The 72,089-nt window shown below is 41.3% G+C and overlaps 1 protein-coding gene across 1 annotated transcript; it reads left to right on the top strand.

Moving 5' to 3' along the window:
* Positions 1 to 26,696: 26,696 nt before the first annotated feature.
* On the top strand, positions 26,697 to 66,226 carry EIF4E3 (eukaryotic translation initiation factor 4E family member 3). Its single transcript, XM_041763876.1, has 7 exons — positions 26,697 to 26,948; positions 41,381 to 41,453; positions 51,833 to 51,927; positions 53,568 to 53,628; positions 56,207 to 56,273; positions 59,694 to 59,849; positions 64,209 to 66,226. The coding sequence occupies exons 1-7, from the start codon at positions 26,770 to 26,772 to the stop codon at positions 64,253 to 64,255; spliced, it is 678 nt and encodes a 225-aa protein (XP_041619810.1). The 5' UTR covers positions 26,697 to 26,769; the 3' UTR covers positions 64,256 to 66,226.
* The last annotated feature ends 5,863 nt before the right edge of the window (positions 66,227 to 72,089 follow it).

Below are 72,089 nucleotides of genomic sequence, written 5' to 3'. Positions count from 1 at the left end.
GGACTCTTATCTCAGGACCCTGGGATCTTGCCCTGAGCCAAAGGCAGACACTTAACCACTGAGCCACCCAGGCACCCCTATTATTTTGTTTTTTTAAAGCCAGAAACAGTAGGCACGAATGGGATCCTGCCTTGATACGGACCTTAGCACTTGGGCTACTTCTGCCCCGAGGAAGGGATGCCTTCTTAAAACCCAAACAAAGACAGCAAATTTGGTTCCTTTACGGTAATATTAAAGGCAACCTCGGTTTACTGTTTGCTATGTGCTGTGCACTGTGTTGATTTCCTGACGTGTGTTATTTCATTTAATCATTTTAAGGGCCAAATGTAGTAGGTGCTGTGACAGTTCATTTTGCAGATGAGGCGGACAGGTTAAGTAATTTGTTCAGGAATCGCATACCTGTGACGGGATTGGGAGGCAGAGTCTGACTCTCAGAGCCCAAACTCATAACTTTGATACATATTGCCTCTTTATCATAACTGCAAAGAAAGTTACTGAGTTTCTAGAAAGAAGAACAAGCAAGAACCACCAACATTCATGCTCACAGCATTATAGCCCCTTCAGAGAGGAGAGGACTTTTCAAAACCATCTGATCCAATGCTTTCATTTTATAAATAGAATCACATTAATGGCTAAGTGCAAAGGAGAATCTGAGTCTTTTTACTCCTAGGTCAATACCCTTCCTGCTTACTTGAAATCATAATATTATTTGTCTTAATGAACACATGACTCACTTCATGGACTCACTTCATGGAATCTGAGCTATTGACATTTACAAAATCAGACAGTGGATCAACTGATTTCAGAGCTTTGTCAGCAATGACGTTCAGTGCATCTATGAGAAAATGAAAGTTAAATGTTTATATAATCCCAAATGCGGAGAGTGTATTCTTCAGAAAAGGGACCTTCGTCTCTTATAATTTAGATTTCCCGGTGTTTCCTCCTTCTCTTGTGGGTTCAGTATGCTTCTTTTTGGGATTTGAGATTTGGTTTAGTCATTTGCCCAGGATCAAATAGCAGAAGCAGCAAAAGAAAATACATAAATCATGGCTCCCACAGCATTTATATGACTGCTGCTTTCATTCTCAACATTTGTTCAGTAGATTAATACTTAAGGAAAAACTATTAACATTTTATTGCCAGAATCAACTTATTTTCCTTTTATTGTTTCTAGGAAGCATCAGACAAGAATTTAAAATAGTTTCTTAGGCACGGGCTTAAGTTCCTGCATCTCAGAACAGCTCTATGAGATTTTTCTCTACAAGCAAAATGTTTGTTTTGATTATAACCAAATTCTTCCTTTTGTACATAGATAGAAAAGTTGAGATTTTACCTCCAAATCAACCGTGTCACTTCTTTTGCTGCACATGTAGATGGTGTCAATGGTAATGGAAATCCAGACCGTTGGGAGGAACTTGTTGACCCATCTTTTTTTTTTTTTTAATTTATTTTTTATATTTATGATAGTCACACAGAGAGAGAGAGAGAGGCAGAGACACAGGCAGAGGGAGAAGCAGACTCCATGCACCAGGAGCCCGACGTGGGATTCGATCCCGGGTCTCCAGGATCGCGCCCTGGGCCAAAGGCAGGCGCTAAACCCCTGCGCCACCCAGGGATCCCCCCTTGTTGACCCATCTTGACAAATACAGTCAAAGCCATGGGTCTCATTGTCAAGAGAGCCAATTTGACTCTCGTCTCTTGTCCAGCCTCAGCCCCCTGGCCAGTCATCTCGCAATGGGTGCATCAAACACCAACTTAGAGAAGAGAAGACTGGTTTGACTTAACCCCATCGTAACTCTGAGAAAACATGAGCCAGAGTCTATATCCAATGGATGTTGGGTTATCAAAGGATGACACTCACATTAGCCTCTCTGTGGGAGGGAGATGTAACTTCAGCAATGAAAATGGACCCAGAGTTAGTGTGCCTTGATTCATTTCCAAGTCCCGCACATTGCTAGTGTGCATCCTCAGCCATGTCCTTTGCCATCTTTAAACCTCTGAATCTCAGAGGCCTGTTGTGAGGAAGATTCTACTAAATGCAAACCATTTACAAGGAATATAGCACATGGTGTGCACACAGGTGATGTGTAATGAGTGACTACTACAGTCATTCTCATTTGCTCTTACCAGACTCTAAATGCCTTGGCTAACCATGTCTTGATTAACTTCTATATTTTCTTCCCCGACTTAGACTAACAGGATGCCCTATACATAGTGGGTTCTCAGTATTTGTGTGGCAGGTATGAATGTCAGTCTATAAAATCAAGGGCACAAGAACTGTAACTGCTTCCTAGAAACCTAATTTCTGACTCTGAGTTACTATTTTGCCTTGTTGGTGGGGAAAGAAAATGTAATCTTATAAGTGCTTCTTGGGTTTCATCATGGCCCCTTGCTTCTTCAGATGTTCCATAGTTCCACGGTAGTGCCCAGACTGCACAGTATGCAAGCATTAAGGATATAGCGTGTGCAGGGACACCTGGGTGACTCAGCGGTTGGGCATCTGCCTTTGGCTCAGGGCGTGATCCTGGAGTCCTGGGATCAGATCAAGTGCCCCTTCGGGCTACCTGCATGGAGCCTGTCTCCATTCTCCCTCTGCCTATGTGTCTGCCTCTGTGTGTGTGTGTCTCATGAATAAATAAATAAAATCTTAAAAAAAAAAAAAGGATAGCGTGTGCATGTGTATGTGGGGTATTCCATTCAACGTGTGGTCAGTTGTTGCCATATTGTTCCTGTCCTTATAAACTATTGTGGTATAGTGATTCTTATTTGCCTCATGCGAGACTTAGGGTTGAGAATCTGAGGTGAGATGCACATGGTATATAGATGTATCCACACATCCTCTCAGCAGTATGCCTGGCAAACCAAGTACAGATCCCCTGTCTCTCGGTACCGCCTTCTCCTCCCTTCTACTTCACCTCTGGAGGCTCCCAGTCTACACTGGCAAAGGGAAAAACCAGTTTTTCCTTCTTTTTCTGGGATTAGATCAATTCCCCTAGGGATCTATAGTTCCAGAGTTTAGGTGTTTGGGAAAATAAAGCCGAGAGGCTACCCTGACATAAACCTGTCCTAGGCAAGGAAGCCTGCTGGCTATGTGCTTGAATGTAGGGAAGGAATGGGGAAAATGGAAGAAGAAAAGTGTCAGTTCATATCCCAAAATATTGTTCTTGCTGCATGTATTTATTGAATGATTATCTTTTTGTGTCTATGAATGGTGTATTGTAGCACTGTAGTGAAAACTCTTTTAATGGTTGGTGTTCTGCATATGCAAAAGAATGAAGTTGGACCCCTGCTTCACCCCATATACAAAAAATCAACTCAAAATGGATCATAGTCCTAGAAGTAAAACCTAAAACTATAAAGCATTTAGAAGAAAATATAGGAGTAAATATTCCTGACTTTCGATTAGGCAGTGATTTCTTTGATGTACCAGAAAAGAGATAAGTAACAAAAGGAAAAATAGATAAATTGGATTTTACTAAAAAAATTTTAAAGTTTGTATTTCAAAAAATACCTTCAAGAAAGTGAAAAGACAACCTACAGAATTAGAGAAAATATTTTCAGGTTACATATCCAATGAGGGACTTATGTACAGGATAAATAAAGAACTCTTATAACTCAACAAGTAAAAAGACAAATAACCCAATTTTAAAAATGGGCCAAGCAAATTGAGTAGGCATTTCCTTAGAAAGATACACAAATGGCCAATAAAGTCAAGGAAAAATGCTTACCATCATTAGTCATTAGGAAAATGCAAATCAAAACCACAGTGACATACCACTGCACACCAACTGGGAAGGCTATTATCAAAAAGACAGACAATAACAAATGTTGGTGACGATGTGGAGAAATTAGAACCTTCCTGCAATGCTGGTGGGAATGTAACTTGATGCAGGTGCTTCGGAAAATAGTTTGGCAATTCCTCAACAGTTAAAGATAGAGTTACCATATGACCCAGTTAGACTCCTAGATATATACTCAAGAGAAATGAAAGAATGTCCACATAAAAATTTGTGCACAACTGTTTATGGAAGCATTTTTCAGAAGAGCCAGAAGGAGGAAGCAATCCAGATGTCCATCTGTGGATGAGTGGATAAAGAAAATATGGCATATCCGTACAATGGAATATCCACTCATAAACAGGAATGAAGTGCTGATACTTGTGGCAATATGGATGAACCTTGAAAATGTTATGCTAAATGAAAGAACCCAAAATACAGAAGACTACATGTTATGTGATTCTGTGTATACAAAATGCCAAATAGCCAAATCCATGTAGATGGAAAGTAGATTGTGGTTGCTAAGGCCTGCAGGTAGAAGAGATTAGAGAGTGACTGCCAATGGGGTACTGGGTTTGTTTGGGGAGATGTGGAAAATGTTCTAAGGTCTGATAGTGGTGATAGTTGCACAGCTCTGTGAATGTCGAAGGAAAGATAGAATTGAAAAAATTCATAATAAATTCAGATCATCTCTGTGTCCTCTGGCAGTGACCTTATTAAAAAGTGGATGGCTAGGGGCATGTAGGTGGCTCAGTCAATTAAGCGTCCGACTCTTGATCTCTGTTCAAGTCTTGATCTCAGGGTTGGGAGTTCAAGCCCCATGAATGAATGAATGAATGGTGGCTAGGGCCCTGGAAGGTAACGAGGATTTCTTGTTAGTTCTTTCTGAGTGAATATAGGCCTCTGAGGTGTGAATTCATATGTCTGTTCCTGGGGTTGGCCACAGAGATAACTCATGCCTTGCTCTGTGGTCACATGTTGCCTCTTTGGTCCACTTCAGCATTTACGTGCTTTGTTGCAGACGTGAATTTGAAAGGAGGGGTTAAATTCTTAATTTAGTCAGTTGCTCTATATTGCACTGTCTGTCCACTAGAAAACTACTCTTTTTTAGATCTGCTAATGCTCTCAGGTGTTTTGCATACATTATGTAATTCACGCCTACAAACCCTGTACCCACATTTTACAGAAGAGGAACCCTGAGTCTCATGTTAATTAGAGCAGATAATCACACAATCTGTGGTCACACAGCACAAAGTGGTGAAGTAAGGTCACAATCGAGACTATCTGGCCTGCAAGCCTGAACCCTTAATAAATATATACAGGGCTGCGTCGATGAATACATAATGAAGGAAAACCTATCACTATCATATAAATATTAAGCTGGGGCTTCTACTACCTGACAGAGTTGAGAAAAACCACTATGCTATAGGCAATATTTTAATCACCCGAAAATGAACACTTCCAATCTTGAAAAAAAAAATCGACGCTAACATGTTATCACCATTTAAACTCTGATTTTTTCTTTTTGTATTTCTATCATATTTTTTTTCCTAAGAGTTACAGACATGGCTCTGAGTGAGAAAAAAGCTTCCTTTTATATGACTCCCCTCTTTTTCCCGTTATGTTTAATAGCTGTTTAAACTCCCTCTAGTGGTTAAGTCGTGGCGTGACCCTAAAGTTTGCTCCTTAGAGATTGAATGTGACCACCCACCTGGACAAGGTTGCTACTGTGAATGTGGAAGATTGTAGGGTCACACCTGTTCCTTGACTGTCCTCCTCCTGTGTATGGACTAAGGGTGTGAATAGCATGTATCAAAGCTCTACTGCTATAATCCTCTCTCCAACCTCTGTCCTATTTGCTCAAAAGTTACATCATGCATTGATTATGGTTACTCTAGAGAATTAGAGATGGTACTTTGTAAGATAACAGATTTGTGGGGTACATCCCTATAAAATGCGCTGAGCTGTAGAACTGAGGCCCACAAGACAGATCTCTAGGGATATACCTACTATTTCTTGATTTGCTCTTACCTATTATGCAACGACTTTCTTGTAAGGAAAAAGAAAAGTATTTAAAATACACACCCTCTGTACCCGTACACATCCTACACGCGTACAAATTCTCTCTCCCCCTTACCACCAGCCTTTGCACTGGGTGTTGACTTAGATAAAGTAGAGACAGGCTCTTTCATTGACCAGAATTTTTACCGTTTTTGGGGAGAGCATCTGCAAAAATCAGATCCCTGCTTATAGACCAGGCAGGCCGACTTGAATGGTGAAACAAGTCACACAGAAGCTATGATTTTGGCACATTTCTTATTTGACATTATGGTTAAACAGCTACATGTCTCTGAACCCCCACCCCCACCCTGACACTTTCATAACTTTCTAACGTGCATAAAGCTCACTTAATGAGTACAAGTCCGCTTAGCATTAATGAGGTTTGCAATCGTGAAATTCCACGTGGCCTACTGTACTTCACAGCTGAATCACGTAATGCATTTTATTAATTGTACCACTTTTTTGTTGTTCCTTAATGCGAATAATTGTCTTTTCTTCTCCCTCCCCCTTAATGTGGTATGTGCCACTTTGACCTTGGGCTTTCTGACAGAATCTTGTGGTTTCTCATCATCCATCCAGTCGATCGGTAATAGGGTAGGGTTTTTTTGTTTGTTTGTTTGTTGTTGTTGTTTTGGCTTTGGTGTAATATTTTTGTTTTTTGGTTCTATTTTGTTTTGTTTTGTTTGATTGGTAGTGTTTTCATCCTTGGCGACCTATCTCCTGAACCTTCCTTCTCTTCTCTCTGGTCTGGACAGTTCTCTGCACAGCTGTTGCCCTGGCACTTTCCATCAAAATCATGCTGGCCTCTTTACTCCCCTGCTGTGTGAAATCTCCCATTTCCTGAAACCTGCATCTTCCTCTTTCTTGTTTTGTTCTTTCATTTTATTTTTAGGTGGTTGTATGTACACCAGGAACTTCCTGAGAAAGGTGGTTTGGAGGTCATTAGTTTTAAGATTTTACACACCTGAAAATGCCCTTATTTTATCTTCATTCTGTAATAGTTTGGCTGGGAATAGAATTGTACCAGGTTGAAAATAATGACTAATGATGTTGAGCATCTTTTCATGTGCTTATCTGCCATCCATATATCTCCTTTTCTAATGAGTCTGTTCAAATTTTTGCCCATGTCTTTTTAATTAGGTCACTTAATTTTTTTATCATTGACTTTTGAGAGTTCTCTATGTATTCTGGAAACAAGTTCTTTTTCAGACACATGATTTGCAAATATTTTATCTTGGTTGGTGGCTTGTCTTTTTATTCTTTTGTTTTTTTTTTTTTAAGTTTTTCTTTAAGATTTTATTTATTCATGAAAGAGAGAGAGAGAGAAAGAGAGACAGAGGCAGAGACACAGGCAGAGGGAGAAGCAGGCTCCATGCAGGGAGCCTGACATGGGACTCGATCCCAGATCTCCAGGATCACGCCCTGGGCTGCAGGCCGCAGTAAACCGCTGAGCCACCTGGGCTGCCCTTTTTATTCTTTTAATAGTGTCTTTTGATGAGCAGAAGATTTTAATTTTCACCAAGTCCTGGGTATCAATTTGGGTTATTTTATAGATGTGCTTTTGTTTCCAGAAAGTTCTTGTGTACACCAGAGTCACAAAGACTTTCTTCTATGTTTGCTTCAAGAAGTTTGATTTTTTTTAAGTTCTGCATTTAGTTTTATGTTCCATATGAAGCTAATTCTTATAAATGGTGTGAGATATGGCTTGAAGTTTTTGTTTTATTTTTGGCATGTGGGTATCCACTTGTTCCAGTACTCTTTGTTGGAAGACCATTATTGTTCACAGAATTGCCTTTGCCCTTTGTCAAAGAAAACAAGTGTTCATACATGTCTATGTCTATTCCTAGGCCCTCTATTCTGTTCACTTTCTCTGTCTTGATGCCGATACCGCACTTTATTGATTACTGTGGCTTTTTAATAAGGTTTAAAATCAGGGAGTGTTATTTTATTTTTCCAGGTTTGTTCTATGTTTTCTAATTGTTTTGGCTGTTCCTTTTTTTTTTTTTTTTTTTTTTTTTAGATTTTTAAAAATATTTATTTGAGAGAGAATGAGCAGAGGAGAGGAAGCAGGGGGAAGAAGCAGAGGGAGAGGGAGAAACAGGATCCATGTTGAGCAGGGAGTCTGATGTGGGACTCGATCCCAGGACCCAGGGACCACAACCTGAGCCGAAGGCAGACCCCCAACTGACTAAGCCACCCATCGCCCCTATTTTGACTGTTCTAAATCATTAGCATTCACATATGGATCTTAGAATCAAGTTGTCAAGTTCTACATAAAGGCCTGTTGGGATTTTAACTGGGATTGCGTATAGTTCAATTTAGGGGGGGGGGAATTGATATTATAACAATACTTCACCTTCCTGTACATGAGCATGGCATATCTGTTCATTTATTTACGTCTTCTTTAATTTCTCTTAGTAATCTTCTGTAGTTAGTATATAGTTCTTTACATTTTTTGTTAGATTTTTTTGTTAGCATTTCATATTTATCAAACTGTTATAAATGGCACTTTGAAAAACTTTAGTTTCTAATTGTTCAATGCCAGTATGTAAATACATGATTTATTATTATTTTTTAAAGATTTTATTTATTTATTCATGAGAGACACCTGAAGAGAGAGAGAACCAGGCTCCATGCAGGGAGCCTGACGTGGGACTCCAGGATTGATCCCTGGGACTCCAGGATTACACCCTGGGCCGAAGGCAGGTGCTAAACCGCTGAGCCACTCAGGGATCCCTACATGATTTGTTTTTGCATGTTTATCTTGTGTCCTGGAATTTTGCTAAGTTCATTTATTCTAGTAGCTTTTTGGGGTAAGTTCCATGATGTTTTTTACTTAGATGACTGTGTTATCCCTGAATAAAGACATTTTTATTTTTTATTTTCCAATCCAGATGCTTTTATTTATTTTTCTTGCCTTATTGTACTGGTTGGAACCTCCAGTACAATGTTAAATAGAAATAATGAGAGCAGACCTTATTGGTCTCTTCCCCATATCAAAGTAAAGGCATTCAGATTTTCACCGGTAAGTTTGATATTAGCTATAGGTTTGTGTAGATGCCTATAGTTAAGAAAGTTCCCTTCTATCCCTGCTTTGCTGAGAGTTTTTTTTTTTTAATAAAATACGATTGTTGCTTTTTGACAAATGCTTTTTCTGCATCTATTAAGATGATCACATGGACTTACTAGCATATTTTGTTAAATGATGAGCTGTATTGATTGACTTTCAAATGCTAAACCAACCTGTATTCCAGAGAGAAATTGCATTTGGTCATGATATATTATCCTTTTAATATAATCTTATATTTTATTTGCTAAAATTGTTTGGAATTTTTGCATCTGTACTATTGATACTTTACTTTTGATTGATAACTTTTCTGGTACTGGTTTTGTCTGTTTGGTTTTTGTTTGTTTTTAGGATGAGGCTGGCTTAATAGAATGAGTTGGGAAGCATCCCTCCTTTAAAATTTTTTTAAGGTTTATTTTTTTTAAGTGTGGATGGGGAGAGGGATGGAGAGAGAGTCTAATACAGACTCCACGCTGAGTATAGAGCCTGATGTGGGGTTCAGTCTCATGACACTGAGATTATGACCTGAGCTGAAACCATGAGTCAGCCACTCAACTGACTGTGCCACCGAGGTCCCCCTACAATTTTTTGAAGAGTTTTTGTGCTTGGGGTATTATTTTTTCCTTAAGGATTTGACAGAATTCACCAGTGAAACCATTGAGCAAGTTTTCTTTGTGGGATGGTTTTTAACTACATATTCTATTTCTTGCATACCTATATGGCAATTTGAGTTATCTGTTTCTTCAGTAAATTTTGGTAATTTGTGTCTTTCAAGTTATTTTTCCAGCTCATCAGTGTTATCAATTCACTGTCTTAAAGCTAATTTATCTTCCCTCATTATCCTTAGAATTCCTATAGACTCTGTGTTGATATCGTCTCTCTCTTGATTTTGCTAATTTTTCTTCTCAGTTTTTTTCTTGAACAGTCTAAAGGTTTATCACATTTTTTTAATCTCAAAGAACTATATTTTTGTTTCATTGATTTCCTATGTTTTCTCCTTATTGGGTTCTACTCTGATCTTTATTATTCCTTTCTTAACTTGAGTCCAATTTGCTTTTCATTTCTAGTTTTTAACATGATTCAATGATCAAGTTCATTGATTTGAGACCATTATTCAAGCATTTGTATTATAAATTTTTCCCTAAATTTGTATTATAAATCCTTTTATAAATTTGCTGCATTAGTAGTATTCCACAAATTTGATTTATGTGTTTCATATTCATTCATTTCAGAATACTTTTTTCTTTTTAAGATTTTATTTATTTGAGAGAGAGAGCGAATATGAGCAGGCGGGAGAGGCAGCTGGAGAGGGAGAAGTGGACACCCCACTGAGCAGGGAGCCAAGTGCAGGGTTCCATCCCAGTACTCTGAGATCATGAGGTGAGCCAAAGGCAGACACTTAACTAACTGAGCCACCCAGACACCCTTCATTTCAAAATACTTTCTAATTTCCTTTCTGATGTCTTTTTAAAACCATGGGTTAATATAGAAGTGTTTTATTTAGTTTATAAATATATGGGGATTCCCAGAGACATTGCTATTACTAATTTTTCGTTTAATTCCATTGTATCAGAGAAATTACTAGTATGACTTGAATTCTTTAAATTTATTGAGAGTTGTTTCATGGCCCAGAGTATGGTTTGTCTTGCTAAACATTCCATGTGCCCCTCCAAAGAATATATATTTTGTGGTTGTTGGGTAGAATATTCTATAAATGACAATCAGATCAATTTGAATATTTTTATATTCAAAGAAAGTTAAAATACTTTATATTCTTACTGGTTTTCTGTCGACATTCTATCAGTCATTGAGAGAGGAGTGTTAAAATCTTGGACGAAAAGTGTGGATCTGCATATTTCTCCTTATGCTGTAATAGTTTTTTCTTCATTTATTTTAGAGCTGTGTTGTCATGGGCAAAATGTTTAGAATTGTTATGTCCTCTTGGGGATTGACTCTTTTATATAATTAATTGACCTTCATTCCCCATATTCTTTGGTCTAAAATTCTCTTAGTGTGATATTAATATAGCATCTCCAGCTTTCTTCTTATTAGAAGTAGCACAGTATATCTTTTCTACTCTTATTTTGTTATTTTAAAAATTATTTTATGATAGGATATGTCCATAAAGTCAAGCTAAGGATAAAGATAATTTACAGTTTTGCTAACAATTTAAACTTAGGACTTAGGGGGTGCACTCATGTTTGTGCATGTCCTCAGGTGTGTGGTTTTGAATGAATTACAGTTCTTTTGTTGTCTTAATCGTTTTTCTCACATATTCTTGGCTCATAGTAGGTGCTCAGTAAATATTTGTTAAATTGAAAGTTTTCATTTACTACCTTGAAAGGGAAACATTCTAATCCTTATACTTTTCACCGATTTCTGTCTTTATATTTAAAGTGTGTTTCTAGGGATCCCTGGGTGGCGCAGCGGTTTAGTGCCTGCCTTTGGCCCAGGGCGCGATCCTGGAGACCTGGGATCGAATCCCACGTCAGGCTCCCGGTGCATGGAGCTTGCTTCTCCCTCTGCCTATGTCTCTGCCTCTCTCTCTCTCTCTCTCTCTCTCTCTCTCTCTCTGTGTGTGTGACTATCATAAATAAAAAAAATAAATAAAGTGTGTTTCTAGGGCAGCCCTGGTGGCTCAGCGGTTTAGCGCAGCCTTCAGCCCGGGGTGTGATCCTGGAAACCCGGGATTGAGTCCCATGTCAGGTTCCCTGCATTGAGCCTGCTCTCCCCCTGCCTGTGTCTCTGCCTCTCTCTCTGTATCTCTCATGAATAAATAAATAAAATCTTTAAAAAAAATAAAGTGTGTTTCTAGTATGAAGTATTATTGATAAGTCTTGCTATTTTATCTAATCTGACGATCCCTAACATTTAATTAGGATATTTAGACTGTTAACATTTAATATGATTATTAATGTGGGAAGATGAAAATCTGTCATCTTGCTGTTTTTTACCTGTCTTACTTCCTCCTTGTTCCATTGTCCCTGTTTTTATACCTATTTTGGATTAATTAAATATTTCCTATGATTTCTTTTTTGTCTCTTTTGTTGGATTATTATCTATTACTTTGCTTTGTTATTTCAGTGCTTTATTTAGGGTTCATAGTGTAATCTTGGACTTACCATGGTCTATCTTCAAATGATACTGTGCTTCTTTCCATAGAGTATACAAATTTACAAATAGTGTATTGTCATTTCTCCCAAACTTTGTGCTATTGCTACATATTTTTGTATGTGTGTTTTACACCTCATATTAACTTGTTCTTAATTTTTGCATAAGCAGTCCATTGTCTTTTAAGAGATTTTAAATGTAAGGAAAATTTTCATATATTTACCCATGTGATTACCATTCCCAGTGCTCTTCACTCTTTTCTATAGGTATAAATTCCCTTCTGCTATCATTTTTCTTCTTCTTGAAGAACTTCATTTGACAGTCTTTGTAGCACAGGTCTGCTGGTGGTGGATACTTTCAGCTTTTGGACATCTGTAAACACCTTTTTTTCTATTTTTTTTCCCTTCCTTCTTCTTGATTTGGTTTTCTTTGCTCTTCTTTTAGTTTATTAATATAGGAATTTATATTATTGATTTCAGACTTTTTTTCTTTTGTAAAGTAAGCATTTCACACTGTAAAATTCCATTTCAGCAGTGTGTTAGCTGTATCTGACAAAGTATAATATATTGTTTTCTTATTTTCATTCAGTTCTATGTAGATTTAAATTTCATTTGAGACTTCACTTCAGCCGATGGGTTAATTTACATGTGCAGGGTTAGTTTTAATGTGTTTGGAAATTTTCCTGTTGTCTTTCTATTAACAGTTTCTTTTAAATTTGTTGAGGTTTGTTTTATGTCCAAGATATAATCTATATTGGTGAATGTTCCCAGAGCATTTGGAAAAAAATGTGTATTCCACTAAAGCGCAATATATGTCAGTTGCATACTGTTGGCTAAACCTTGTTCATTTCTTCTGGAACTTTCTGGAACCTTTCGTGCTGATTTTCTACCTAGTATTTCTGTCAGTTGCTGAGAGTGGGGTGTTTAAGTTCTGGATTGTAACTGCTCATCTTCTTTCCACTCTTTCAAGGTTTGCTTTGTTGTGTTTTGAGGCTCTAGTGTTGAGTGCACACATATTTGAGGTCATTATGTCTTCCTGAGTCGATTTGTTCATCATTATGTAATATCTTTCTTTGTCTCCAGTAAGCTTTGCTTTGAAGTCTACTTTATTGGATATTAATATAACTATCTTTAACCTTTTTAGATTAATGTTTACATGATATATCTTTTTCCATCCTTTTCTTTTCATCCGATCCATAGTGTATGTTTGAAGTGAGGTTTTTTTTTTTTTAATGGATAGCATATTATTGGATCATGAGGGGGTTTCGTTGTTGTTGTTCTTGTCATTGTTTCTTTTTTTACTCTCCCCCATGACAGTAGATGCCTACACTCCCATGTTGGCCTTGATGACTTCGCTAGGAGGTGGGGTCATCGTTGTCCTGTGATGTTTGGCTGGTGTACAGCAATTCTTGTCTAAAAATTTTCTTTCTTGGTAGGCTGCTGCTTTTCTTGTCCTTTGACCAGAGAGGAAGCCCACTTCTCTTGGGCTTTTTCTGCCTCTGCTCATTGGCATCTCCAGGATACCAGCTTGTCCAGCTCCTCATCTGGGGTGTATAAGGCACCAAGAAAACCCAGGGTGCTCCACCACCATGTTGTTCCTTGGGTGCCAAGTCTCCTAGCTGGTGTGCCACCTTCTTGCCACCTGTTACAATCCTATTCTGTTTACTTCATGTGTAATGTTCAGGATTTTTCACTGTACCAAGTGTAAGGAATTGAGAAAAACATATTAACTCTTTCTAGATGTTCTTTTTTTAAAAAAGATTTTTATTTATTTATTCATGAGTTATTTAAAAAAAAAGAGTTTTATTTATTTATTCATGAAAGACAAAGTGGGAGGCAGAGACATAGACAGAGGGAGAAGCAGGTTCCCCGCAAGGAGCTCCATACGGGACTCCATCCCGGATTCTAGGATCAGGACCTGAGCCGAAGGCAGACACTCAACCGCTGAGCTATCCAGGCATTCATAGAGGCAGAGTTCTTCTCCGTTGTTTCAGAAGAGATATTTCACTGCATCTAGAATTCTAGGTTGGCATTTTCTTCCTTTAAGTACTTGAAGGAGATTGCTTCCCTATCTTCTTGCTTTTATTATTTCCTATGAAACGTCTTCTCAAATCTTCATTTTTCTCTGTTTATAACGAGTCTTTCTTTTTTTTTTTTTTTGGTATTGAGCAATTTGATTATGCTCTGCCTCAGTGTAATTTTCTTTATAGTTTTTGTGTCCTAGAGTTGATAGAGATTCTTGGATTTGTGGGTTAATATCTCTTAAACAGCCCCTCCCCAAAAGCAGATGACTCAACCAACCTTATGGCAACTGCTAAACCATTGTTAATTTGTAGTTCAGCTTCATTGTCTATCAGGTGCCATATTGTTATTAAATAGGTGTACATATGCTTTGCACACCAGATACACAGGCCCTTTTCCACATTGTTCTAGTTTTAAACATTTGGGGGCATAATTTGAATACTTCCCTAAGTCAAAGGCCCATCTCATTTTTCAAATGTTTGAGAGATGACTGCAGGGAGGTGAAACTTGTCCTTGAGAGGTGAGTCTGCAGATGTAGGAACACAGGCTTGAAACCAGGCTGACTTGGGTTGAACTCCATACCTCTTGCTGTGTAATTGTGGGAATATTATTCAACCCTTTTGAGCCTCCAATGTATAAAATAGGGATGATAATCATACCTACTTATAGGGCTGATATGTGGAATAGCTAAGTAAATGTGGAACATAGTTAAACACACATGAAATGATTCCTATTGTCATTGGTAGTTTTTTTTTAATAGTCTTTCTTTTTAAAGCAATTTTATGTTCACAGAAAAATCAAGCAGAAAATACAGAAATTTCCCTTAATCATGCACAACTTCCTCCACTATCAAAATCCTTTACCTGATTTGTACATTTATTATAATTGATGAATCTACATTGAGACATCATTATCACCTCAAATCCATAGTTTACATTTGGGTTCACTCTTGGTTTTGTACATTGTATGGCTTTTGACAGATGTATTTTGACATGTATTCACCATTATAATATCATACAAAAGAGTGTCACTGCCCTAAAAAATCGCCTTTGCTTTGTCTGTTCAATCTCCTTTCCCCTGACCTTTGGCAGCCATCATCCTTTTACTATCTCCATAGTTTTGCCATTTCCAGAATATTAATCATATAATTTGACTGAGTACAAGGCCTTTTTAGATTGACTTCTTTCAGTAATATTCACTTAAGCTTCCTTGTGTCTTTTCATGGCTTGATAATCCATTTCTTTTTTATCACTGGATAATATTTCATTTAATGGATATACCATTTCCATTTATCCATTCAACTACTGAAGGACATCTTGGTTGCTTCCATATTTTGGCAGTTGTGAATAAAGTTACCATAAACGTCTGGGTGCAAGTTTTTGTATGATCATGTTTTCAACTACTTTGAGTAAATACCAAGTAGCCGTATTGCTAGATTGTATGGTAAAAGAATGTTTAGTTTTATAGGAAACTGCCAAACTGTCTTCCAAAGTAGCTGTACCATTTTGTATTCCCACCAGTAGTGATGAGAGTTTCTAATGCTCCATATCCTCATCAGCATTTAGTGTTGTTCTGGATTTTGGTCATTCTAATAGGTGTGCAGTGGTATCTCACTGTTTTAATTTTCAGTTTCCTATTGATAGACGATGTGAAGCATCTTTTCATATGCTTATTTGCCATCTGTATATTTTCTTTGGTGAGCTGTCTGTTCAGATCTTTGCCCATTTTAAAATTAGGCTGTTCGTTTTCTTCTTGTTGGGTTTTAAGAGTTTTTTGTTTGTTTTGGAGCTGTTGGCATTTTAATTTGAATTATTATTGTCTTCAGTGCTATAAGGGTTTTCTTGACACCTCAGCATTCTGGGCTGCAAAAATAAAAAAAAATCTGTTTTCTCTTTTTTGAGGGAAGTAGAGAAATTATCTTTACCTGAAAAAAATTAAAAGAGGTTCTCCCAGGATTACTTTGATCCAAAAAGAATTCCAGACTGCCTCTGAGGTACAACTGTGGCCTCATGGGGCTTCCATGCTTTAAGTCCCTCTCTACAAAATTAGCTTATGCCGTGTGTTTCTTAATTATTTTATTAAGTAGTGGGAAATACATGCTCAGCACAGCATTGCCTTTCTTCTGTGCCTTCCATGGACATGTGTAGATTAACAAGGGCTTCTGCTCTAATCAGCGGCAGTGACAATACACTTAGTAGCAAATCACCCTAACTTCTAGAGAACTGTTCTGGCCTAGATCATTCTATAAAAAATAGTCACTAATGCTACTGAAGACAAATATGTCCCATTGCAGGTGAAGGATGTATTATATTATCTGATTTCCATTCTCCCACCCTTTCACTATGCGTCAGTAGATTTATATCATGGGATTCATTTTCATTTTATGTCTTTTTATTTACGCACCAGTTCCTTTGCAAGTAATTTTAATTCTCCCTTTTATGAGAGTGAGGCTTTGTGTCTGTGTATTCCTATATAAAATAAAGGAAATGATTGTTTTTAATGCAGATTTGAAAGAAATATAATGGATTTCAGCTACAACAATTTCTTCCCATTTAGAGGAGATGAACACCTAGTTAGATGAAGAACGTCATTTCTCGTATAATTTGAATACATCCTGTTTCCATGACAACTTGTACTTACCAGCTTGCCTGGTTAAAGAAGTGTTTGAATTCTTTCTTGGAGAAAAGATTTGACCAAACACTGGTTATTCCATTTTTTTAGTTCCAGTAATTTAATTCCAATTTGGGGGTATTTCTCTTTTTAACATCAGCTCCTTTTGAAGGAAAGAAACCTAAAGGCCATTTGGTGGCATACCTCCACCTTCACAACAAAAGGAGAGGATTCCCAGGCCAAATGCTAATGAGCCTAGGAAATGATATTGTTGAAGGTTGTACTCATTTTCTGATATCTTCCAGTTAAATTAAATCAACAGAGCTGATGTAACAACTTATTAAGATGCTATTTGATTTGACAGAGAATGATTCAGTTACTCATTTCCATCTGGACACTATAATCATGAGGCTTGTTTCCTCACTGCGAACTTCTGTCTTGCCTTTATGGGTGGTCTGTGCCCTCTTAGTGCTGAATTTCGATTCTTGCAAGGAGTATGATTTTATTAATGATTTTCCCTCAGAATGAAAGATAGGAAATTATTTGCATCATTAACTATTCTTGTGCAAAACATGAGGAAGATGGTACTGTATTTTATGGGCAAGATGATGTTTCATGCCATATGAAATATTTTAGTTCATGAGACAAGAAAGAATGACCCTTGGGCGTTTTAGAAATGATAGAGAGTTAACTCCAAGTTAGGATAATTCAGAGTTTAGTTCTGAGGTACCTGGAAGTTTTTGAAAGGGCAAAAGTGACTCTTAGCTATCTCCAGGATCATGCACAATGATGATAAATATTTCTGACAAAAAACACATGTGCGTGATGGTCTGTGGGGTACCAGGCTTATCATAACCCCTATTAGAAACCACGTTTTATAATGGGCTCTGTATGAGTGATATGTGCATATTTTTCACTTCCTCAAAAAAGATACCATCTTATCATAAAAACTATGGAACTTTATTTTTATATCTAAGCAATCTCTACATCCAATATGGGGCTTAAACCCAGGACCCTGAGATCAAGAGTTACATGCTCTTCTGACTGAGTCAGTCAGGTGCTTATTTTAAAGATATAACATGCAACTTAATATTATGTGCATAATATGTAAAAACTGAAAGCCAAAAAAAAATAAAAACCTGAAAGCCAACAGGAAAGAGGAAGAAAATGACAGTATCTTTCTGTATTGAGAGTATTCAATTCTAGCACTTGGTAAAAGAAAGGAGATTAAGTAACACAGAGCTTTCTTTGGCCTAAAATTCTGTTTGCAAGCATCTTCATGATTTCTGGTGTAGTACTTTGCCTAGTACTTGCAATCCTGAAAATTTTATGCAATTACAATTTTTTGAAAACAAATAATGTGGCTTTATTCCAAACTTGCTTTATTTTCCTTTTCTAATTGCCCATCAATTGATAATAGCTTCTCAAATTTCAGAGGACTCAGCTCTTAAGAAGTAAATGACTTATAAAATATTTTAATATTCACTTTAATGAATGTTTTAATCATAGAGGAATTCATTATCCAGATATTTATGGAATATTCACTACATGAGCAATCTTTAAGATAATCTCTGAGGAACCCAAAGAGTCCCCCCCCACCCCATGGAGCTTAGGCTAGGGAAATAGGGAAATAAGGTATAGGTAGGTAGTCATTTTGTTTGTAACATGACTCATCACCTCCTAATATTTTGCTGAATAAATTGATATTTTCTGTATGATGATTTCTTATGCCATAATATGATGTGATTATTTAAGCTTAAAAATAAAGCTTTGGAAAGCACAATGCCTTTTCTCAAGAGTACAGGCTTGCACAATGTTCCCCTAAGTGATTTCTGAGCCATAACTGAAAGCACAAAATCAAATCTTATCCCTAAAGAACCTCTTAGCTATAAAGAAGTAACCAGCTTGCTGCTAACTTATCCCACCGTGCAAGCAATTGTTATCTTGCAGTGGGGTTTGGAGGCCTCCAGAACGGATGCACACTACCAATAGAACAAGTGGTGCTCTGTGGCCATGGTCCTGGCATGACCAACCACTGCAGGTTGTCTAAGACTGAGGAGGGGTTTTCTAGGACATACATTGCTGAACTCCAGATAGTCTCATACAAATTGAGAAGGTTGATTCTATACACTCTTCTCTAAATCTCCAAAGAGCGCAGAGAACACCTGTATTCAAATAGCCTAGAGGATGTCCATGTTATCTCTGTAAGGAATTGAAATAAGGAAACAAGAACCAGTAATTGTGTGGCATTTTATTTATGGCTTAGGCCCGCCCTTACCTCCAGGCAACACTGTGAAGCCAGTATTAATAGTACACTCATTTTTCAGTTGAGAAAAAAGACTCAGAGAGGTTAATTGATTTGTCCCAAATCACACAACTGTTAAGCTGTTAATGGGCTCAAGCACACATTTGGGGGTCTTCCTCCGATCACACTGCCCCTATACTGGCCATCTCTTACTCCCTTTAAAAAATTTCCAAAGGCCAAGTTGAAGCCTGCTGGCTTTCCTCTTCAGTTGCATTCTCCAACCTGAGCCTCCTCACATCTTTGGTTAATTGACAGGCCAAAGGAGCGTTAATAACTACTCTTTGATAGGGAGCCAGTGATTTGCAGAGTATATTTATTGCAGAGTTGTACGTAATAGGGACAAACTTTGGTAACAATCTGAACGCTAACAGTAGGGGTGAGTTATGTTTACCTTAGAAATAAAGCCTCCAGGGGATGCCTGGGTGGCTCAGTGGTGGAGCATCTGTCTTCGGATCAGGTTATGATCCCGGGATCCTTGGATCGAGTTCCGCATCAGGTTCCCCGCAGGGAGCCTGCTTCTCCCTCTGCCTATGTCTCTGCCTCTTTCTGTGTGTCTCTTATGAATAAATAAATAAAATATCAAAAAAGAAAGGAAGAAGGGAAACCTCCAGTTATTTATTCAAGAATAGCAGAGAATTGCAATGCAGAACATGCAAGCTATGGCCAAACCATTGGCAAGTCCAGAGAACAAAAGAGAGTGTTCCTGTCTTATAGAGGAAAGAGGGAAGTTGGAAGGCTATCACAAAAAATCCACTGGAATAAACTGTGAGTTCAGAGTATAGAGGCTGCCCATTGGCTGAGTTGTGACTGCATTTCACTGGCTGGGCTGTCACTGGAGGAGTAGGCCTGTCTCCTGCCCGGTAGTAGTAAAGGAGTATTGACTTGCCATGTGCCTCGTTTCATGTTGGGTATGCAGTTAACTACAGTGGTAGCTCTGAGAGCTTCCCCTTCTGGCCTCCTGACTCCATTTTAAGTGAGGTTTCTTGTATTAATTTTCACAGTTGCATGAATCCTTTTTCTTCCAATCAGTGCAGTACTGTGCAGTCCCAACAAAGGTCCCTTAATCTGAATTCTTAGACCGGCCACAGAACCAATGTTTCTGAAGTCATTGTGGCTTTTTTTCTTAACCAAGGAAGAGCATGTCATGGTAAGTAGTTTGGGCACCTGCTCAGCCATGGCTCCAGAACTCTAGGTATCTTGCCCCTTTCTGGAGTGCATTTGACGACTGATCTCCTGTGACAGCACTTACTGTGGCCCTTGAAGGATGGAGAATTTGGGTGGGCAGAGAAGAGAAGAAAAGGCTCAGGAAAAACTGGGGAGATGAAAGTGCACATGGTATGTTTAGCGAGAGGGGAGTCGACGGATCATAGATTCAGGCAAGTTGAATCTGTGATGTGCCAGATGCTGCACTAAGGACCTGAGGAGGCAGTGGTGGAGGAAGGGTTCATAGGCCTGCCTTTGGGAGCTTATGCTGTGGCAGAGATGAAGATGCACCAGGGGACGAGGATGCACCCAAATATATATATTTTTTTTTCAAAAAACATATACTCTATATTAATATACTTCCAAGTATATGCAAATTTAGATTATATAATTAAATATATTTGGATATACTTGCAAATGTATTTGGGAAGGTGGGTCAAGTAGAGAAGATTGCAAAGGCTAGACTGGAGATTTCAGACTTCAGCCTGTGGGAGACAGGAAACCATATAGGTTAAAAAGGTGCTTTTAAGGAAAGAGTAATATACCATCCTCAGAAAGGAGAACTGGCAGAGGAGAAAGACTAAATAGAAACCGGGAAACAAATTCACTGACTGTTCCTTTCAGTCAACAGATGTTGTCTACCCAGTTCTTTTCCTTCCCAGATATTGGTGGTGTGCCATGCACGTGGCCAGACTAGGCTGGGTCCCAGGGCCAAAGACGATCCTGGTCCTCTTGGATGGGTGTTCCGGGGTGGGAGATGGGCAGCAGATCTGTATTAGGAAAATCATCAGTGGGGAAGAGGACGTGCTCCGGAGCCTGACGGTGGGGAAGCTCTTGCCCAGGAGGCCTGAGTGGGAGAAGCAGCTAGTCATGCAGAGCAGAGACTGGCAGTTCAGCAAAGGAAACAGCTTGTGTAGATGCCTTGAGGCTGCAGAGAAGCTGTAAGGACGGGGGAGAGTGCAGCCATGTGGTTGGAAAGGCAGGAAGCATGCAGGAGATACTGAGCCCTGTTTGCAACCAGAAAGAGATCTTGAGAGCAATAGGAAGCTGGCGAAGCAAGCGAGGCATGATTGAATTGGTGTTTGGAGACAACTGCTGAGACTACTGTCTGGCACCTGGTTGGACAGGCAGAGAGACCGGACAGAGGATGTTGTGATTGGCTGGAACTCAGGAGGTGAGGACTGGGAGTGGGTGTTATTGGTGGGAATAAAGAAGGAAGACCAATGCCAGGGCTGCAGGAGGAGCCAAACAAGGACTCGGTGGCTGGTGGGTGGATCTAAATGGGGGAGGTAGGGGGTCAACTGAAACTTGATGTCATGTTTTCCAGGCTCAGTGGGTGGGAGGACTTCACTCTCCTCAATGCAGATACTCAACAAATGCAGTTTCATTTACCCCCTTCCCTTCCACTTGCAGCTCTGAACCAGACCCTCAGGGGTCTCTTAGATTCTCGACAAGTAACATCCATCGAGCTTTTCCTGCGTGCGGCTTGCAAGGTGTAGAAACATGTTTTCTCACACAGGCCTCAGAGCAGCCTACGGAGGGAGCTCTTGTTCCCTCCATGTTCTGAGCGAGGAATCTGGCATCCAGCAAGGTTAATAACTTCCCAAGGTGACACAGCTCACCCATGGCAGGATCTTGGTTAAGCAGGCTTCACTCTCGCTAAAGCAATAACTTTGAAACCACGTTACAGCCTCCCCCGACACCCTCAGTGCCCCAGGGGTGTTTCAAGCCTCCCCTAGTCCTCCAGGCCCCTCCTGGGACGGACAAACTGCAACACCTGCCTTTGCTGGAAGCTTCAGCAGGGCCTGGGCCTGCCGTCCCCTGAATCTAGAGAGTCTGAGGTCTGCCATCTAGCGGCCACTGCCTTCCTTTTTATTCTGAGCTTTTAAAAGAAAGGAAACTGGGAGTTCCCACATACAAGACAGGCCTGCATATTTATAGCATCACACCCTGTAAACAGGAAACTTCTCAGTCTTAGAGAAGGAGCCTGGTAACATAAACATAGCATATTGGCAATGAGTTCCTCCGCCCATTCAGCAAACATTTAAATATATATGTAATGCATATATATGTATATACATATATATTTAAGTGTTTATGTCTATATATATATATTTTTTTTCATTCCCCTGGAAAGTAAACTCACTGAGACAGGGATTTCTTTTGTCTGCTAACTAATGAATTTCAAGAGCCTAGAACAGTGGCATTTGTATAGCAGACATGGGATAAACATTTATTGAATGTCAAATAAATGAACACCTAACATTTAGTGCATCTTTACTATATACCAGGTACCTGACATGGGTGTTTTCTCATTTACTCCTAATGATGACTCAAGAGACAAGGAATGTCAAAATGCCCATTTCTCAGATGTAGAGACTGATCCATACAGAGACAAGAAGCTTATGAGGTTTGGGGAGAGCCGCTGGGTTTTGACTCAGGTTTTCTGATTTAAGAGACACTGCATTTAACTGCTGTGCATGATACCTTTTGTCTGCTCTGGGTGCCAGGCCTTGTGTGCAGCATTGCCACCATTTAGACTGGTGGTAGAAGTGCCTCCACAGGATGACCAGCCATTTCCCTCCTGTGTTTTGACTTTATTGAGTGAAGTCTTCCATCCCACGGTGCTATGACAGAGAGAGCAAATGGAGGGAATTCAAGAAAAGCTGGCTGGCCGACGAGTCCCTGTCACTAGCCAGCTGTGTGGTTGTGTGACCCTGCACGGTGCCCCCACACCTCAGCTTCTCCATTAGTCAAAGGAGGAGACTGGGTTAGGATCCCTGCCTTCCCTTCCAGCTCCAATATTCTACTATTTCTGTGACTCCCAGGGAGCTGGATGAGAGTGAAGAGAGAGGACCACTGGTTCCTAGGCAACCAGTACCCGCCTCACCCATGTTGCCATGGTGATGATGGAAGTTGGGCTGATGGGATTACCAGCTCCTGCTAATTGCATATGAGAGCTCAAGGTCTCTGTCTCTTGCTTGCTGGCTGGCTGGCTCATACTTTCTCATTCTTCTAGGAACTGTGGGAAGATCTCCTCGCCTCCATCTGTGGCATCCCCAAGGCAGCCATAGTGCAATGGAAAGCAACTGGAAATGGAGCCTAGCTGTTCCTCTGAGTAGCTGTGTGACCTTGGGCAGGTTACTCGGCTTCTCTGAGCCTCCATTTCCCATGTGGAAAATGAAGGTGTTGGAATAGGGAGCCCTGTCTAAGGCTCTTCCCAGCTCTCAAATCCTTTGATGCCTAGGGAGCATGTCAGGGGAGCAGACCACATTGTTACTAGGCAACCAGCAGGCACCCTGCCCAAGTTGCCTTGGTGACTGGATACTAGAGGGGAGGGGAGTCGCTGCTGCAGCTAATTGCTTAATTATTTATGAGTGCCTCAAGTCCTTTATGTTGTTTTCGTTGCTAGGGGCTGTGGGGTCACCTTCTCTTCCTCCCTCCTGCTACCCCAAGTCGCCTGAGGTGCACGTTGCACAGTGGGAGAGCACGTTGGCCTGGATCTCAAGCTACTCACCTTCTAGTCCTGCCTCTGTCATTTCCCAGAGCTGTGGCTTCGGGTAAGTCACCTCACCTCTCTGGGCCTCAGTTTCCTCATTTGTAAAGTGGGGGGTTTGCCTAGGTAATCTCCACATTTCCTTTTTACTGTGAATTTCTAATTCCTGCTGTCCAGTTGCAAATTGGGGAAGAAGGGGAATATTCCTAATTTTTTATCTTCTAAGGATGAGTCTGAGGAGCAGTAACAATAGTTAAATTTCTTACATTTCAAACAGGAAGGGGATGAAAATTAGGCCCATTGTTCTCTGCTTGCCTCTCCCCTTAGCCATGTTGCCTGACCCATTTTATTAATCTTAAGGTCATTCAACGTTTATGTTTTTGGACATTACCTACTTCCAGCATGGATCTGAAGGGTTCACAGTATAAGATGCATCTGTTCAATTAGGCCTTTAAAATACAAATTAGGAGTCGGTTAATGTAAAAATAATGCTGCTGCTGCTGCTTCATTGGTTACTACCAATGTTGTGATTAATCATCAGATGTAATTCTGAGCATCCTGGAAGCCAAAGCAAGAAGAGAGGAAGGTAGATAATTGTTATTCAATAAAGAAAAATTTCCAGATTGTTCCTTGTCCTAAATTCTGGAAGTGATTTATCCTGTGGTGCTTACTCTCTTTTAGAAACCGCAGACAAAACTTTTTAAATAAACCTTTACTGTTGACAGTATTGTTGAAGGACAGATTGACGAGTTCTAATCTAATTATAAAGCAAAAGGTCTCTTTCTACCTTAGGATTTTATGAAGATAAATCACTTAATAAACATAACTTCAGAATCAACCACTATTTATAAATCAGTTATATATAAATTCATGTAACTACTTTGCACACAAGGAGTTTAGCAACATGTGTCAAATTTTTTAATGCAGACCAAAATTCTACTTCTCCAAACTTATTCTGAAATAAACTTGTGTAGCTGAAGAAAGACACTGAATATAAAAATGCTTATGGTAGCATTATTCATAAAAGAAAATGACTAAACCACATGAGTCTCAAGGACTAGTGAATTAAATTATGTTACTTTTTTACAATGGATTATTTTGCAAGCCCTGAACTAGATGTATATGTTTCGATATGGGAGAAAGTCTTCAAATATATAATCTGAAGTAAATAAGGAGGTTCAGCAATAGTATAAAATGCTTCTCTTTCTGTTATGAAAGATATAGACAGGTATACAATTTCTGTATCTAGATACATGCTTTCATGTGCCTACCTGCGTTTTTCTGGAAGGAAACTGTTAACAGTGGTTTCCTCTGGGCAGGAAGATTGATAGCCTTGGAAGGGGGGGGGACTATTCACTGCCTTATTTTTACTATGAGGACCTGTTCATTTTCCAGTTAGAGAGGCAGTAGAGCCTGGCAGTTAAAAGCCTAGAGTCTGAATACCTGTGTTCAAATCCCAGCTCTGTCACTTACTAGCTGTGTGACCTTGGGATTAATTTAACTTCTGCATTCCATATCCATATTATGGATAAATCCATAAAATAGTACCTCTCTCTTTGGATTGTTGTGAGGATTAAATGAATTAATAAGTATAAAACAGAACAGCCTAAACAATACCATCTATGACTTTTCTTGAAAAAATTAAAGGAAAAATTAAATAAACAAAAAACCCTGCATCTGACCAAAAGGAGCCCTAGGATCTCAGAGTTGGAAGGACTTTATAAACATATCCCTGCTTCCAGCATCATGCGTTGTATACAAATTATATTTGAAGCAGGGATCACAAAGCATTGGTCTTATTTGCTTGTCATTTTATCTGAACTTGAATAAAACCTTTTAGACATGGCACCTATCTGGCGTTTCGTAATAGGCATTTAAGATGCCCGTGCCGTCCCTGAACCCATCTGGTCTTACAACTCCTGCTCTAATCCATCCCATGAATGCTCAAGCCAAGAGCAGAACATATGCTAGGCCAGGTAGAAAATCTATGAAAAGCTGGAACTCTACATCTGTTAAAGGCCAGCGAGGGACTCTTCAAAAGTCAAGCTTCGAGAGGGCATCCGTGCCCATGCCAGTTATGACATGTGTTCACAGCTCCCAGGCCTCTCCTTTTCTTTTGAAAGAGGGTGACAGAAGCCTGGCAAGGAGCTGCACTAGGACGATTCCTCTTACTTTGGACTCAGGAATCTTAGGGCCGCAGGGATTTCCTCTCTTCTTCTTCTTTTCTTCTTCTTTCTTCTTCTTCTTCACAAACATCCAGAAAGGCGAGGGTTCCGTGTTCAAGGATGCCCGGTTGGGTTCCCTTCTTCTTCGCAGGCGCTTTGGGGCAAAGTCTGGGAACTTAGGCCGACTTTGGGAACCTTCCTTTGAAGCTGGCCACACTTTGGGCCACACTTGGTCCCTGACTGTAGACCTACGGGTGCCCCCCCCCAAAGGGCGAGATGGGAGGAGCTCTGTTGCCTTAAAAATTAGCAGAGTTAGGAAACATGCTCACCGCGAGGAATTCAAAACTGACCTAGTAACCCCCCCACCCCCCCTCCGCGCCCAAGTCGGCGTCCCTGGCTCGTGCCCTCTGGCCCTGTGTTGGGGCACTCCTGGGCATTCCGGGCTCTTCATCCATTTGGGCCAGCGGTTCCCCTTGCCATCTCTCTGTCACACCCGACTGTGCCTCCATCTGCCCTTGCATCCCTCCCTCCTCCTGCAGCCATCTGCCGGCTCTCCCACCCACCCTTGAGACTGCTGGTATTTCTCTGCACCCGTCCTCCCCTCCCACCCTGTGCGTCTTTAATTCCGTCCAGCGGTCGGCTCGTCCACCCCCACCCCTCCCCGGCCTCGCGTCTGTGTGCAGGGGCGGCGGTGCGTGCGGCCCGGCCTGGGTTCGCCGACCCCGACCCCAGGGCGCGCTCAGCGCGGCTCCCAGGCCCGGGGCGCGCGGGGCGGGGCGGGGCGGGGCGCGCGCGGGGCGGGGCGGGGCGGGGCGGGGCGCGCGGGGCGGGGCGGGGCGCGCGGGGCGGGGCGGGGCGGGGCGGGGCGGGGCGGGGCGGGGCGGCCGGGGTGACTCAGCCGCCGCTCGCCCCGCGGTCCGCGCGTCCGCCGGCCTCGCAGGAGGGGCGGAGAAAATGGCGATGCCCCCGGCCGCCGTGCCCCCCGCGCGCGCCCGGGAGCCGCCGGGGCCCCGTGCCGCCAGCGCCGCCTCCGCCAGCGCCGCCGCGCCGCTCGGCCTGCAGCAGCTGTCGGCGCTGCGGCCCGAGCCCGGAGAGGTCCCGCTGCACTCGCCCTGGACCTTCTGGCTCGACAGGTGAGGGGCGCGGGGCCCGCCGCGTGCGCGCAGCCCGCTTTGTCCCGCCGCCCCGGGCCCGCTCCGCCGCCGCCCCGGGCCCGCTCCGCCGCCGCCCCGGGCCCGCTCCGCCGCCGCCCGTGCGCCCAGGGCGCGCGGAGCCGGGGCGGGGGCCCGGGGCCGGGAGAGGCCGGGGCGCCGGGGGCCGCGAAGTTCCCGCGCCACTTTGCCCCCCGGCTCCTCGCCGTCCCGGGACCCGGCGACCCGGCGACCCGCGTGGGGGCCTGCGCCGTGACAGCGCTCGGGACAGGGGGCCGGGCCCGCGGGGAGCGCGCCGGGACCGCCCGGGACTGCGCCTGGCTCCCCGTTGACCGTTCCTCCGCGCTCGGGGAGCTCGCGGGCCAGCAGCCCCCCGCGCGCCGTCAGTGACAGCTCCTCCCCGGGCAGCGCGGGGCGCCGGCGCCAGGTCACCCCCGACCTTGCGATCACTCCGCGTTCCCTGCCCCCCCCGTGCTCCCCTGGGATGCGTCGCGCCGCCCCGGAGTAGCAGGTACCAGTCTGGTTCGTGTGTCTCGGCCCCTCATTGCTTCCCCTCTCGGAAGCCACTGAGCAGGGACTTTTTTTTTTCTTTTTTCTTTTCTTTTTTCTTTTTTTTTTTTGGACACCTGTTCTATCCCAGCACCTATAGGACTGGACCTGGTACTTAGCAGGAGCACAACCAGACTTTGACTAATGAATAAATGCACGAATGCAAAGCCCTTCTTAGGATCCGTTACCCAGGGTGGGGGGGGGGTGCCCACAGAGTATTATGTACGAATCTGTTTGTTTTGTGTGTCTCAGCCCCTCATTGCTTCCCCTCTGTCGGAAGCCATTGAGCAGGGACTTTTTTTTTTTTTTTTCTTTTTCCTTTTTTTTTTGGGGGCACCTGTTCTACCCCAGCACCTATAGGACTGGACCTGGTACTTAGCAGGAGCACAACCAAACTTTGACTAATGAATAAATGCACGAATGCAAAGCCCTTCTTAGGATCCGTTACCCAGGGTGGGGGGGGGGGTGCCCACAGAGTATTATGTACGAATCTGTTTGTTTTGTGTGTCTCAGCCCCTCATTTCTTCCCCTCTGTCGGAAGCCATTGAGCAGGGACTTTTTTTTTTTTTCTTTTTTTATTTCTTTTTTGGACACCTGTTCTATCCCAGCACCTAGGACTGGACCTGGTACAGAGCAGGAGCACAACCAAACTTCGACTAATGAATAAATGCACGAATGCAAAGCCCTTCTTAGGATCCATTACCCGGGGCGGGCTGGGGGGGGGGGTGTGCCCAAAGATGATACCTCAAGGTTGTCCCAGAAGCTTATGGAAATGTTGATGACACTTGTAGATACAGTTAAGTATTAGGAGGAAAGGTATATATGACTGTTCTCTGTGAGATTTTCTTATGAGACCCAAATCTGGTGTTAAAAAAAAAAAAAAAAAGCCTTGCATAAAATGCCGGAAGGATTTTTAAAAAGTGATTATTAAATCATCCCTTGAAGGAAGACCACTTCATTCCTTCCTTCTTGTCGTAGTTAGCACCCATCTATAAGAATCTGTAAGAACTGACATTTGGAGTCACTGTCTTTTCCGGGGACCTAAAGAAGTTGGGGGTGGAGTAGATAACAATGAGTCTCGGTTTTGAAAACATTTTCACTTTCATTATGGGATGCTAAGAAAGCATTTTACTGTCACAATAGGAGTGGTTTTGGCTAACATCAAGGGAATGAAATCTTGCCTCTGTTTTCAAAGGTGTGCTGTAACTATTGTTGCTACCTGCTGTTTTCAAGTTGTTAAAGAGGGGCCTCTGGTCTGTGAGGAGACTGTGGACTGGCAGAAACAGTATCAAGAGAGTTAAAAGGGTCACAAATTCGTCTCCTTAAAGGCACAGCATTTTAAGAATAGATCTGAGATTTTAATACCACATAACAACAAATAAGTTTTTAAGAAAATCCGGTAGCATCGAGGATGAGAATATAGGAACTTCAATGAAGGCACAAACTCGAACTTTCTTAGTATGTATTTGTGCAGTTTTGTTCTCTGAAAGCTGGCACTCAAGTGAAATGTTACTGCAGTAGTGTCCAGGTTGGTAATAGAAATAATTACATTATGTGATTGTTATCTAATTTCTGTAAGAAATTAGAATTACTTGCAGAGTTGCTCATTTGAATTCATTTTGCCCCATCAGTCGTCCCATAGCTTTTATTGAATTGTCTCCACTTTTCTGAGAGGCCATTGCATTCATGTAGACTGGCTCCCTTCCCCTTTGGGTTATGAACACATTGTGTTCTAGAAGTTTATTTGTAGCTTCTCTCCCCTAGGGAAACAAGGTTCTAGAGAGAGTAGTAAAGCTCTCAGGAGAGCCCTCCAAGGCAGTCTTCTCCCCAGCATAGCTGATGTCTGCCCCTGAGGGCATCAGTTTGAGTTCCATAGCATCCAGAGGGCTTCTGCTCCCTAAAACTTCCCTTTGGCACCTGCCATCTGTCCTGTCCTCCCTTTCAATCTACTCTGTGACCAGAGACAAGTAATTTAGCCCCACTAAACCTCAGTTTCATTGTGTAAAATGGGGAGAGTCATAGATTGTATCTTATGGGGGTAATTCTGAGGATTAATGGATGAATATAAAGCATTAACATGGGTGCCCAGCCTAGAATAAGTGGTTAATAAATATTGATAACTAACATTGTTACCTGAAGCTCCCAGACTACCCCCCCCCCCCCAACACACACACCCCAACAGTCCCTGGAGCAACTTATCTGACCTTAGTGTCAGGAAGCCAGCAACCTGAATTCATTTTCCCCCACTGGATCAATTGGAGAGTCCCTTAAGTAGAGTTATTTGCTTTTTATTATTATTATTATTATTATTTATTTATGATAGTCATACAGAGAGAGAGAGAGAGAGAGGCAGAGACACAGGCAGAGGGAGAAGCAGGCTCCATGCACCGGGAGCCTGACGTGGGATTCGATCCCGGGTCTCCAGGATCGCGCCCTGGGCCAAAGGCAGGTGCCAAACCGCTGCGCCACCCAGTGATCCCCTATTTGCATTTTTAATAGCAAATTTCAGTGAGTCCATATTTGTTTTGTTGTTGTTGTTTAACTAGACTGTATGGCTAAGAATGTAAGCATTTGAGGTATAATTTTGGTTGGAGACACAGAATGAAGCATTTTCCTCCCTGTTTTTGACGCTTAAAAACCCCATCCTGTCTCAGTCTTGATCTCAGGGGCTGCTCTGAGCTGCTTGTCTCTGAGGACTTTGTTTTCGTCTTGCGGTGACCCTGTTTCCTCAGAGTTTGACCCGCAGGACTTAATCCTCAGGCCTCGTGTCCCTGTCCACACCAGTGATAGCATTCAGTCACAAGGCATTCAGTTCAGTTCTCATCACACTGGTGATTCCCACAATTTTACACTTGCGCGTGCAGCTCCTCCTCTCAGTCTCCATATGGATGTCTAATACACATCCAAACTCAACACATGTCAGACCACCTCTTCAGCTTCTCTCCCAAATTTGCCTTCTTCCATCTGTCCCGTCTCAGATAAGAGCAGTTAACAACAGTAACTCCATCCTCGCAGTTGCTCAGCACCCACATCTTGGAGACCTCTGTGGCTCTGCTCTCCTCGTCTTCCCCACTCCTTCTCCCTCCCCTCCATCCACTCTCCACAGACACTGCTGATTCTACCACACAAATGTGTCCACAATCCAATGCGCTCCCACCACCTGAGCCACACGGCCTCTCTCCCCTGGACCACTGCAGGAGTGTGCTAACTGCTCTCCCTGCTTCTACCCTTGCCCACCTTTCCCTCGCCAGTGTTTTCCCATCACAGCAGCTGAAGTCATACCTAAGTTAAGGCCTGTCGCTTCTCTGCTCTCCTTTTCACTCAGAGGCAAAACCCAAAGTACTTACAATAGCCCATGAGACTCTGCAGCATTTCCTGTATCCGCCCAATATGCCTTTCCCCCCTGTCTCCCTCTCACTCTCTCTTCTGCCCTTCTAGCTCTTTCTCTGTCATCCCAAGCATGGGCCTTAGCCACCAATAGTCCCTCCTGCCTGGAATACTCTTCCCTCAGTCATCTGCTAGGACTTTGCTTTCCTCTCTGTCTTAGGGAGGCTTTTCCTAACCACTGATACTAAACGGCATGCACATCCTGACACACCCTCCCCATGCCCCTGACCCTGCTTTATTTTCTCCGTGGGATTCTGTGTTTGTACATCTTCTCTCCCTGGAACATTGGCTTCATAGGGTTCTTCCTGCATCCTTCTGCCCTCAGCTCCTGGATCAGCACCTGGCACAAGTCGTCCCACACCAAAGAGTTCAAGATTATGGAATTCTACTCCTAGTGACTTCCCCTTCTCCTATAGTGGTTCGTGTTTACTTGGAGTGTCATTTGTAAATCTGCATCCCCAGCCCTGATCTCTCTCCCGAGTTCTGGATACCATATCTGCCACAGGCTGGTTAGCAATTCCACCGTCTAATGCATTTTTCAGAGTTTGAAGTTCCTTTTGTTCCTTGAGTCCTTTCTCGTGTACACTACTCCATGCAGTTCTGTGCTTCAGATGTTTGATCCCCTGTTGGAAGACTTGGCCCAAGCCAAAGCCACCCGTTCCTCTCCACGTGCCTGCATCTGTGCTCTCTAGCCCCAGGTACATGCTTCCAGCTTGCCTGCTCTCAAGCTCTTCCCTCCTCTCTGCATCCCCCACCTGGGCTCCTGGGCTTAGCCTTCTGACCTGCACCTGGTCTTGTCATCCCCAAAACTCCCAGCCTTTTTCCTCTGCCCCAGCAGGGGATTGTGACTCTGTCTCTCCTTACTTAAACGTGCCTTTGTTGTGGGCTCATGTGCTCCAGACTGGTGGGATTCTGGATCTCCACCCCTGCTTTCGTTACAGCAGAGCTGATTGGTTTTGTTATTGTTTTAGAAATGATCCTCTCTCATTTGAAAAGAGCATTCCCCAGCTTAAAAAAAAAAAAAACAAAAACAAAACACAAACAAAACCTAAAACGGCCTTCAGAATATGGTGTGAACTTCTGTATTGCTTTTTTTTGTTTGTTTTTAACATGAAACTCATTTTTTTTAGCCTCATCCTCTAGGTCTCTCCAACTCCAAAATACCACTCACTGTGTTCAGTCTCACTAGTAACAGTGGATTTCTGGCCCTTTTCCTGCATAAGCCATGGATTTGCCAGCCCCTGGGATTTGTCTTCTGATATTCCTTCTTGTTGGGATGTCCTTCTCTCCTTTGTCTACCTGAAAAGCTTCCATGCATCCTTCAAGGCCTTGCAAAGATACCAGCTCTGTAATTGTCCTTAAATAGCCCTTGGCCCAGGCAGGATTGAGCCCACCTCCTTTGTGCTCCCGCAGCATTTTTTAATATGCCAGTATTTGTATCCGGGGTTATTGATGACTCTTCTGTCCCTCCCTCTTGACCATTAGACTTGGCCTGCCTCATGTCTGGCTCTCCAGGAGTGGACATTACAGTGCACATAGTAGGTACTTAAAGAGTATTTGTGTTCTTGTGTCTTTAGTCACAAAGGTAGGCCAGTCATGTATGTCTCCCACCAACCCACCTCATCGGGGTTTACCTCTACCCAACCAGTGTTTCTCAAAATGTCATCCCTTGCCACTTCCATCTGCATCACCTGGCTGTGCTTCTTCAAATACAAGCTCCTAACCCTGCCCAGGTCCCGCTCTCTTTCAGACCTCTTGGAGTAGAATGCATATTTGTAACAAATGCTGTATATATCACAACTGGAGAATTACTGCTCTGTTTATTGATCAGGTCATTTGAGCATCTTAGTTGCCCATCACTGTTCTCAGCACTAAGAATGCAAACACATTGACAACATGGTCCCAGGCCTCCCTGGAGGGACGTCTCTCATACCGCATGCTACCATGGCATCAGTGGAGGTACCAAGTTCCAGAGGGACCCCCCCCACACACAGACACCTCCTTCACCGTGTGATGCTTTTGCATGCATTCCTCCATAATAACAGACTTGATAGAGAGGATCCCAAGATCATCTTTGTTCATAGAGTGGCCTGTTGGGACTAGGCGAGGGTAGAAGGCTGTATGGAAGGATATAGTTGGCAGGATATAGTGGCTGGCATCTGCACCTGTTTCCCTCATTTTTGCCTTTCTGAACTCACAGGCTCACTCAGTGGCTCAATATTTTATTTTCTGGAAGGGGGAAACAGCCTCCAGGTAGCACAGGCAGGGAAGGGCCCTGACCCAGGGGCTCACAGCCTCTCTACCTCTGCGTCAGTGGTCGTTTCCTGCAGTTGGGCCTGAACATCCTTACTCAGAAAAGTCCTTCCCTGGCACTAGCTGCTCAAAAATCTGTTTTCCTTCCTCTAATATTACAGATGCTGTTTCCTTATTTCCAAACCTAAGACAGCTGGCAAGACTTTAGTGGTCTGGCATGGTGACAGTCCAAAACCTGGCCTTTGTCCACTGTCACCTCTCACACTGTTATAGTTCTCTTCTACCCAACTTCTGTGTATGGAGGGATTAGTTATATAGCAAAAGGAAAAGAGTCCCAGTTGCTAGTGTCAAAGGAGCTTATACGCTAGGAATGAAAATAGAAGGAAGCCTGGAAAAATAAAAATAAATGTGCAAAAATAAAGCATTTAGATTATGAAGTGTGTTTCAATAGATGCATTATTAAATGTTAATGATAGACTGTGGACTATTTGTGTATGTGACTCTCCAATAGGAAGCTGATATAGCCACAAGCCACAGATCTATCTAAAAGTGATTAAAATGAAGTCAGCTTTAATGGAGTGAATGATATATGAGGGATGTTCTTCATCACAGAACTGAGCCTGTCCGTATTTTCCCTCTGACAGCTGAGCCCAATATTAGTAAATTCACCAAGACTGGCTTTTAGGAGATGTATCCCTCTCTAAGGCTGTTCTCTTGGCTTAAATGAAGTGGTCACTCATATGAGATGGAATATTGTCAGTATTCATTTCTTCCACTGATAATCTATTGTGTGTGTACACTCGGCATGTATGTCCATTACTTGAGTATATTGTACCATTTATAAAATTCCACATTTTAGCCTATCAATATTAACTATCCTTTACTTCACTGTGCTAGGTACTCCACTGGTTGCTGTACCCATGAAGTCCTCACAATATTTTTTTTTGAGATTTTTAATTTATTTATTCGTGAGAGACACACACACACACACACAGAGAGAGAGAGAGAGAGAGAGAGGGGCAGAGACACAGGCGGAGGTAGAAGCAGGCTCCATGCAGAGAGCCTGATGTGGGACTCAATCCCAGGTCTCCAGGATCATGCCCGGGGCTGAAGGCAGCGCTAAACCACTGAGCCACCTGGGCTGCCCAGTCCTCACAATATTGAAGTAGGATATACCAGCAACGTTTTACAGATGAGAGAACTGAGTCCCAGAGAAACGACTTGACTAAAGTCACACAGCTAACACAGACTGGAAACAGGATTTGAGCTGAGGAGTGTGTGACCCCAAGCACTAGTGTCCCTAACCCTGCTGAACACCTCTCCCCTGTGAATATGGACAATGAATGAGATACAATTCTCCCATATTTCATATCCTGAAATGAGAGGTAATCTGGGCCTACCATTGAATTTCACAAATGACGAAATCAGTCTCCTGTTTTCCTGGTAAAAAAAGTAAGCCAAAAATTCACAAAGAAGAGACCCTTGCCTAAAATCCATATTTAAGAGCCTGTGTAGGATTGTCCTTCACCTTTAATGATAGCCTCATCTTGATAATTTTTTTGGGTGATGACAAAAAATGCATCTGTGAGAAAAGTGATTTTGATGTGTTTTTTATGATGCTACCTATAGTTCATTAGCTTTTACTTGCCAAGTTGTTAGCATTTCTTATGGGGACTTGATTTAGATGACATGGCCCAGCACATCTCAAACTTCAATATGTATACAAATCACATAGGATTCAGCAGGTGTTTAATGGGCCTGGAAATGCTGTAGCTCTCACAAGTGCCCAGGTGATGCTACTGGTTGACTGACCACACTTTGGCAGGGACACAGGCAGGAGTAGAGGAAACATTTCCAACTTCTTTTCTTTGATAAAAGCATTTCCAGGTATCCAAGTCACTGGTAAGTGGTACTGTGGACCTGCTAAGAGCTAGCTAGCTAGGTAATGGTAAAGAGAATTTCCTTAGGTATTTACAAGGGCTTCTGTCTCCATGAATTATTCATGAGCCTTGCTCACCTGTAGTAAACATATCTTAAAGGGTGGCGTTGAATAGAGAAGGCACATTTGCATTGCATGGAAGTACATTGAGGATTGCAAGCTACAGGAGAGTTGAGACTGCTTGGTGCAGAGCTGTGTTCATGGCACCAAGCAGAGGATGTGTCATGTAGTAAGTGATCAGTTTAGGCTGGTGACTAATAGCAAGGTTGCCAGCCACCCATGGTTTGAGTCCAGGTCTGCCACTAGCCAGCTCTGTGTCTTTGGCACGTCACCACCCTCAGGCTTAGTTTGCTTATCTGCAGAATGGAAATGCATGATATTTTAATGAGGATGAAATGAGATAATGCATGTATGTAACATATGATACATAATTTTTTCAGTTATTGGGGGCTCAGTAAGTATTTCTGGGATAAGAGAGAGAATAAAATGCTTTGAAGCATTACAGAACTTAAATTGAGCTAAAAGAACTCTGTCTTGTGAGATTCTCAGGGACCTACTTTAATGAATAGATAAAGATGATTTGTAAGTAACGCATTAACTTTTTGCATATAAATGGTGCTTAGGTGCCTGGAAACCATTTAAGCAGAACAGTTGGTCCAAACTTATGGGACTTTCTGCTTTCTCCTAACTCCCCAAATGAAAAGAAATTTTAACCAATTTTACACAGAGGGCCTTAAGGTGCATTTCCTGTTATTCTGTTACGCAGTTGAAGACACACAGGAGTGACATAAAGCTGGATTTGGGAGTTTGGGTCGTAAGTAACCTTAAGAGTTCCCCTGACATGTTTACACTCATCTTCTAGTTGGCACACCTTGAAGGATCCCCTCCCACTTCTGCCTCAACCATCACCACTTCTGGATTAGCCAAGTCCAAGTGGAAACAGCCCTCAGGATAGCTGCGGCTTTAAGCCCAGAGACATGGGCACCTGATGGGCTTTCTTTTCTGAGGACAGAATCTAGGAATTTCTCAGCTCTGTGTGTGACTCTTACAGATTTCTTGGGATTCTTTTTTTTTTTTTTTTTTTTTTTTGATTTCTTGGGATTCTTACTCGCTGTCCCACAGGTAGAAAATGTGATCAGTGTCTCTTAGTTCTAACTGCGCTCTTCTCTATGCCTGTTTTTTTGCCTCCGATGGCAATGATGATGATGGTGGTGTTAGCAACCGTTGCTTATTAGGTCCCAGGTGTTGGGTAAATGCTTTGTAGAGCATTCACTTATGTAGTCTAAGTAGCAAAGCAGTGGGTGACATAGAGGACCATGTTCTCAGAAAGGGGAAGGGAGGGTCAGAGAGGGTCAGGCTTGTCACACAGCTGGGAGGTAGCAGAGCTGGGACTTGAACTCAAATACCTTGATTTCAAGGGCCATCCTTGTAACCCCTCTGTTTTCCTGCCTTCCTGCTACAGCCCATTTGTGGCTTTTGTTTGGTAAAGTATCTTCTTCCCATGCCCAGACCCAGAAAATGATGACCTATACATGTGTTCTTACTGAATTGTGTTCCTTGTATCAAGTTTGGGAGTATGTTATTGCCGGGGATCCTTGGTGGCCTCCAGCCCAGCTCTGCATCTCTGCATCTTCCCCCTCCCAAAAGCGTGGCCAGATGGAGAACGGTGGAAGAATAACAGGCCAGAGCAAGGAGTGGGTCCAAGGAGGGAGTAGATAACCTAAAGAGGAATGAGAAGGGGATTTGCCCTAAGATACCAGGTGGGACCCTCCCATGATGACAATGACAGCTTGGTTTTTACTGGGAACCATCCTTGTCTAAGAGGAAGATCACGGGAATCAGAGCTAGACAGACCAGGGAAAGAGTGCAAATCTGCTACTTAAAAAAGCCTCACTGAGCCTCAGTTTCCTAATTAGTAAAGTGGAAATAATGACACCAACTTGTCAGGGTTGCTATAAGGATTAGAGATTGCATAAGTAAAAACCGTCTCATAGAACACATCCTCAATAAAAGGAGGCCATTTTTACATTAATATCATTAAATCAGAGGGAAGATTCCTGGTGAACACTTCAAACTCGTTAACCTGATCCATCCGGGGTGTATTTATTGTCGCACTGATGTGTTCTCAGCCACAGCTACGTACTGGGAGAAGGTGGCATCGAATTCAGAGAACATGAAAAACAGCTTCTGATTCCGAGGTTCTTTAATTTCCCACAACCCTGGTTGTGTGTCTTTCTAGGAAGGGTCATCATCAATACATATACCCCCCCTCACTGCTCTCTCTCCCAGGCAAAGAAGAGTGGATCTGATCAGAGTTGTTTTGCCTTCAGGAGTCTGGGGAATTCAGAAAGCAGGGGTATTGGTTTTAGAACTCCATGAGAACAAAGGCTTTGTCTAGAATGACCACTGATGTATCCTCATCAGCTGAAAGAGGTTGTGCAATGAACCTTTGTTGATTAAATAAATTATAAATCCTCTGAGATTGTTATTTGTCTGTGTCAGGGTTTCTCGGCTTTGACTCTGGTGACATTTTGGGCTAGATAATTCGTTGTTGTGGGGCTATCCTGTGCCCTCGAGGAGGTTCCATAGCTGTCCTGGGTTTTACTTACTAGATGCCAGTGGCATCCCCCTCAGGTGTGACAACTGAAAATGTCTCCAGATGTTGCCATCTGTCCCCTGGGAGGCAACATCTCACGTCCAGATGAGTACCTTTGGACTGCAGAGTGAGGGTTTGGTTAGGGTTCTTTTGGGAGGTTTAGGGTGTAACATGAATAGAGTAAAAAAACTTTTAAAAGATATGAGAATATACTGTGTACCTGAGATGAGTAAAATATTTCTTTGCTTGAAATCAATGGCAAGCATTTTTCTTCCAGTTGCTAAAACTCTCTTTCAGAGTAACAGGGAGGAGGGGATGTGGGGCTGCTGGCTCCCAGGGCTACAGCTTTGCCACGAGCAGCCTACATTGCTACTTTAAGAAACGGTAACAGTAGACGCTACAGCTTCTGGTTCAACTTTGAACCGGCAGGCCCAGGACAGACTGACCTGCTTACAAGACAGATTATTTTAAAATCTCAGCCTGTTTACCCTGTTAAAATGGATTCTGTGGATATGGCCCAGTTTTGCACGTTAAGGATGTCCCAGGTCAGGCATGAGGTATTTTTCAGTGACTGTTGGGATCAGATTTGGCTCATAGAAGAATGCTGTTCCCAGAGCTGGCCAAGCCATCCACTTACTACCATCAGAAGTTTCTGGCACCGGTTTCGTTACTTTGAAACTTGGACACCCATTAAACTATCCAGCAGCTAGAAGAGATCCTTAAGATCTCAGAATCCAACCTTCTCCATTAAGGAATTAGGAAGCCAGAGGCGCCTGGGTGGCTTGGGTCATGATCTCAGGCTCCCTGCTCAGTGGGGAGTCTGCTTCTCCATCTCCAACCTGCTTGTAATCTGTCTCACTCTCTCTCTCTGTCAAATAAAACAAAATTAGGAAACCAGAGTCCATAGTAGCTGACATATTTCCTTCAAACGCCAATACATCAGCATGAAATCTTAATCAGAATTGACCTATTGAGGGTGATCCTGTTGGTTTTAATGAGAACCTTTTCTACTCAGCTCTACTAGAAAGACTGTTCTTAGAGAGCTGGGTGGCCAGGATTCGATGCTGTAAAGGAGATAGAATGTTTAGCACACGAGCAGCAATGGAGTCCCTGCACACTAGCTCTTGATACTCTTGTCTTACACAGATGCCTCGTTCACAGATGTTCTTGTTCACAGATGCTCTGCCTTGTTTTATCCTAGAGTCCCTTCTTGGACTCTGGAAACTAGATTTGTTTAAAAAAAAAAACTTGGACAGTGAAACTGAAGGGCCCTAAATTTTGTATGATTGTTTCCTACACTAGAATAGAATCAAAAGACCAGAATGTAGAGACAAAGCCATTTAAAAAGCATAGAAAGGAAATGTTCATCAGAAACTTTTTCCGGGTTAAATGGTATTGTCCTCACATTGTATTAAGTTGACATATGCTGTCTGAGGCGAATATTCAAATACTCATTCTACACAGTTACAAATTGAAGTGTGACTTTAAGAAATAGTAGAAAAAATTGATATACACAGTTTTAAAAAAGGGCAAAGTACATTTCCTTCCTTTGGACCCTAACAGAGCCCTGTATATACTCTCCTCTGTGCTTTGGGTGACCCAGAGATCATATTTGAGCATATTTGGCATATTTGGTGAGCATACTAGGCATATTTGGTGGAGAGGTCAGCTGAACTTTTCAAAGGGGGGGAAAAACTCAGCATTGGAATCGTGCCAGTAGATTTTCATATAAAAGCAAAAGATTTTCATATGAAAATCTACCCAGAAGTTGTTCAAGGTCTGTTTTAGGGTCTTTTTTTTTTTTTTAATCTTTTTATAGTTGAAGCCATAGAGTAAAAACCTGCATTAAATAGTAAATTAATATTTATCCAAGTCAAAACAGGTTCTGGAGTGATGGATAGATATATCCGGGGCTAGGTGCTGATTTATATAAATAAATATTTTAAATACATATATATATTTATAAATTTATAAATCATATTCATGATTTACCACACTCTTCAACATAGTTATTTAGGCTTCAGGTCTGCCAAGATAATGTGATCATGCTAGATATTGTGAATTTACTTTAAAGGGAAATGATATCCAGCATATTTATAAACAGCTAGAAAAGAGTTGTAAGCCCAATGCATTAGGGTAGCCTTATTTATCAGAGCTGACCAATTTAACGCAGTCCTTTGTTTATCCCCAGACTAGTTTACAATTGTGCTTCCTTAGTGACCTTCAAGCAAGGAAGCTGTATTGAGAAGTGTATTTTTTTCCTATTCCAGTTAGATACCAGGGAGCACTTATTGGTTTATAGTTGCAGCAGTAGTCTGTAGAGCCCTGTCATGCATGTGTCATGCACACCTCATACCTGGGCATGACCCTTTTCTTTGCTATCCTTTCTGTCTCTGAGCTCTGTGAGTTTTGTACGTATCTCTATTGTGCAATGGTTTTACAACTTTCTAGAAAGTACAACATCTTGAAGTTCCATGGGATCTGTGTCTTTGAGGGTCAGTGGCTGGTAAAGCTCATTTTTTATAGGTTCTGGATCCTCATGGGTTGACTATGAGCCAGTCATGTTCTCTCAGCAAGGCTCATTTCCTACCTCACAACCAGACATGGGACTTTCAAGCATTATTTGAGTGGTGAATTTTTATCTTTGGCCTGATATTCCTGAATCCTGACAGTCTCAAGTAAGAACTTCAGTATAGGGAGAAGGAAAAGGTAGCAGGACTTGGAGAATCTTAACTTCTAAGGATTGATGAGACAGACTGTGGTTCCCCCTAATCCCAGGAAATGGTGCGAGGTAAAGCCTGTCCCTAGTGCCCGATTTTTCTGGTGAATAAACCTGTGGTATGTTGCCATCTAGTGGACCGTATGGCAAACTAAAGATTAATGTATTCTGACCACAGAGTTACTCAAAACTAATTAAATCAGCCAGAGAAAATAACCGAAAGAATTTTTCTAAAAGTAAGTGTTGGGGAAATACATGCAAATTTCAGGTGAAACTAAAGTTGACCTTCAGTAATCATGTTTTCTGAAAGCTGTCAACAGAAGGTTACTCTTTCTTAAGAGTTGGTAAAGATTTACCAGCAGGAAATTGACAAGTTTTTCTAACATGTAAAGAAAGGGTCCAGGATCCTGTGATTTCACTGTAGCTGTATGGTGGGCACAGCTTCATATCCAAAGTCCTGGGAAAAGGCTTCGTTATTACAGGGTTATTTCAGTATTTAAAATTTTTTTTTTTAAGATTTTATTCATTCACTCATGAGATACACAGAGAGAGGGAGAGAGAGGCAGAGACACAGGCAGAGGGAGAAGCAGGCTCCATGCAAGGAGCCCCACGTGGGACTCGATCCCGGGACTCCAGAATCATGCCCTGGGCCAAAGGCAGGCTAGGCTCTAAACCGCTGAGCCACCCAGGGATCCCTAAATGTTATTTTTTTTTAAGTTTCCAATATCTTTCTTTTGTGCATTTCCTTATTTTAAATAAATTTCCACAGAATAAATATGCTTACTTTTAGGAGAAGCAGATGCATGACTTCATAAAGCAGGAATTTTACATTTTAAATGCTAAATGACATCCCCGTAATGTCTGATTCTGTGGTTTCAGACCTAATTTGTATGAAACCTACAAACTGACTTTCATGAACATTGACTATTTATTTTGCTTGTTTCTCTGCTCTTTTGCTTATGTTTGCCTAGATCCCTCCCTGGTGCCACAGCAGCTGAGTGTGCATCAAATCTGAAGAAAATCTACACAGTACAAACAGTACAGGTAAGATCAAGAAATGGACAGGCCAGATTGACATGGTATGTGTTGGAGATGTAATCCTCCAACCAGAAAATGGCTGTCTGCTGGGAGTCCCCACCCAGGGCTCTGTCCGGGTGTCAGTTCTCAGGTCCATTTTGCTGGAGCTGTGCTTAACTAAGTGTAACCCAGAGCACACATCCAAGTGGCCTGCTCTTCTCTTGGTGACCTGCTAAAACTCATTAACTACTTAAATATTTCACAGACCCTCGGGAGCAGCAGACTATGGTGTGTCCCCACATGGATCTTTATTCGCACTGAAATACCAGCTCAGACACTCCCTCTCTGAGCTCTGTTTCCCTTCTCTAGGAGGCAGTTGCACCTCCTCTGCAGGGTTATCTAAGGTTACAGGTCACATAGGAAGAGCAAGTGAGTGTTGGACGTGAAAGTGGAAGGTATCAACCCTCTTTCCTACTTTACATTTAGCTTCCATTATCCTAAATTGAGCAAGTATCAACCCCTTTAGTTTCTGTAAAGTTTACAGAAGAAGGGCACCCCGTCTGGAATGGTTGGGAAGAGTGAGTAAGAAGATAATGTGGTTTCTGTGCTGAGCAGAATATCTGATACGTAGTAGGTTCTCAACACATGTAAGCTCTTCATTCTATCAGTTCTTTCTCTAGCCAACCTTTATGAAGAAAATTTCTGAAAAACTTGGTTGATTTAATTGATCACATTTCCATTTTCCTCAAAAGCAGAGTCTATCAAGTGTATCCCCTTTTTTGAGGTTAATGCACTGTTATAGACAGAATAAGGATTTAAGGCTGGTTTCTACTTGCAGTGCTTCTATGTCTGATACTTTCTAGAAGGGCCAGATTTAAAGTTTTCCTGTTATGCCTCTAAATCTTTTAGTCAGTCTTTCAACAATTTTGTTACATGGGCATCTAGATTGTGTCCCTTAGATAGTTTATCACCTTTAGAAGTAGCACAAAGATCCTTCTTTCAGAACTTTTCCCAATATCTGGTTCAGAAAATTGAATATTCTTAGGTGCCATGCAAGGCCATTGAGCCAGGTGTAAAGATACAGTCCAGACCATAGGCCATTTCTGATCTCGTTGGGAAAATGGCATAAACATGTGGAAAGCAAAAGAACAGTGCTGCTGTAAATAATCATGCGGTGCCAAGTACAAGCAGTGTCACAAGGCAGCACATGGGCCACTGTCCAGAGGGATAAACGCTCTCAGATTCCAGGAAAGGCTTCCTCTCACTTCTTCCCTGTGGTTACCTCTTCACAGCAGTCATTGTATAAACCTCAGAGCACTTGATTTTGAAGCCTGTCTTCACATGGAAGTTCTTAGATCCCTTTGACTTTTGGAGGTACTCATTAGATTTTTTACATTCCATTATGACATTGGGTCATCAGAGCTCTGCCTGGGATTCTAGGGCAGACATTGGTAAAATCAGATCAAGGTGTCCGTTTGTTTCCCTGAACCTGTATGACCAGAGTATTTGGTTGAGCCTTGGCATCCAGCAGCAAGTTAGACAGGGTCTTCAGGGACCAATTTTTAAAGTTCCCAGGTTCACACATACTAGGAAATACTTTCTTAAAAGCTATATTGGGGGACACCTGGGTGGCTCAGCGGTTGAGTGTCTGCCTCCATTTCAGGGCATGATCCTGAAGTTCTGGGATCAAGTCCCACATCGGGCTCCCTGCAGCAAGCCTGCTTCTCCCTCTGCCTATGTCTCTGCCTCTTTACCCATGTCTCTAATGAATAAATAAATAAAATCTTTAAAAAACAACCTATATTGGGAGATAATTTGTACTCAGTAAATGTAGATTTCATAAGTGTGAAATTTGGTAAGCTTTGACAAAGGTATGCAGAGATATAATCATAACCCAGATCAAGATAAAAAGATTTGCATCATGTCAGAAAGTTCCTCCATGCCCTTCCATTCAATCCTTCTTTTCCAGAAGCAACCTCTATTCACATTTCTATCCCCATATATTTGTTTTGTTGTTTATGGAATGTCCTATAAATGGAATCATATAGTTCCATACTCTACTGTGTCTATTATTCCTTTCTCTCAATAAAAACTGAAGGATTGGGGTACCTGGGTGGCTCAGTTGATTAAACAGCTGACTCCTGATTTCAGCTCAGGTCATGATCTGACGGTCCTGGGATTAAGCCCCCCTCTCAGGCTTTCCACTGAGCAAGGAGTCTGCTTGGGGCTTCTCTCTCTCCCTCTCCCTTTGCTCCTCCTTTCCTCATTCTCTCTCTCCCTAAAATAAATAAATAAAATCTTTTATATAAATAAATGCATACTGAAGGATTAAAGGAATGAATGAGAAGTTAATACATGAACCGCTTTCCTGAACCACAACAGATACTTGCGTTAAGGATCCTTTAGGCTGTAGGCCATGTTCTCAGTGGAGGCAAAAACTGATCCTTGGTGGGGTGAAAAATCCTACTGTTCTTATCGTAGGTAAAGCACAGATACATATCTAGTACATAAACTAATATACAGCTTTGCTGTGGTATTAACATTTCACAAGGGAATGATTAGGAAAAAGGGCTCTTTGGGATGGGCTGGAGGGCTGTGATAATGAAATACCGCCCTAACTGGTCAGGAAGTTCTTTCATATCTCTGATGCCTCTGCCTGCCTGGGTTTCCTTATCTGCCAGACAGAGATAATAACGCTGCCTTACTCCCTAAGATTGAGCAAGGGTTAAATGAGATTGCACGTGGCATTGGATGCTACCCCTGGGCGTCATCAGTTGACTGGCGAGGACGTGGGGAAGGATGTAGAGTAGCCTCACTGCCTGGGTTTCTCTCCCAGATCTGCTACTTACCAGCCCCAGCAAGTTGCTTAACTTCTCTGTATCTGCTTACTCATCTGCAAGATGGGAACAATCTTGATACTGATTATATCATGAGGCCCTGAGAATGAAATGACACAAGGAGGTGAAAAGCCCATAGTAAGGGTCCAATAGCAATAACAGGCTCATCTGCCATTATTCCCCAATTTCTACTGGAGCATCCTTTTGTGTTTTCCTCAGTCATGTTTACTGTCAGACAGCTGACAGCTGTGCAATTCTACTTTTCAATGATTGATTTCAAACAGTTATTCCCCAGACTATGCCACTGCTGATACCCCTACTCATGAAAACACATTTAACCAATTGGTAACTTTTGGGATTCCAGCCTGTGAGTGTCCTGAACATTTGGGAATAGTCCTTAGTATTTAACAATAGGTTTTGGTGCCAGTTTTAAAGTCATTTGAGGACATCCTTTGGTTCCCCTGTGTTTTTATTCTTTGATTATATAGTGATTCTTGGACCCTTGCTCTTTCAGCACCAAAACTACATCCCTAATTGTGTCCATGATTTTTCCCCATCTCCGTTTGGGTGAAATAGAATCATGGGTTATTAAGGACTGCTTTATATATAAGGATATGATATGTCTTTTTGTACTTTGAGGCCCTTCAGTAAATCAGAGTTGTGGATAGGGGTGGAGGAAGAAGTGTTATTCTCATTTATTAGCTACCGAGACTGAGGCTGAGATGTATGTGCTCCAGAATATCCAGTGGAAACGCTAATCTTGCATGTCTCAGGGACTAAAACTCCCACCCCTTCTAGGTCAGTTTTCTTCCTTTCATTCTGCCATGAGCTAGAGATGGGGGGGGTGCGGTGAGGGGAGGTGCGTGCCTCCAGACGGCCCACTGACCCCTGCTGAGGACACTCACTGTAGCCAACAATAATTCTCTTTGCTTTGAGTTAAATTTATTTCCTACTTTCCTGCCTTTCTTGGAAAATTCCATTTTTCATCTAGTTGTGTTTTCCAGATGCTTATTGATTCCTTTTACTCTTTTGTAAACATTTCCAAATTTTCCACATTTCTCCTGTGTTTTTATGTCCTAAATGGATGCAGTACAGAATAGAGCAAGCCTGATTTTTACCTGTGGAAGAATGAAGAGTTACCTGCCAAATATGATTTGCAAGGGAGGGCTCCCTCAGCCCCACTCTCTTTCAGCCTTGCTGCCACAAAACCAGCAATCCCACCCCTGAAACCTCATTCTTCTACAACATTCTATCCTACCTCGGTCATTTGTGTTATCCCTTTCAAGATTTTGCCACACTGTGTCCCACTTGTGCTGTGTTCTACCCAGTATTTCCCATAAATTGGCTGACTTTTTACTTAAATTTACATAATACAGAAACTTCATGTTTTTTCTGTAAATGGATATCCGGCATCGTTTATCATAAACAGAAATCTTCGTCAAAAATACATACAATCTGTTAAAATGAAGAGGATTCTCCTTCTGTACCTGTGTACTGCCAGTGATAACAAGACGTCATCCCTCATCAGAAGGTGGGAAGTTGTGCTATTATAGATCATTAAGTTAGGATGACAGATTGCCTTCCAAACCTTTAGGGAGTGAGGGCTATCCCTTTCAGAGAAAGAGGCTTATATTATAGGTCAGTGCTGGTAATGAAGAATGATGTAAAGACTGATTCAAATTTTGAACACAGTCGGGCAGCCCACAGTGGGTGGCATCCTGCAATAGAATGACCTGGAATGAACCACTTGGGTGAAAAGAGGGGACCAAGGAAGGAAGGGAGACGCACTGTATTGAAGAAACAGATAAAAGGACTTGCAGCCAGGTCTACTTCATAGATCTGTCGAACAGAGACTTAATTTTGAGTAAGACAGGGTTCCTTATCATTTAATTTATTCGTTATGTGTATAATGAGATCAGCATTTGTTGTCCCAACCCATTTGTGCAAAAATAGAATCGCAGTCAGGTTACCCACATCCTCCCTCTCTGCTGGCTTGCCAGCACAGGGGATGGGGAGAGGGTGGGGGTAGGTATTGTGTGGGTGGGGCCAAAGGGGGAAATTAAGCCTTGCACAGTGAAAGAAATTTAGTTACTTCCCATGTAAAACTCAGTCCCCAAAGAGGATCACAATATGCCACCCCCCAAAATGCTACTTTAGTGTGAGAATTATGTTGAGCTGAAGGTGATGGAGAAACAGCAGCGAAGGATCCCTCTGTTCTCCTGTCTGCTTAATATCAAGGCATAAATTTCCCTTTTAAGGGTAGCAAACTTACCTGTACAAACATCCATTTGGACAGGTAGCCCCCTCTCTTGCCACTCGAGTCTGCACAGCAGACCTTATACTGCACAACTGTTTCTACCGTCTGTGTCCTAGTCACCTACCCCAACTGACCACCTGTAAGGAGTCCCAAACCCCTTTTCCTTTATCCATTCACTTTTTAGAGTTTATCACCCTTTGTTATAATGGTACGTAAGCTTCTGAGTCCAACCACTTTCTTTGGGCTTTCATGTCCATTCTCTGAAGCCCCTGTGCACTTCAAAGTATTAACACTAATAAAGAAACATATACCATTGTGCCTTGTTCAGGAAGCAGGGTGCACACTGCTCTGATGTGTTTCCCCAGGCTTTTCTCTGGGCTCTCTCCTCTCAAAGTTTGAATTCCACTTAGCTCTCCAGTTCAGACTTTGTGATTTACTCAGTGACTTCCTATGCGATGAGCGATTACTCTAACACCCTGTCCTTTGTTTTATCTATGTGATGATCAGTTCTCCAGACTCTGGTTCTCTCTTTAAGTCAGGCCCTTTTGGAATTACAAACAAAGCCCATTTCTCTCTCAAGTACCCAGCTCTTGCAGATCAGAAGCACTTTGCTTTCAGCCTACTGTGTCTGCTGTCGGTTAAAAACATCCTTTAAGTTCTTGCTTTGTTTGTTCTTGGTTCTTTCTGTCCTCCCCACAAATATCACTGATTCAGTTGATGGGAAGCAAGCTCCAGACAACTAGAAATTCATTCCTATTGAATGGAAATATTTGTTTATTATTTAAAAAAATATTCTCCTGCTTTACATGCTGCGACCCTCAGAAGAAATTCTGGACTTTGGGTTTCTTTTTTGGTGGGGGGATGGTTTGCTTGGTGTTTTTGTTTTATTTCACACCTGCTTGTCTGTCACAACATGGCATTTTTTTTCTAGTATTTTCAAGTATGTTCTCTTTTTCTTTTTACATTCTAATAAAAACTCGAGGAGGATATTTTTCAGTTTTTCTGGTAGTGAATGATGACCTGTTTGGCAGAAGATTAGCAGGTAGAGCATAATTGCTTCAACCACAACCAGTAGATGAGGGCTTTATCAAGGGGTCACACTGTCTAGTGATTTTAACTACACCTTGCTTCCTTACTTGAGACATATCACAAATTCTCATTTCACCTTTAATCATTAAATTAATCCAATGAAATAGCTGTATCTACCTGCTACATAGAGGAGGAAATTAGATTTCAGAGGCTCCATGAGTTGTGAAGGGAACCTGAGAACCTCAGTCCTGAATCCAGGTTGATTTTGTTGGATTTACCATTCCACTGGGCAGCCATCGTCCCTGCCTCCACTCTTAAAGGATGGTGCCAGAAGGATGCTTGAGAGCTTACCCATCAAGGCGCAGACCCCATAGGCAAGGTGTAGACCCATGGCCTTCATACATCCAGTTCAGTTCCCCAGGGGTACATCACAGTGCCTGCCTGTAATGGGTGCCTGCAAATGTTGACCAAATGAGCAATGCCCGACTTTTATACCTTTTGTCGTCTGGGGGGGATCATTTAGGCTTTTAAGAAAAGCACTTAGCCATTATTTATAAATGCTGTGCTAACTTTTACTTCAACCTACTATTTGCAGGCCACTTTGAATTAATTCTAAGAATTCTAAGAATTAATTACAAAGCCATTAGGCTTTTGAAATCTATTGCAAGTTTCTATCTATAGTAAAATTTAGGTATTTCAACAAAGATAAAAATGCATTTCAGAGAATATGATCGTGAATTCTCAAGCTTCCAGTGAAATAGCCCTTTTACTTTCACAAAGTAGTGGGGGATAGTCTCAGGAGCTCTGTGATGCTGGATTCTTTCCTCAAGCTATTTGACCATCATGTATATAATCGTCCCCCCTCATCCAACAGGGGTGCATTCTAAGACTCCCAGTGGATGCCTAAAACACTGCATAGTACTGAAGTTCATACATAGTAGGATTTTTTTCCCCATACATACATACCTATGATAAAGTTTAATTTATAAATTGGGCACAGTAAGAAATTAACAATAATAATAAAATACAATTGTAACTATATACTGTAATAAGTGATGTGAATGTAGTCTCTCTCTCTCTCTTTCTCTCTCTCTCTCTCAGAATATCTTATGGTACTGTAGCCACATTTCCTATGATGATGTGAGATCATGAAAAGCCTACATGGCAAGGTGAATAACATAGGCACGTGATGTAGTAGTAAGCTACTATATAGACCTTCTGATGTTATGTCAGAAGGAGGATCATTTGCTCCTGGGCCGCATTTTACCATGGATAACTAATTTAACAAATATTCCACATATTGGTTGAGGCTTGCAACAAGGAAACAGACCAATTTAGTGCTGCATACTTTTTCAATGGGGCTCTTTTCAGTGATGTCACCGGATATTTTGCTCCTGTTTTATGTTCTGTGTGCCTTAATAACTGCCTTAAGTCAGTCTATTGCTGTACCTTCTTGGGCTGTAATCTCCTCCTATCAGATTTGCCAAAACTGAAAAAATCATTTGTCTGTTTATTTTCAAGAGAAACTGTTAAAGCCATGAACTTTAGCATGATCCTTAGAGTATTTTCTTTTTGGATGAGGAGAAGCACTGTGTCACTCTTTTTGAAGTGCTTCAGATACTTGGTGAAATACCAGGGCCCAAGAACTTTGGCAGGGAGTGGTGAGGGTGGGTACTCTGGTTGAGGTGCTCCATTGCAAGGCTTGAAGTGTAACAACACCAAAGTCCTTTTAGTTAAAGCAGGGATTTTTAATTCTAGCATAATTTTATCCATAAATTCTACACAGATCACTGCCACACCATTGGAGAAGTCCCAGACTAGAGCTAACCAGCATACTCGATGTGGTTAAGCGAATCTCCTGACAGGAAGACATCTTCAATAGGCATCCTTCATTCTGTGACTCCTTGACCTGGTCCATGGCTTCCAAGAGGAGAAAGATGTGCCTAAAGCATAGTAGTCAAAGGAAATGGCACAGTGGTTAAGATCACATTTTGGAATCAAACTGTGTGGCTTCAAATTCCACCTCTCTCTGTTCACACTCACACCACAGGCAAATATTGGAGTCATGTTATCATTTGCACTAATGGTAAACCATTTATTAGGTAAATACTTCTATAAGGACAGATACTTGTTTGAGGATGTGCTGTTACTACTGATTTTCAGCTATTCCCTGTATAGTGCCATGTTAGTATAAGGGACCAAAGTATTTTTTTTATTTTAATTTATTTGAGAGAGAGAGAGAGAGAGACAAGTAGTGAGAGAATGAGCAAGGAGGAGAGGCAGAAGCTCCCTGTTCAACAGGGAGCCTGAGGCAGGGCTCGATCCCAGGATCCTGGGATCATGACCCGGCCCAAAGTCAGATACTTAACCAACTGAACCACGTAGGTGCCCCAGGGATCAAGGTATTCTTGATCAGTCTACTGTCAGGTGGTTTTCTGATTTCAGTTTTTTCTCACATGTCATTGTTGCTTTCCTTGCAATTAATTCAGCTTTAATTTTTATACCAGATAGGCTTGAACAACTCATTGAACTCATTGTTCAATGAACTCATTGTTCATAGGCTTGAACAACTCATATCATTCAGCATACATGAAATTTACTTCCACTGCTCCACTACAGAGGCCCTGGGACTTATTTTTCTGGTTGTTCTGCTGTTTGTGCTGTTTTCCTCAGATCTACTAGGACACCCAGACTTCACTTACCCTATTATACAGAGTGATACTTCTTATTTGTGTAGTAACTCTATGCATAGAGTTCATAATGTAGTGGTATGATGGCCTATTCCAAACAATCTGGGAGGGGCTTTTTTATTTGTAAACTCAATCCTTGTCCTAATCCTTGTGGTCATACCAAATGCTTACTTTTATTGTTATCTTTTTTTTTAAATTTTTATTTATTTATGATAGTCACACACAGAGAGAGAGAGAGAGGCAGAGGGAGAAACAGGCTCCAGGCACCGGGAGCCCGACGTGGGATTCGATCCCAGGTCTCCAGGATCGCGCCCTGGGCCAAAGGCAGGCGCCAAACCGCTGCGCCACCCAGGGATCCCCCAAATGCTTACTTTTAGACAGATTAGTCTCTGTGCCTGCATTATGTATAAAACAAGAATAATAATTGCGCCCCCTCATGAGGTTGTCAGTAGGGCAGATTACATGCATATGTAGAAGTTCATAGACTAAATCCTGGCACTATTAGTACCTATACCTTTACTATGGTTACTGTAATTCTTAATTATATACTATATATTGTATATATTATATAATAAATTATATATAGTATATAATTAGGAATTATATACTATATATAATATAATATTATATATTATATTACTATAATTCTTAATCTGTTTTTGTCCACCAGCTACTCGGTGTCTGAGTTAGTTCCAGCTGCCATAACAGAATATTATAGGCTGGGGAGCTTGACCAGTAGATACTGATTTCTCACAGTTCTGGAGGCTATAAGTTCAAGATCAGAGTGCTTGTATGGTTGGGTTCTGGTAAAGGCCATCTTCCTGGTTTATAGACAGGAAGACGGTTTATAGTTTATAGCTGTCTTGTATCCTCACATCACAGAGAAAAAGAGGGCTGGTTCTCTTCTTTTTCATGTCAGGACACTAATCTCATCGTAGGGGCTCTGTCTTTCTGACCTGATTACCTCCTAAAGACCACACCTCCTAATACCATCCTATGGGAGGCTAGGGTGTCAGTATATAAATTTGGGGAGGACACAAACATGCAGTCCTATATTTTGGACAACTTGTTTTAGTAACTACTCCCTGTTCCTTCTAGGAGGGGAACGGAGAGAGTACATAAAGTGATCCCTCTCTGCCTCCTCCTCTGTGAGCCATCCCCTAATCCAAAGCAGAACAGTTTCCTTCTGGGCTTAGAAAGAAGACAGTCTGTGTTAAAAGGAAATATGGTTCACTACATATATTCAGCACTTGAGTCTGTGTTAGATACCATCCACTTGCCAGAAAAGTCAATAGCAAGGTCCATGCCCAGTTTTACATGGAGATACATGGCATAGGGAGGTTTGCTTAATAACTATTGCTTCCTGTGAAGCATAGAACTTGGCCCAACATCAGCAAGGAATGTTCTTTAATGCTATGTTACAATTTGTAACAGAAAACTAGAAGTATTACTGAAAAGGAAATCTATTTTGAATGGATAGGACTTAATGAGAATCTGATTTTTTTCTTGTTTTCTTGAATGCGTTAATTTTATAATCTAGTGGCATAGCGAATCAATACTGGGTATATTAAACAAGGTGTTTTTCTTTTGAAGATATTCTGGAGTGTGTACAATAACATCCCTCCTGTGACTAGCCTGCCTTTGAGATGTAGTTATCATTTAATGAGAGGAGAGAGGCGACCACTTTGGTAAGTGTATAACTTGTAATTTGAGGTTAAGGTGGGAGGGAAATGGTTGTGAACCTCATAAAATATTTACTTCATGCCAAATTGGAATGCCAAAGTCATTTTCTCCTGGTAATGATGGAAAGTAATTTTAGCTCTTACTTAATTATGAACGAAGCCGCTGCCCACTTTCCCCTTCACCCTGGGATCCACAATGATGAGTAGGTTTCTCAGTGTTCCCCACTGAACACCCCATTGTGGTCTCACCAAAAATAGGCCATTGTTAGCACGCCAAAGTTATGATGCAGCTCTTCGTATGGGGTGTTGCTTCATTTTGGTTTGTTTTCTCATTTGCACGATAATGGCCTGGATAGTGGACTGAAAAAGCTTCTAGGCTCATGGGAGTTGAGAGGAACAGATGGAGTATCCATGTCTATACTGTATGATTGAACTTCAGAGACATCTCTCACATGGACCACATAGAAAGTGTGGGAGACAGGTCAGGGCCCAGGGTCTAGATCCTTCTTTAATACCTTGGTGTAGTGATGAGGGTAGAAGATGATAAGCCAGTTTGTTTAACTGGAGTCCCAAATAAAGATATAACATATAAGAATTTATTCTTATGTCCTATGTGTGTGTGTGTGTGTGTGTGTGTATTTAAGATACATTTATCTTGTATGTATATAAGAATATATCTCTTATATGTAAATTTATATATATAAATATATAAATAAAGAGTAAATTCTTATATTGTGTCCCTCAGCCATTCTAAGTAACTGAGATGTCCATTGGTAGGGCTGAATTGTGCCATACCTGAGCACTCAAATTTCATTAGGAATCTCATGCTCTCCATCAGGTTTGCTTTGCTTTCCCCTGGGTCGCTGTAGTTTTTCAGACAGGCTCTCCCATTTGTGGTGGCAGAGTGGCTTTCATGAGTTCCAGTCTTACGCCCTCCAAGTTTGTCACTGTTAACCTTCACCAGACCCAGTAAGATGCCAGGGCTGGCTGTCATTGGCCAACCATGGGTCCTTTACATCCCTGGCCAATCACAAGGACAGAAAGGGGCGGTATTTTCATAGGCAAACCTGAATCATCAGCCCATCTTTGAGGCTGGGATGTGGAATCAACCCTATTGGAGTGGGTCTGATGGAAAAGTAGGGGACAAGTAGCTCCTTAAAGGGAAACTGGGGTACTTTTACCAGACAAGCAAGCAGATACTACACAGGAAAACACAGCAGATGCCCACCACAGGGACCAAGTTTCCTATAAGGCATATAGTGCGAGGTTGATATGAGAATCAGACAAGGCAATGTCATGAATGTGGTACTAAAACAGAAAGTCCTTCATGCATGTAAAGCACTTGCATTAATTTGTTCATCCCCAGATAGCATAGGGTACCTCTCATCACCACTTCTTCAGGGTGAGAGGCTAGTATCCCATTGCCCACCCACCACCACCAAATCCCACTTTCTTCCCTCCCCATCTTCACCCCCTTTCTCTTTCTTTCATTTGCCTCCTTTTCCAGTGAAAGGACTGGGGGGGGGAGAGTTTATTTTAAGAATGCTCCATTGTTTGTTGATTTTAATGTCATCTGCTGTTAAACTAGATGCATGTAGAATTACTTAATCCTTGAGTGTAATTTTAAACCTTGGTCTCCAATCCAGGGAAGAGGAGAGTAATGCCAAGGGCGGCGTATGGAAGATGAAAGTCCCCAAGGACAGCACGGTAGGTTTGTTCTGATCCTCTTCTAGAACTGGCTGTGGTTGGGATTGTTGTTGACTGCCTATGGTGAGCATCTTGTACTTTTTAGGCAATCCACTTGGTAGTCTCAGAATAGGACTGGGGATGAGAAAGTCTGTTCTGACCTTCATGATTTTCTGCCCACAGTGTCACCTTGAAAATGTAGTATCACATTTCTTTATACTACTATATATGTAGTAGTAGGACTATTAAAAGTTCTGAAGAGCTACATGCTTCTAAACTTGACAGAAAGGCTGATTGTGACAGTCATTTCCTCACCAGCCATGACTAAGATGTGGACGTTGGTATACATGGTGAGAAGTAGATTCCTAACCACCAAAAGCTTGTCCTTCCTCCACTGAAGTGGGTGCAGAGATAGGGGATGCTTAGGAGGCTATCTTACCATTCTTTGTGGTTCATGTGAGGCTGTACCCAGCCTCTCTGAGGGTCTCATGAGAGCCTTGTTGGTAGGACGGCCTGTTGAGACAACTAGTTTCTAGTGGCCAAGCTTCAGAAACCGAGATTTTCTAGAATAGGCTCAAATTTATCATACCGACAAAAATGAACGTTCAAACCCATTCTTAAGCTTTGGGAAACCAAAACAGTTCTTTGAAAATGGATGAAAGGGCAGAAGCTACCAGAGTCACCTTTTCATGGTTTCTTTCATGTGGATAAGCTCAAAGAATTGCAGTGTCTCCTGAGACCCATAGGTTTGAGTCATTTCCCTGTAAGTCATTTCCCTAACCTCTTAAAGAGGTGACCAGATTTATTTGTTAATGATGCAGACTATCATCAAGATGCATAGCTCCAGGATTTGCCTGTTATTTGGCTTTCATAAAAAATGTCAGGGAGTCAACAACCAGGCAAGGCCTGTGAAAATCCTCCTGTCACTCTTTGAAAGGAGAGAACATAAGTTGTTTTTAATTTCAATGAGGGCACGGTTTCCTTTTCATGTGCTTTATTGACTCACCCCAGACTTTGAGTTCTGGTAGAGACAATTGTGATGTCAGCATGTGGTGAGCAGTAGCTGACGGGCACATTTGCCCTTTCTCTCCTTGGCCATATGCAGTCACAAATAATAACATGTCCATGTCTGTACAAGTGTCCTCTTCATTCACTGTCACTTGTGGAGGAGTGGGAGTCTGGTGGGCCAAAGCTGTCTGATGTCACACGGGGAAGGGCACTTCCCCTCCCCCCTAACTTCCTTGCAACGTCCTCAACTTCATCATGAACAGTGTAAGACACCGCAGGTGGGACGTAGAAAATGGAGAGGATGATTTCCAGAAGGGAGACAAGCAGAGCCAAAGGGAGCATCTAGGAAAGGGAAAATAAAATCCTCCTTGAGGACTGAAAGGTCATGGTATTTAACTGCTGTCATCTTGGTTAAAAATTCAGCTAGGCTGCTTTCAGCTTATTAGAACATAGTAATAAACACTATTATTAATAGTTAATATGTAGCAAGCACCTGGCATAGAGCAGACATGCAGCTATTTATGGAACGGATCTTAAATGTTAGGTTTTTTTGCTGCAGTCACAATGCTAAGCCCGTTGAATGCATTTGTTGACTAATTTTATGGTCACAACAACCCTGGGAGGTCAGCTCGTTGTTATTCCCTGCTCACCTACAGAAACTGATGCTCCCAGGGGTTGATAACCTGTCCTATCACAGACTAAACAGCCTGTCAGGATTCAAATTCAGTTCTGGGAGAATTCAGGGCCTGAAAATTCTGGCAAGGAATGTGAATGGAATCAAGAACTTTTCGAGGGGGAATAACTGGAAGAACTTTCAGGCCTCCAGTTACCCCTGGGTGCATGCTGGCTGGCAACTGGATGGCCTTAGTAGATCTTGGGTAGAAGGGACTCCAGGTTTCTCACTTGGGCACGTGTACCAATTCTTCTAGGGAGAGGCATGCATACCCACATCAAATTCTACCTGTTAACGTAAATAGTCTGTCTCCGGTGGATGGAAATTTCTAAGTATTCACTAAACCAGAAATTTCCCTAAGTGCTCACCACTTTGGTAACCTTTTAAGTACCTCATAAACTGCAGGAAAACAGAAGGAAGGGAGGGTTTTGGAGAGAATGATTTTACTAATAGCATTCAGCTGTAATCAATTGATACATTTTCAATCAGTGAAAGCTAAAGAAATTGGAACATGATAAGTCACTTGAAAGCATTCCCCATTGTTTTGAACTTCATCACAGGTTTCCCTAGAGATTCGCTTTGTGGCTTTGGACACAAAGCTTTATGGACACGGTTTGTGACTTTGGATCCCTCCTATCTATCTGTGGAAAGTTACTTGTAAAACGATACAGTATATGCCACGATTGTGAGTGTTGACACCTGTGACCTGGGGATGTCTGCGGGTGCCAAATACGGGCATGAACAGTGCATGTGAAGCTGAGGAAAATGTGACTTGTTCAGCTCCTGAAGATACTTGTCTAAAAATATATGTGTTGTTATTGGTTTTTTTGTTTTTGTTTTTTATTTTATTTTATTTTACTTTATTTTATTTTATTTTTTGGTTTTGTTTGTTGTTTTTTTATTCTTTTCCCATGCCAGTCCACAGTTTGGAAAGAGTTGTTGTTAGCGACAATCGGGGAACAGTTCACAGACTGTGCCGCTGCAGGTAAAGAAGCTCATGCCGTCAGTCACCCACTCGTGTGTGCTTGGCTTGTGCTTGTCACTTGGAGAAGTTTGTTTCTGTGTGTTTGATTTTTGACATCTTTTGAAGTCGTTTACTTGGTTAACTGTGAAGTTACAGGGGTTTTTTCATGTGACCATGGCGTTTCATGTTATGTGTGTGTGTACATGTGCATGTTTTTGTGTGTGTATTACATGTATGTACATATGTATATGTGCATATATCTTTCCCCACATAGCTCATCTTAATAGTATCCTCAAACATCTGTCCAAAAGAAATAGGCAGAAAGAAAAGAAAATTTGGTTCTTAACACAGTTTGGGGTAGGTTTCTCATTCTAGTTCCTCCAGAGGGGTAAGTTTTCTGTGGTGTCTGGCAGCGTGGGGAGTGAGGCAAGCACAGTTTTTTCTGTACTTCTCCCCAACCCCCACTAGTTTTTCTCCCTCCTGTCCTACTCTTGGGCTCCTGCTCAGAGACTCACAAAGGCTAGATGGGGATGTGCTCAACATTAGGACTTATGACCCCACAATTGAAGCTAAAATATAAGGTCCTCAGGCATTTTCAAATACTGAGTGAACTTCTCAGAGCCTCCGTAAGTCCATTTTAATTTTGCTTTGTGTTTATCATGAAACCATCCAAAAAGAAGACGAACTGAATTGCTTGTGTAACGTTTTGTTTTTTTTGTGGCTAATGCCTTCAGAATGTTCCTGAGGTAACATTTAGAATAACACTTTACCTATTCAGTTTTCAGTTAAAACATTTTTTTCTTAGCTAATTAGTACTGATTAATTAGTCCTCAGATGTCTCAGACGGGGCCATGGCAAGCTTCACATTCACCTACTAGCAGTTTCAATAATTCTCCTTTTGTTTTGCTTCCTTATTACACCAGCATTCATTCCCTTAAGACAAAACCTGGGTTAAGATGAAATTGTCTTCAAAGTACACATTCCTTCTGTTTTAACAGGGAATAGTTAGCAACTTCACAATATGGAGCCAAAAATACGTCCTAGGTATAATTATAAACACATAAATCCCTGGGAGAGGAAGTTTCCTGTGCGAATTATTCCTGTTTCCAGAACCAGGGAAAATAGTCTAAGTAATAATAAACAGGCAGGATTGAGTAAAGAAGGCCTGTTGTTCCATGGTTGAGTTAGGAAATGAGTGCACCATTAACTGTCTGTTAAGCATTAGCTCTTCCATTACCCCAGCTCTGCCACCTGGAGCAAGTCAGCCAGTCTCTCTGGGCCTTGCTTTCCCCATCTTTAAACAGTGGCTCCTCCTAGCTCTTATACTGCCAGTACCCTAAAATAATTAGGGTTTTGCTGGTCAATTCTACTTTAGAATATTACATGTTTGCTGACGGATCTGCCTTTGCATAAGAGTTGCAGCCTTTTACCACGCCGTTTCTGAAAGTGCTCTGCTAGTAGGAGCCGCCTAGTTACCAAAAGCCAAGCCAAACTGAAATCCTGACGGCTCAGCAGATTCAGCAGCCATCCATTACAGCACCCTCTGGCCAATAGCGTAGAAATGGGCTATCCCCAAAGACTGTTTCCCTAAAAGGCTGATCTAGTGTCTTCATGGCCATTCTTGAGAATGCTAATGAAAATGGCATGAGCAGGGCTTCCCGCTTCACTTGCTGATTTTCTGTTCACATAGAAGTTCTGATTGTGAGCTCGAGCAAGTATACATTGAAGGCATAAATTCAAAAATAAGAAACCTGAACCAAAATGGAATTTTCAACCCAACAGTGTTTCTTGTAGCTAAGGGATGGCTGTTTTTTTAGAAATTTTGATTTTAAGTGTGACATATCTACAGAAAAGTACACAAGTTGTAATGTGTATAACTTGATAAATATTCACAAAGTAAACATCCAGATCCGTAACTGCATCCAGATCAGGGAACAAGCAGAACATTACCCACTGCCCCAAATCCTTCCTTGCCCTCCCTCCCCACGAAGGTGGCCACCAATGGCCTGCTTCTGATACCATAGGCTGATTTTGCCTGTTTTCAAACATTTATATAAGTGGCATCAATTAGCGTCAAGTCATACACATTTAGCCAGGATCAAATTCATTTTAAAAGAGAAGAAGGAAGAGAGGGAGGGAGGGAAGGAAGGAAGGAATACACAAAGGAATTACTTTACTGAAGATGAATGCCTTTGGTAAACTGGATGGGCCCTCCTTTAAATTGTATCAGAATACTAGGATGTTTTAACCCCCAGGCAGACAACTGGAAAAATTGATGGTATAAATATTTAGATGCACAGATTGAGAGCAAATTAGGCAAATTACACAAAGCATATTAACTACAGTAAAAGTTCCTAATTTTGATAATGCTCATCTTCTGCATTTTACTTATAGATGCTGAGCATGCAAGTACAGAGGGTCGACCCTGTATCATTAATAGGGCATGAGCACATAAACCAGGAGTAAAAACTCTTTACTCCTGTCATTTTGCTGCAAAATAATGTACACAAAGTAGGCACAAGGAAGCATATGAACGGGTGCAAAACCCTTTCTATCCAGCCACCATTCTCCCAATATCTACAAAGGAGGCCCCAACCCAGAATTTAAAAATAAATTAAAAATAAATTAAAAACCTACATTAATCAATATCAGTGAATGCTTTCATGTCCATTCACAGAAGCACTAGAAGAGCAGAGCTACACTCAGAAGATATTTACTTGTATTTTATATACAGTGCTGACAGATGGGTATTGGTTCCTTAACTCAAAGTTCAAAATGCCAAAACCTGGCAGGGAATGGCCAGAGAGGGAGCACTGGAGAGCAATAAGAATTGAAAGGACAGACAAGCAAACCACAAAAAAAAAAAAAAAAGAAAAAGAAAAAGAAAAAGAAAACCAGCATGAGCAACTTGGAGAACCTACAGTCTGGGTCCAGTTAGTATTGGGGCAAATAGCACTAACCACCCCACGATCTCTGAACACTTGGCAGGCAGTCAGGAGAAATACTTGCTGTTCTTAACAAAGACAGTCAAGCATCGAGGAAAAAGTTCATTTGAGTTCACTTGGCTTTCAGAGGACAGAGCATTATGCAACCCATTTTAGAAAAAGTCTCATCAAAACAGGCTAAGAAGAAATAAGTCAAAAAAGCTTTGGTAACACGTTAAAAAGGATAAATTACTTATCTGGAAAAATTCGTTTGGCTGGAACATGATGTTTATCTAAGTCCCTGGATCAAAGTAATGTGCCTGTTACAGCTTTTTTGTCCACTAACTTGCTTTTGTCCAGCGGCTCCCCTTAGAAAAACAGTATTTATTTTGTGTTCTCTTGTCCCACCTTCTTTTTATGATCTTATCCATAATTTACAGCTAAGATGAGAAGTGCTTAAAAAACAACACAGACCGGGAATTATCACCCATTTCTTTCTTCTCTGCCTTCTCCCCAGATGACGAAGTAATAGGAGTCAGCGTCAGCGTTCGGGACCGGGAGGATGTCGTCCAAGTCTGGAATGTAAATGCCTCTTTAGTGGGTGAAGCCACTGTGCTAGAAAAGATCTATGAACTTCTGCCCCACATATCTTTTAAAGCCGTATTTTATAAACGTAAGTCTTTATTTTCAGTTATTAATTTCTAGCTTATTCTATCAGTACTCTTAAAGACGGAGTCGATGTTGCACGTGAGGTAAAGGTAGAATCACTCCAAATTCCGTAATCCAGAAAATAACTCCTAAAATACGCATAAGTGTTTCAAAAGACGAAAGTTCAAGTCTCAAGAAATTAAAATGAGATTTTACTGTCACCTGAACACATGGATCAGAAAAGGTGACGCGTATTTTATTTGTTATTCAGATTTTTAAAACTGATCTTAAATTTGTCATGCTCAGGAAAAAAACTACCTTCTATTTGAAGCAACAATAACAAAAATGTTATTGTATGAGCTGGCAGGTAAGACATTCAATCATCCCTTCATAAACAGGAATTTATAATGTATAACATCTGTATTTGTGGAGGAACTTGTTCTGAGCGCAGGGGTGATTGAATGTCCTACTGAAATGCTAATACTTCCTCATTACGGGAGACCGTGACACAGAACGAAAGAGAATTCACGCACGGTGGTGAAATGTTAACAGTATGAATAGCTGTGTGGACCCATTGTTTCCATCATGATTCATGTTCATTGCTTTTGTGTGCTCTTTTGAAAAAGTCATCTTTTTTCATAATGAAAACAGCTTAGTGCTATTAAACCAATGTTTGGTAGATCAAACTGCAGGTTACACTTTTAACAGTGGGTTCGAGGAAAGTATTGACAGCACTACACATACATCTGATAAATTCCTATTTCCCAAACTGTTCCAAGAGTCAATAACCCAATTTTTGTTAACTGTGTGGTATTTCATTGATTCTAAGATGTCTTTGATGATAAGTATTATTTTACTATTACTAAGAAAGAAAAATAAAAGGCTCCCAATTAAACTATGATGCATTATTGATTCTAGGGTTCTTCCAATGTGGGCTGGGGAGCGCATCTTAGTCTTACTGAAATACACTCCATTATCGTTTAACTTTTCCCAAACCCTTGCCAAAAAGAGAAAAAAAAAAAGCAAACGTTCTTTTGGGATCGTCTTGGTATGATAGAGGTTATTAAAACAAAGGCCTCCCTCAAAGGAATCATAAAATCACAGGCTAAATGATTTAGATTTTAAGCAACAGACTGGTATGTTGCTGCAGATATTCAGCAGGTGCTTAGCTTCTGAATTTTCAGTGAAAGTTTAAATAAAAGACAGGAAGATGGCCCTGCAGAAGTCGATTCTTAGCTGTACAGTGTGGAAATTGCACATTTGTAGATGCAACTTTCAGTTGGGGAACATTAATTGTATTTTCAGCCTAGATATTAATTAAAAGGTCACCAAGGGTCTTTTCTTGTTTTTCTACTTCACAAGACTAACTTTCTGGAAGAAAATGTATTTCATGGCCATTTATGAATGGGGCTACAACATTCGTTACCACCTTTGAACCAGCTCCACATTTGACTCAAAAGGAGAGAGAAGCAATTTGGAGTCATCAAGTCAGGCACTCTGAATTTTTGTTCCCCTTCAACTGTGTGACCTCAAGCAAGTCACACCTTCTCATCCTTTTACTTTCTGGTCAAAATATTGAGGAGGTTGGTCTTAAATGATCTCCAAGGTTCCTTCTACTTCAAAATTCTCTGATTAAATTTCTAAGTAACACGGTTAGCAGCAGGTCCAAGATGATAGGAGTATTTCACTAGAAAATTAAGCCACAGAGTAGTTAGGCTAGTTGTTAGGGCAGTGGTAATAATCAGGTAAGACGGAACAAGGATGAGTCACTGCTTAGTTGTGATGGCTTGGAGGGAGGGGAAAGGCAAGCCAAATAAGGGGGAGAAGTTGCAACCTGGCCAGTTGAATCAAGCTGAATAGATGCCCTAAAGATAGATGCCATTGTGAAGTTTGTGAGTAATGCAGAACTGGCTAGGGTCTCTGTAGAAATCCATATTTTAATGGCATAAATTAACATTTAAAGACTCAGAGATTATTCAAATAAAAATTTGAATTGGAAAAAACAAGCAATTCTCTTTATTTTATATAAAGCAGGCAGTCCTTTACTCAGTAGGATTATTGTACACCACGTGCTGCAGAATTGATTTGGAAAAATGAGGTTTGGGCAGAATTCTTATTCACAGCATGATGAAGAACAGTCGTAGGGTGAGCTAAGTTAGCAATGGCCAACTCCATGCTTTTATTCTGTCTTGTTAAAAGGATCCTGGTGTAAGTATTCACAAGGGTACAGAAGCCAGGTGACATGGCAGGTTTTCCATGTAGAAGGAGCCCAAGCGCATTTGGTCAAGGCCTCCAGCAGGGGAGGTGAGGAGTGGGCTCTTGTTTGGTTATACATGATTTGGATACAGATGAATTATTTGAGATACTCACAGTGTACAAAGACGCTTCCCCCCACCCCAGCCCTATGCTTCCCCCATGCCGATTCTGTTCCGTTCTTCAGAGCAGCTGAATGACATCTTTTCTGATGTGAGAATACTTAGAGCAGAGGTTGGCAAAGTATGAACCTTATGCCAGACCTGCCCCCTCCTTGTCTTCTTTGGTAGGGGCTGCAGCTAAGAATGGTTTTTCACATTTTTAAATGGTTGGAAAAAATCAAGGGAAGAACGACATTTCGTAACACATGAAAACTGTATGAAATTCAAATTTCAGTGTCCATATATAGATAAAGCGTATTGGCACCTAGCAGTGCCCATTTGTGCACATTTCGCGTATGGCTGCTTTAGTGCTAACAGTGGCAGAGTTCATCATTAGGACAGAGAACCTGTGGCCTGCAAAGTATAAATTATTTATTCTCTGCCCCTTTCCAGAGCAAGTTCTCTTGACTCCTGGTTTCAAGAATTCTATATTCTTTTTTAGCCAAGGCTCACCTAAGGCTGAAAGAACGTATGTCTCGCAGGCCTCCCCTATTTCTGAACATTCTATTCTGTCTCCACAGCCTGTCACAGTCGCAGGACTTCAGTATCTCAGCCATGACCACCCCAGACTGTCCCTCACATTTAGAGTAATAAAAAATCTCTGGACAGTCCATATCTCTTGATTTATCCCTTGGAGCCCAGCATCACTGAGAGGTCTGGGGCTTCTCCTTTGACTCTGCAACACTGTATATTTTACTGCAGAACAGCCCATGTTTGCTTCGGTCCTGGCCCTAAAAGTCTGCTTTAAAAAGAAAAAAAAAACATAAAAGGTTAAATATTTGTGAAGTTCTACATGCAAAAAGCATTCTGTTAAATCATTTTTGGTTGTAGGCTATCCTTAGGAATTTAGCCAGCCCAGGGTAACCCTGGGAGCTGTAGGGTACACTTTGCCCAGGTTTCATCCAACTGAAGAACAGGTTGGGGTAAACATCCAGGATGATCCTGGGGGGAGATGGTCCCTTGCCCACCCTTTCACCCCTTCAGACACTAGTCTGAAGAATCCAATCTATATTAAAAGCAGAGAAATAGGAGGGGCTTGACAGATGAAATGGGCCAGCCCATCGGTGCCTTCCCAGGACATGCCATTCACTGCCCATAGGGGAGGGTGTAGGGAGACAAAGCACAGAGAATTCTGAGTTGCCTTTGGCTTTATCAGACCCAAGCCTCAGGGACCTTTCCCCTCAAAAGAAGAGTATCTGCCCTGCCTTCATGATGATGCTTAGCCAGATTCTAGGAAAAGAGGACTTTGACACTTGGCCTTTTTTGCCTTGGAAAAAATGTTATATATTTTATGAATGTCTCATTTCTCACTTCTACTTTATAAAATTTTAAGTCTTTGAACAATATTTTTGATAGCATATTTTTTTTTATTCTAGCATTCCTAACTGTATTAGTGATTTGCAAGCCAGACAACAGGACTGGAAAAAAAAAAAAATCAAAACCATTGGAAAAAATAAAAAACCCATCGGTTTTAGGAAATTTCACTTCCCACAGAGAGGGTTCTCAGAGGTGGGGGGGGGGGCGTAATACGATTGCTTACCCTGTTGTGTTCTTTGCTTTGCTTTATTTTTGTTTTATTTTATTTTTTAAGATAGGTCTGTGCATGGCCCCGGCGTGGGTAACATTGGGTTCCCCTGCCCCATGCATCCTATGGGGTGCATCCCCCACCCCGTAGCACTGAAGGCCCCACATATTCTCTTCATCAGCCCGTGGGGATTACTCATCCTCTCGGCACAGCAAGAAGAAACAGGCAGCATGCCCATTGCTTGTTTATTCCTTGTTTTAATTTTCATGATTACGTTTCTCAGGAAATGCACGCCTTAGCTAACAGTTACTGGCACAAAAAAAGGTATTTGCGTTCTTGCCAGCCTTTGGGAAAACTGAATGAGATGCCTTAGAGAAGGGTTGCCCCATCCTTTGCTTAAAGTTTTCTTTCCTTTTTTTCTTTTTTGTTTTTTTCTGTCCTTTAGCCCATGAAGAGCATCATGCTTTTGAAGGTGGACGTGGAAAACACTAATTGCACACTCTGTAAAGAATTCTTTGTCCTTTGCTGATTGGTTTTGGAAACGGTCTTAACAGGAGGGAGAGTGAAGAGAAGACTTGCCGAAGCCCGATGCTGGTCCATTTAGAGTGGGTTTCTGTCCTTGCAGATGGGGCAATTAGGGCTCAAAGTGGCAGGTGGGGTGGGGGTGGGGGGCTGTGTGGGTTTCTACCGTCACATTACTTGCTTTTTTTTTTTTTTTTTTTTTTTTTTTGGCTTTCTAAATTCTCTGTTCTTTCCACTCTGGGTTTTTTTTTTTTTTTTTTTTTTGTCCTTTTAAATTTCCTTATTCAGTCTAATTATTGTTTTCTACACTCCCCTTTCATTGAGGCACAAGAAATCGGTTTCCCTTTAAGTAGCTCTGCTGTACCTAGTTAATGAGAATATGCCTAATCGTGACAATACTGCTTTTGAAAACCACAGTGTACTTGCAGGAATACTAGCTTGGTGAAACCTGTCTTGATTATTTGTTGTGACACATTCCTACACACTGTGCACTGGGCATTGTTTTTTTCTGTCCCAGGGAAAAGAAAAACCATACTTATTCTGATTTTGCACTGACAGCACACACATCTTTTATTTTTCCTTTTTTAAACTTTTTTTTTTTTTTAGCGATAAAAGGAAAATAATAGTTGGGTTGCCTAACATGAAAACTATAATCACGGTTGAACATCAGGATATAAATCAAACTCTAGGTCTTCACAACCTCTATGGAAGTATTTCTAACCAGAATTTCAACTTGGCCTTTTCAAAGGATAGGCATAGAGTGGTAGCAAAGGATTTTTCCTGGTAGGAAACCTTGTATTTCTGATTGGAAGAGGGAGTGATATTTTAATTGTTTGAATTAAAGCTGCTTCTGAATTTTGGGGTTGTGTGCCCACTGAGGGCTTTCCACATCCTCTCGAACACACTTTGTTAGATTTTCCCTTTTTCCTGCTCACACAGTATGTCATTTCCAATAATCAATAGCCCTCCTGCCTGGGCAGCTCTCCCCTGCCTTTTTCATTTAGGAGCATCAAGGTAAACCTCATTTCCAGGATGAATGTGAACATTGACAAAGTGGAACTTTTGAGTGCATTCTGTTGATGCTAATTTTTTGGAATTGTTAATATATGTTGCATTATGTTACCAAATAAATACTGGTTTTAGTAGAAGGAAATGGCCACCCTCTAAAACACTGAGACTTTTTCAAAATGTCTTCATTTCCCTCTCTTGACTCTGCCAAGCCTCCTACTGCTTTTACCTGAAAAAGGCAGGGCACCTTGAAGACACTTCCTCCTGCTGGCTTTTTTCTGAAACCAGGGAGCTAGTGCACGCTTATATATTTCACAAAAGGGCCCAGTGCTCAGATCTTCGTTGTACCCAGGGTTTTTAATCCCTCTTGCGGTATTGACCAGCAGAGAGAAATGGGGTCACTTCAAGCCTCCAACCTGCATTTGTAAATAAAATTTTCCATTTGAACATCCTAAAAAGACTTTCAACAATCTCTTTATGAAAGTTGTGCCCTTCACTTGCATTACTAACCACATCAACCATAATCTCAAGGATTGTAGTTTAAAAAAAACTCCATTTCTAAATGTGTTTCTTCAGTGATTTCAGAATGAGGTTATAAGGGTATGAGACCCTTTTTCAAAAGCCTGGAACTTGCTTCTCTAAACATTGTACTAACATCCAACTTATTTTTAAATTATTCATCAAGGATTTTTAAAAAATTATTCTGAACATGAATTTAAATTCTTTTTTTATAATATAAGTATTTTTCTGATAGATTAGAAAAAAAGAATAATTGACCTATCTTTGTTTTAATTGTCATATATATTTCCATAAGTAAATGGATTTTGAAGTATTTTATTTTTTTGAACTTTATTTAAAGCATTGTGATGACATGTTCAGCTTCTGCATGTATGTAGCCTTTGAAAAAAAAAATAAATAGGAATGCTAGGCTCACATTAACGTTTTTGAGTTTCTGTTGTTTGTGATCATGGCACACGGCTTTACGCACAAAGTAGGTTTTTACCCCAGAGAACTTCTGCACCAATTTCTGACCCTGCGGAAAATACCAACTGTGAGAAGGACTTAATTTGCCAAATGTTAAGAACCTATTATCTAAATTACTTTAAGAGTGGATTTTGTCAGATTTTGCTTTGGAAATTGTTTTAATTGAATATTTAGTTCCTAATAGACTTTGTATGAACTAAGCTGATTTAATCAGTCTAAAAACCTCTCATTACCTTCTTGGATTAAAGAAGCTAATACTCTTTTAAGATACAAGGAAATATCTTGTGGGGCATGTGACTTTTGTTTAGGGCCGTGTACCCATGCTGGGGAAGGTGGCAACTTGCAGTAGGATCCTGATTTTTCAGTCCAGTCCTTGCAGGGGCATGCAGCCTATCCTCTCTACGGAGAGCCATATGGAAGTCACAGTGCTGACTTTCTTACTTCTGTTGTTTCTTAGGTCTGGATGCACAGCCAGGGTCTGTGATGGAAACCAGTATGCATTTTCTCCTCCCATTGTCCCACACTAGATCACAGGCACTTGCTTCCATTGGGGAGGCTTCACCTATTTAATTAGGATGGATAATACCCACTTAAAGTAACTTTTCTCCTGTAAGCAGTTCCTGAAGTGTTGACTTACTCCACTTAAAGATTCCCTTCTAGACTTTCCCACATTTCTGAAACGAGGGGATAGTTTACAGTGAACTTGTCCATTTAATATAATGTGGCTCTTAAATTCATGGTAAAATTGACAGCAAAACAAAACAAAACCACACACACACACACACTCACACACACACACACAAAAGGAAAAACACAACTCTAGTAAACTTTAAATACTTTGAGTCATTCTCAACTTTCTTCTTGACTTCAGCTCATGTCTATACCATACACACAGTTCTAGGACCTCAATAGATGAATGAAACTTTGGGTATCATTGAGTAGTAGACACAGTATGCAGACTACTGCAGAGCCTTGACCAAACCCATCCCTTGTGAAAGGACATGGGGTAGCAAGTGACAGAGCTGGGCATTAAAGCCTGCAGGCTACATAGCCAGTCTAGGTTCCTTGAACTGAGAACACTCAAAAGTCTGTCAACCTAACCCCCAAATAGCTCACCCAGATCAAGTACTACATACCTGATCCAGTCTGGCCATTGATAATGCCAGGTATCAATATATAATCAGATATCCTCTCATTTTCTCCCTGTGACTCTCAGTGACTAAAGCGATGCTACAGTTTGGGGTTTGAAAATAACCTTATTGGAACAGGAGGGGGGTCTTTGCTGTGAGAAGCCCAGCTCATAGAAGGTCCTGTCTTTTGTACTTAAACAAAAGTGACAACATTTGGAGCGATCACATGGTGGCGCTGCCTTCCAGCCAACAGTTCTGGCTCAGCAGCATAATTTATCCAGCTATGTTTGTGTAATTATTTTAAGATTCGAGTGCATTTTGCTCTTCTGGTTTTATAAAAAATTTGGTTAGATACTACCAATAGAAGTTTAGCTCTCCTATACCTAATAAAAACGTGTGAAAGATAGAAGTCTCTGGATGTGCTTTAAAAATCTCAAATCTTAGGCTCTCAGTGAGCCTCTGTGCAGTTATGAAGAGAAAGAACGAAATAAACTAACATATAGGAAATACCAGAAATATTTCATCAAATATTATGCCCAAAGGGAGAAGTAAAATTAGGGTTTGGTTTTGGGTTTTTTAAGGGCTTTCTAAATATGGAACTCCCCTTTAAAAATGTAAGTCTGCTGTTCACCTTTCCTAGACTGTATGTTTCTGTAAGATTTCACTCATTACAAATGAAAGTAGAGGACTGCCTGTAGGTAGTTTATTTCTTAAAAGAATATATGCAGACCAATTAAAAATTACTTAAGAGTTTGGCGGCTCGGGATTGTAAGAGCCTGGGTAATTGCCTCGACAACTGAGAGGGGTCAGAAGGTGGAGAGGGAAAAGATGGGAATGGAGGTGGCGGTGAAGAGCCCTTTGAACCTATGCTTTTGCGTGGCAATTAGAGTGGGTTCTCCCACTCATACTCTCACAAGGAAGAAAGCTCAAATAAGTACTTTACACATCTGATTATGCTGTTCTGTTTCTGTTTTCTATTTTTACGTATACATCCAAATCTGTGAGTACTTCTTAGGTTAGTACATTCAGGCTAAAAGTCACCATCTTGTGTTGTAGAGATACTCTCATCTTGCTGACACTACTCTGTTTTTAAAAGAAAACTCACCGAATCTTTGAATTTTAGAGTGGAAGGGACCTTCGAGATCATCTACCAGTGCTTCTCACCCCTTAGTGTGCAGAAGAATCATGGGATGCTTACTCAGTATGCACATTTCTCAGCCCTAACCCTAGAGATTCTGATTCAGCAGGTCTGGGAGGCCTAGATATCTGCCTTTTTAGCAAGAGCCCCAGTGATTCTAATGTGGATGGTCCTCAGACCTCCCTTTGAAAACCCCTGTTCATATCTACCCACCCCCTCAAATGACAAATGAGGCGAGCCTCCCACTCTCCAAGCTCTCAGGTGACCTAATTGGAATTACAATACCAACAACCCTAGGAAGGCTGGAGAAAGCCATTATCACTTAGACTTGAGAAGATGATGCTCGTAAATAAGAACTTTATGGCCAGGACCACAGTGGTAATAAGTAGCCCATCTCTGGAAGTCCATGATATAAAACCTTTAATACAGAGTGGTGGCTTTTCTCTTTTCTAAATACCATTTCACTGTGTTAAGAGAAAAGAAATTAATGTTCAGAAAAAGTAGTTACTCCATATGTGCAGTAACTACTTTTCTATAATATCTTATGGCATCTGGGGTTCAGCATCATTGAACAAGATTAAATGAACGTTATAGAGCTATAAAATTGCATGTAAAATAACGCAAAACTGTTCAAATGACTATCAAAGTAGCCTGGGAATGAATTTCCACTAAAATTGTCACTCCTAGATGTAGCTTAGCAAAGCTGTTACTAAAGTGGAAGGATTCTTTAATACAAAGAAGTGTCCAAAAAGTCAAGTAAGTATTCCCTAAACCATGTGAATGATAATCAAAAGTCATCGTGAAGTCAATATTTTTTTGTCCATCATTGCTGCTAAAATTTAGAGTCCCATTGTATATGTGTGTGTTGAATGTACCAATTAGAATATCCAATGAATAGCTTTTTGGATATTCTATGCTTTTGTGTCCTTCGGAAATCATGAAGTTGAAGAAATCTGTGTTAAATGTTTGTTTGGGTTGCTGTCTTTTAAAAAGCAATCAACTAAAAAAAAAAAAAAAAAAAAGCAATCAACTCATTTAATGAAATGCAAGATTTCTTTGTGACAATTTCAACTCCTAATGTTGAAGTGAAAGGATTTTTCTGAAACTTTTATTTTGGAACAAGTGTTGGAGATTTATAAAACTGTCAACTTTGTATTAGAGAAACAATCCTGAAGTAAATATGAGCATTTCTGAGTTTTCTATAGAAAATCAATGGTACCTTTTGTCTTTTTACCTAAGAAAGTTTTAAAAAGAGGTGAAAATTTTAATTTTAGCACTTTACCTTATATGATGAATGGGAACTTTGAACATTTTAATAAAATTTGTAGGGTTTCTGTTTTCAAATAGAGCTATTAATTTTGTGAGCATGCATTAAATTCCCCCTGAATTTCTCAGACCTTAATCAGGTAATACGGCTCACAACCACAGTATGGTTGGGGTTTTTTTTGTTTGGTTTGGTTTGGTCTTTTTTAAGTTTTAACTACTCGGTTATCATTTAATAGCAAGTTACCATCCCTTTGTGTATATCATACTCCCTGAGATTTTAGTTTCATTTAAATTATCATACAAAGGATTTCAGAGCTTAAACCGGTGAGCACACTTTAGCTAGGGACATCTAGCACTGGTTATCCCAAGTTTAAAATCTTATCAGTTGTGTTTAGAATTATTCATTTTTTCAAACTGCCTTACCTGTGTGTAAGCTGAAGCAGGTTTATTTGCCTTATGTTTGGGATCTGCTGGTGCCCCCCTCCTCCCCATTGTATACCATCTGTGCCCTGTGCAGTTGGGGCCCTTCCACATATGGCTACAAGCTGGTGTAATGCCCTTCCTTTTGATCTGGCTTCATCTAGTGATTTGCTCAGTATTTTTAAGGTCAGACTGAAAACTTTTCTGTTCTAGTTATTTTTGATTTTATATTGTGTGTTGTGTTTGATGTTCAGATACATGTGAAAGTTGCTTCTATGAGTCAGTAAGTTTTATTCCAGCCCTTTTGCCGCAATAAGGTAAGACTAGACTGTACTTTTCTTCCTTGAAAATGTAGTGATTTATGTGTTTATGGTGAATGTTTAGGCTTTTCACGTAAAAGTTCTTGCAGTTTTCTCAACTGGGGACTAGACTGCTATGAATCTGTGCTCCTTTCTTCAAGCTATAACTTTGTGGGGTTTAAGGGTCCATTAGTTTGCAGAACTTTCTATTGAGATTTTTTTTCTCATCTGTTGCTACTAATTCTCAGTCTGTATTGGGATTCTGTAGAACAGAATGTCATTCTCCTCCATCAGGTTTCAAATTTTCATGCCATTTTGTTAAGCACATTGCTTGAGCTTAACTAGGGTCCAAGTATGTGTGGTGATGGTCATAATGCTGTTTATTCCAGCTCCTATTGAAATGTGGTGCCCAGCTAGCATTGTGTGTGTGTGTGTGTGTGTGTGTGTGTGATGCTCCCAGCATGGTGTGTGGCACCTAGTAGGTTGTCTGTGGTCCTCAGCCAGGAAGCAGCCATGGCTTTTTATACTCCCCTGTTGAACATATTTGGTGACAGGGCTCATCTTTGGCTCTTAGAAAATGCATTTCACTTTTTAAAATTTTTTTCCTCGACTTCTGGCTGAGAATGGTCTCATTTTAAAATAAGTCATTTACTCTCATTTCTCTCATGTCCTCCAGTTTGCTGTTAAGATTTGACTGTCCCCATTTAGCCAAGTAAAGTGAACTTACCCTCCTTTCTGGTTGTCCAACATAGCCCTTTAAAAACAGCAAACTCTTACTTCTCCCATTTATCCACACACTTTCCTATCTCTCACTGCAGAAGGGAGCAGTTCGGGATTACGTCTGTGATGCCCAGTTACCTTGCACACAGCATAATTTTATGAAATCTTGAGGGGCTGGGAATAACACCCTAAAGATGTTAAGAAGTCCTCATATCTCCTGTTCTTTTTTTTTAAATAAGATTTTACTTATTTATTTGTGTGAGAGAGAGAGAGAGGCAGAGACACAGGCAGAGGGAGAAGCAGGCTCTATGCAGGGAGCCCGATGTGGGACTTGATCCCGGGACTTCGGGATCATGCCATGGGCTGAAGGCAGATGCTCAACTGCTGAGCCACCCGGGCGTCCCCTCATATCTCCTTCTGTTGGAGTCTGATTACTGCTGCCATGTATTCTGTGTATGCTTTATGGTGTAGCGGTTATTCATGTGCTTTTGGGAGTCCTGTTCCTTGGTATAGGCTCTGCCTTCCGTTAAGGTACAGTTTTTTCGAGGCCAACCCCAGTGATTCTTTTGGTCATAATAAACCGCTCTTACAAGACTTGTAGCTGCTTTCAGTAATGAATGTATTTTTAAAAACTTTCTGGGATCCTACAGGAAGATAGGTCTTTTGTTATAGAAAGAAAAGAAAACAGTAGCATTTACTGGGCTCAGCAAGTTAAAATGTGTACCACTGAAATATGTATCTATTTCCCATCATCTGGCTAAGCTGTGGTGCTGACTAGGTTATTTCTTGCCAGAGAAAATAATTTTAAATCATAAGCATATTTAACTAGCAAGCATAAA

The sequence above is a fragment of the Vulpes lagopus genome, chromosome 7, assembly GCF_018345385.1.
Source record: "Vulpes lagopus strain Blue_001 chromosome 7, ASM1834538v1, whole genome shotgun sequence".
NCBI classification, from domain to species: domain Eukaryota; kingdom Metazoa; phylum Chordata; class Mammalia; order Carnivora; family Canidae; genus Vulpes; species Vulpes lagopus.
The sequence above is the reverse complement of the archived record's forward strand: the minus strand, read 5'-3'. Positions and strand labels throughout refer to the sequence as shown.

Bases quoted from the DNA above. Each gene is read 5' to 3' on its own strand.
- EIF4E3 (XM_041763876.1), top strand. From the start codon at position 26,770: ATGGCGATGCCCCCGGCCGCCGTGCCCCCCGCGCGCGCCCGGGAGCCG. The intron at 51,928-53,567 runs GTAAGTGTATAA...TCTCCAATCCAG, and splicing joins GGAGAGAGGCGACCACTTTG to GGAAGAGGAGAGTAATGCCA. The intron at 59,850-64,208 runs GTAAGTCTTTAT...TCTGTCCTTTAG, and splicing joins TAAAGCCGTATTTTATAAAC to CCCATGAAGAGCATCATGCT.